The sequence below is a fragment of the Ostrinia furnacalis genome, unplaced genomic scaffold (assembly GCF_004193835.3).
Source record: "Ostrinia furnacalis isolate ACB-3 unplaced genomic scaffold, ASM419383v2 OfSCF2357, whole genome shotgun sequence".
Lineage (NCBI taxonomy): Eukaryota > Metazoa > Arthropoda > Insecta > Lepidoptera > Crambidae > Ostrinia > Ostrinia furnacalis.
The window spans coordinates 491434-563522 of record NW_021132596.1 but is presented as its reverse complement, the minus strand read 5'-3'; the positions used below and the strand labels follow the sequence as shown (position 1 = coordinate 563522).

General features: G+C 36.8%; 5 protein-coding genes across 5 annotated transcripts; 3 read left to right on the top strand and 2 right to left on the bottom strand.

Annotated features, from left to right (window-relative positions):
* The first annotated feature begins 18095 nt into the window (after positions 1 to 18095).
* Positions 18096 to 37114, top strand: net (atonal bHLH transcription factor 8-like protein net). The gene is made up of 2 exons (XM_028307890.1): positions 18096 to 18286; positions 35055 to 37114. Exons 1-2 carry the CDS (start codon positions 18238 to 18240, stop codon positions 35792 to 35794), a joined length of 789 nt encoding a protein of 262 aa, XP_028163691.1. The 5' UTR covers positions 18096 to 18237; the 3' UTR covers positions 35795 to 37114.
* Positions 37115 to 38483: 1369 nt separating this feature from the next.
* LOC114355201 (zinc finger HIT domain-containing protein 1) lies at positions 38484 to 39254 on the bottom strand. Its single transcript, XM_028307911.1, has 2 exons — positions 38846 to 39254; positions 38484 to 38711 (listed from the first exon to the last, which is right to left on the bottom strand). Exons 1-2 carry the CDS (start codon positions 39169 to 39171, stop codon positions 38576 to 38578), a joined length of 462 nt encoding a protein of 153 aa, XP_028163712.1. The 5' UTR covers positions 39172 to 39254; the 3' UTR covers positions 38484 to 38575.
* On the bottom strand, positions 38948 to 41230 carry Tfb5 (transcription factor B5). Its single transcript, XM_028307912.1, has 2 exons — positions 41070 to 41230; positions 38948 to 39364 (listed from the first exon to the last, which is right to left on the bottom strand). The coding sequence occupies exons 1-2, from the start codon at positions 41102 to 41104 to the stop codon at positions 39178 to 39180; spliced, it is 222 nt and encodes a 73-aa protein (XP_028163713.1). The 5' UTR covers positions 41105 to 41230; the 3' UTR covers positions 38948 to 39177.
* Positions 39378 to 41051, top strand: LOC114355204 (meiotic nuclear division protein 1 homolog). Its single transcript, XM_028307913.1, has 5 exons — positions 39378 to 39471; positions 39643 to 39779; positions 40139 to 40244; positions 40338 to 40484; positions 40764 to 41051. Exons 1-5 carry the CDS (start codon positions 39382 to 39384, stop codon positions 40899 to 40901), a joined length of 618 nt encoding a protein of 205 aa, XP_028163714.1. The 5' UTR covers positions 39378 to 39381; the 3' UTR covers positions 40902 to 41051.
* A 6242-nt stretch (positions 41231 to 47472) lies between the features above and the next one.
* On the top strand, positions 47473 to 47990 carry LOC114355164 (uncharacterized). The gene has a single exon (XM_028307861.1). The coding sequence runs from the start codon at positions 47511 to 47513 to the stop codon at positions 47988 to 47990; it is 480 nt and encodes a 159-aa protein (XP_028163662.1). The 5' UTR covers positions 47473 to 47510.
* Positions 47991 to 72089: the final 24099 nt, after the last annotated feature.

Genomic DNA, 72089 nt, shown 5'->3' with positions numbered 1-72089 from the left:
TAGCTATAACCAATATATATTTAAAAAGGCCTTTAGATGTAGGAAAATGTCTGCTATGTGGCCAGTTCTAATTCACATTTTGAAAGCANGTCTTCGAATAGTTTGCGTATCCGATAAAATTCGATACTCAACCTTCAAATTAAACGATAACGTGACAATTTTGATTCTCAAAATAAGTTTCGTGCAACCATTTCTTACACTAAGTTCACTTTACGACACGTCCACAACGGTGCTGTTGTAGTTTTCGTACTAAATCTTTTGATGGCGATTTGAACTCGAAAGATTTTCGTGCTAGCCATACTGATTTAAAATATTATTTTTTTGTTAAAATACATTTTCTATGGCTACTTTTGCTATCTATTGTCACGTAAACGTAATTTTAAGTCAAATAAAAAGATAAATATTTGAAAACCTTTGATTATATACGTTTTTTTACTATGTCCCGCTTTTGACGGAAGAATCCCGCTATTTTCACTCAAAAAGTATCAAAGTCCCGACTTGGCGAAAAAAAAAACTGGCAACGCTGGTGACTGGTGAGACTCAAAAGGGGAACAACACCCTATCCATACGTAACTATCCGCGATACTTATCCCATATGCTGATATGATATTGCCAAAAAATGTGCTCCTTAGGCTGCTAAGGAGCACATTTTTTGGCAATATCTGTCACTGTAAGTATGAGCGGAAATCAGGAAGCACAAACGAATTTATCGGTATAATTTGGGTAGCTTTAAGACCTTTTGTGTTTAAAGGCATATTTAGGACCGTGTAATTTAAGCAAGTTTCCTTAGAGCAGTGACTTTATTAAGGGATCGCGTGACGCGCGCACGCGCCTCCCGCAGGATATCCCGGCCATTTGGACGCTATTCCAGCTGCTCCAGTTCAGTAGTAATACATTGTCTCATATCTGGCACTTGACGATAAACTTTAACCCTATTTACATACGAACACTGCAAGTAAAATAAAAGCTTTGATGGCATGTCTATCACTGTCAATGGCAAATAATGAGCGGAAAATTAGGAAGCGAAAAATGGAAGCACAAGCAAAGGGCTTAATTTAAACAAGTTTCCTTAGACCAGTGACTTTATTAAGGGATCGCGTGACGCTAGGATATCCCCAGCCATCTGGAAGCTATTCCAGCTCCAGTTCAGTAGTAATGCATTGTCCCGTATCTGGCACTTGACGATAAACTTAAACTCTATTTACATACGAACGGTGCAAGTAAAATAAAAGCTTTGATAGCATATCTATCACTGGAAAATAATGAGAGGAAAATTAGGAAGCGAAAAATGGAAGCACAAGCAAGGGTCTTAATTTAAGCAAGTTTACTTAGACCAGTGACTTTATTAAGGGATCGCGTGACGCGCGCACGCGCCTACCGCAGGATATCCCCGGCCATCTGGACGCTATTCTGGAATTGGCTCCAGTTTAGTAGTAACGCATTGTCTCATATCTGGCACTTGACGATAAACTTAAACTCTATTTACATACGAACAGTGCAAGTAAAATAAAAGCTTTGATGGCATGTCTATCACTGTCCATGGCAAATAATGAGCGGAAAATGGAAGCACAAGCAAAGAGCTTAATTTATTTATTTATTTTTGGGAAACATACGGTTACAATATAATTTAACTTTAAATTTAAGCAAGTTTCCTTAGAGCAGTGACTTTATTAAGGGATCGCGTGACGCGCGCACGCGCCTCCCGCAGGATATGCGCGGCCATCTGGACGCTATTTCGGCTCGAGTGCCCGCGCATTGTCTCGCATCTGGCGCGAGATATTGAGACTTTTACGGCACTTATTCTTGGCGTGAGATCAATGGGATTTGTACATAGGTACAGTACAGTCGACCGCATATTGAAGTATACATTTTTGTTGCATATTAGCACCTAATTGACTAGATGGAAGTCCACCTACAAGGTGGACTGACGACATCGTAAAGGTAGCAGGGAAGCGCTGGATGCAGGCTGCTACCAATCGATCAACGTGGAAAGCATTAGGGGAGGCCTATGTTCAGCAGTGGACGTCCTATGGCTGAAATGATGATGATGAAGTCGTCAATATCAAAATCCAAAAGATCTTGTATACTTAGGTCTTAGGATCGATAATGGAAAAAAAGCTGCTCTGAGTTGTTTTGAATTTTTTCGTTTTTTTTTCAAATAGGCCGAAAATTTAACCGCAATCTTTTTAAGTTCTAGAATTTTTTAAGCTACTGCACGGAAGAGGCGATTCCCAGGTTTAATATCGACTATGATTAAATTAAGCATCGATTCAAGCTTGTGATTGGGTGAATAAGACCTAGTGAGACCAACAATTATTATAGACTTGAATCTATAGTGTAGATTTATATCTGATTGTCATTTCTTAGAGGGACTTAATGTCTGATACCAATTTGTTACATTGCACCCCACGCGATATAAAACTGAAGCTCTCCAGAGCCAGAAACTGATAAATCTTAAAGAATGCTTAAAACCAGAAGACAAGAATATATCGTCTGGTGGAAGCCCTGCGGTACAAATTTGGAGCTCGCGTGTGGCTTCCGTCCGATGCGTGGCTCGTTTGAACGGAGGGATCGGCAACATTTTCAGTAGCATTTTAATTTTTACATAATTTATTAGATAGAGTTGCAAAGTAACATATTATTGAGTAAATTGGGAATTATTGAATTAGATTGAGCAGTTTAACTTAACGTTCTTAATCTTAATTATTTTGGTAAGTAAACATTATATTTAGAAAACAGAATAGAAAAATTGTAGATGATTGCTGTTCACCAATGCCACTGATCCATAAGATGGGGTGAATTTATTTATGTAAATAGATATTAGATTTTAATGAACACGGTTTGGGACATTGATTTGGAGTTCTACGATCAAGAAACAGTGCAAGAAACTTAAATTGTAACAAAGAAAGTCACAGTTTTGACACCCTCAGGCAAGTTAAAAATATGTACATACTAGGGTATTCTTGTCATGTGGCCTATCAACCAAAAGGTCTAATTGTTTCTGTCCACTAACCACATATTTCTGTTTTTTGTAAATTTTTATTTTAAGCAATCGAAAATGCATCAAAAATGTTGTCGCCCCCTGCACCAGCTTCAGGATGTCGGACTTCCGAAACAACTGTTCAAGTTTACTCGACAATGAGTGATGGCGTCCCTGTTTGTTTTAAATAACGTCTTAACACCCGTCAATGAACCAGGCTTAGCCAAGTTTTATTTAAACTAATAAATTACGTGTTCTTTAGCTGTTGGACGGTAAACATTGTGGTACCTTAATGCAGTTTAATTTTGATAGGATTTGCAGCTGATTTACACAGTCTGATGTGCTGGTAAACGTGCATTTGAACTTTCGTCATTGTGCATTTTGACAGCTAATAAAGTACTTAAATATAAGTACATAAGTCTATAAGTACTTATGTCAATAATTGAATGATGACAATCATCAAACAACTGCACGCAGGAAGATTTAATGAAGGCTACTGACAACGCCACTCTTGTGGCAGAGTTTTGGGCTGACACTGAGTAGGTTTGTTGTCGACACGACAAGAAGAAGAATAATTGACTGGTGGTATTCTCCATTTTGTAATACGATCAGAAAAGCGTTATAACTGAGACAGTTAATTTGCCGTTCTAACTACGAGTACGAACTTATTTGTGATTCTTGTAGACAAATTCAAATTATTTATTGCATGTCGCATGAGTAAAGGTAGACAGTGTATTTAGTACCACTTACCAATTTGTTCCTATTTTTGTTTTAACTCGCGCTAGTAGCAGTAACAGCAATCGCATGTAAATAGCCAAGACGCTTCTAATTTTAATAGCACTTTCCTCCAGACAACACTAAAGCTACGGTAATATAATTACCGTACTAAAGTGTCAGTAATATAATTACCGTGCTAAAGCAGACGAGACTACAACTGTTTTCCCCAATCCTGATTTGTTTACGACACACATCCCCCGGGATTAGTAACACGCCGTAAATTCCCGGATCCCGGGTATAACGAGCAAATAAGTGCACCTTTTACTTCCCTCGGGAGCACGATAACTCGTCATAATTAGAATGTGTTAACTGACTGTAATTTTAACTAGTTTAATTTAAATTTAATTAACTAAGCTCGCTTCTACTCGTTTGATTTATCACTCCTTTTAAATACCACTTTTCTTCAGGAGAAATACAGCTGGTCAAGAGCTTCCCTGTTAGACTCAAGAATATTGTACTTACTTAGATCACAGTCTTTAGATAAAGTATTTTTTATGCATAAAAAGGCAGATATTTGACCACAATCGCACCTGATGTTAAGTGGGATGCAGTCTAGGATGGTTAATATCTGCCCTGTAAGTGCCTATTCACTCTCGCCTTGTAAACGCCCGGATTAAATTGTCTTCGGGAAAGACGGCAGCAGGCAACGAATTCCAGTCCCTAGCTGTTCGCATAATAAAAGAGTCATCGAAACGCTTAGTGCGAGTCATCTTCAATCGTAGATCAAACCATGAAGGCCTTTTAAATAACTTTTTATTAGTACATGCTATTTATATTTACTTTTCCTAGCCTCATTTCTTCATTTTTTTACAGCCTTCAGAAATCAAACGTCACCTTACATGCCAACCTGTTCCCGCCTACACAGCGTTGACACCACACAGGATTCCCTTAATCCCGTTTTTGTCTGCCCCATATTTAGCGAAATACTCCATAAACTAGAGCCATTCTGAACTAATTATGAGTCGCATCCGGCTCATTGGCTGTCAAATTGTCGTGTGCTTTTTGCGGCGTAAAAGATATGTTACAGTTTAATAGGAATACTGTTTGTTGAAACTTTTAGATCTGTGATGATGTTAATGTGGACCTGACAATGAGTTTTGAAACAGGTTGATTCGCATAAAAAAACTCATAAAACTCATTTATTTATGCAAGTAGGTTTTTAAAAATCACTTTTACACGTCCCAGTATTAACCCTACCACTGTTTCATGACAATAAATGGTGAGAAGAAGCAGCGCAAGAAACTCAGTCCCTATTAAAAGATCTATCTACTATCTAAAAAAGTTTCCTGATTTTAAACTGATTCCAGTTTGACAATGTGTACGAGTATTTTAAAAGTTAAGAAACAGGACTTCCATCTACGAATTTGACAGGATTTTGAAGAGGAAACGATTTGAGCTGTGTCATACTATGCTTTACTTGGGTTACCTACACCATATCGAATTACAAATGATCGAAAATCAAAATATCGAACACGTTTCATCGAACGATCAAAATATCGAACGATCAAAATATCGAATGCTCAAAATATCGAACGTTCAGAATATCGAATTTACAAATGATCGAACGATCAAAATATCGAATGATTAAAATATCGAAAGTCGATCTTACGTTGCATAGTATAATAGAAAGATGGAGGTAAGGGTTCCTTGTTGACTATGGTACCCAAAAGTGGAAAATAAAAAAAATGTGTTTAAGAATTTATGTTTTATTTACATTAATCGTATGACATTTAATTAAAACCTCTATATTGGTTTTTCGATATTTTAATCATTCGATATTTTGATCGTTCGATCATTTGTAAATTCGACATACTGAACGTTCGATATTTTGATCGTTCGATGAAACGTGTTCGATATTTTGATTTTCGATCATTTGTAATTCGCTATGGTGTAGGTAACCCTCTCTTACTTAGGTATTAAATTGCAAATCAATGCTAGTTAGTTAATACTTATAAATTTGCAAAGTTTGCAATAATAAAGTTTCAAGACATCGTACTCAAGAAATAAGTAAGATCTTAAAAAGATCCCTAAAAATCCAACGGGTCTATTTTGTCACCGGAAGCGCGGGTCGTTATGCGCCCGCGCCACATGGCCGCGACGCCAGCGCCCCTGCCGGAATCCGACGCGAAATTGATGACATCATTAGTCATATGAGGTGCCGATTTTTTGCTGAATCTTCAAGACTGAAGACTTTGGACCTCACAGGAGATTTGTTGGACATCATCTAATCTAGCGGTAGGACGTATTAATGTTTGGGGACATATTTTAATCCCCAGTTGAAACGTTGGAGTAACAGGCTAATTCTGTATTATACTAGTCACTAGATTGTGTGTGATAGAGCCTAACCTCGCACCTACTACGAGTACGTACTTTAGTATCTACAATACTACGATGGCATTGTCATGTCGCATGTCTTGTGAAAATTATGTAAAGTGGTTTGTGAATTTGGTGATGTGACTTAAAATTGGCTTCTTAAATTCCCCTGATTTAGCAAATTGCTCTCAAATATAATATTCAATTTGAGTGATCTTCCAAATTGATTGCCGTTCTTATTTGTAACGTAATCATTTATTTAATAATGTTAAAGATTTAATCGTTTTCGATTAACATTTCGATAAAGCTATTTTTATATCTAACCATCGGATAATGTCACATCTTTAGTTTAGAATTTCAACCGTCAAAGCAAAAACATCCTATACTTTTTTCAATTGATATATTAGGGATCTAATCCACCTGTAAGCAATTTTAGTTAGGCGCAAAAAGTATCTCAATCGCCCGGGGATAACACCTTTCAGGAAAAAACTTAGAATACCCTCCTTCACACCAGTGTTGCCAGAAGGTTACTTTTGTAACCTTTTAGGTTAATTTTGAACTGCTGTGGTTACTTTTAGGTTACACTAATGAAAAGGTTACTTTTAGGTGATTTTTCAGAAATGGTAGAATTAACTTTACAGGTTATTCAGTAAAAAAATATTAATAGTGACAATTTAAAAATTATGTCATAAAGTGCATTTAAACTTGAATTTGATTTATTATTTGTTAAAAAAAATGAGTTTTAGCGAATGTTTTTCGATAATATAGTTTTTATACGACTGGTCACTTTTCGAATTTAGATGATTGTATTAATTTTCCATTCATGAACAACCTTACACAATCATCGCACCCCCCCCCCCCCGTATGAAGGTTACTTTTGATTCAAAAAGGTTACTTTTTTTATATTTCTGGTAATTTCTGACTAGACCCGACTGGCAACACTGCTTCACACTGCGAGAAGGCATATAACGTAGAGTTTCGGTTGCTTAGACAGGATCGTCATGAGTTGCTGTGTTTGTACTTGTAGAAGCTACCCAATGCTTTAAAGGCGTACAAAAGTATTTTCTATTGACGTGGAGTTGTGGACCATATTCCATAGATATTCCGATTTTTGAGATTTATAGCAATTAATAAGTTGATAGTTACTAAAACCTATAAAAAAACCTTTAAAAAAGCACCGCAGAAAGTTCTAAGTTATGTAGAGCTGTCGATAGCTAAAATTTTAAATAGCTCATCAAGTCAAAACGGTTATTTTTTAAATTCAGCGTTTTTCCTCAACCAACTAAAATTCTAAACTTTATAAAATTGGCTGACAATGGACAAACTATAAAACTGGCTTATGAAATCACAAATTGTAAAACACTTATCTAAAACCCCTAACAAGGCTGACGTTAGATCCAATATTCACACAGAAAACCCTCTAATAAATTCCTAACTCTACATTGCACAACGGGCGTCCCGGGATTGCGCAGGTGTGTGCACAAAAAACGAAAGGATTCGCCGCAGGTGCGCCTGCGATCAGGTGCCGGGATTTGGGTTACTGGAGGAATCCCGCGGCTCAGGACTCTAGTACGAATCAAACCGGTGTTGTGTTACATTGATTACGCAATGTATTATGAGTATGAGTTAATTAGAGGTAGTACAGAGTTTTTTTTAGCTTGGTTAAAAAGAATAGTTACTTTACTTGTAACATGGAACAACAGATTTTTTCTCGCAAAATTAATCCCATAGTGAATGTTTTTCTTATTAAAGAGTAGAAAACCCTAATAAATTTGGGAAATTTTCAAAAAATCTGCGGAAAACATTAGCCTGTCGTAAAAGAGACTGGATTTACCAACATCTAACGATTAAAAAAGTGACACAATAAGTAGAACTTCTAGTAGAACTGAAATAGTTTTCGTTCAACTTTTTACGCACTACGCTTTGACTGCATACGATTCTTGATCAAACCGGTGTTGTGTTACATTGGGTAATATGATGACCTAATTAATTTGTTCATAAAATATTTAATATCAAAAACTTAATCTATAATAATCTTAAATTTGTAGAAATGTTTTCAACGTTTAATAACTTTGGATCTTGTGAGATTTAAGGTTATCTTCTTAGGAAGGGTTTCGTTCTGGTCAGGTCCGGTCATCATTAAGGAAATCATTGGGAGAGGCCTATGTTCAGCAGTAGACGTCCTATGGCTGAAATGCTGATGATGATGAAAAGTGTTTCTTTCACCTGTATAGTGATGCAAATGCAAAAGAGATAAACCAATTTTGAAATTGGAATATGAAATAAAGGAATGATTTGATGATGGTACTACACAGGAATCAACTAAGATCATGGTGACGTAATATTTTAAAAATAACTCCTAGCTAGACATATCCATCCATCTCTTCTCAAGTAGAACACCATGAAAGCTATGCAGGATTCCAGAGGATATTATTTATTTTCAAGTGTCTCAAAATCTGATTTGGTGTTTTTTTGTACCCGAACTTACTTGAAGACAGATTACTGTACATTAAAAGGGTTTACCTTCAAAGATAGGGTATCTCAGCTACCGAACCCTAATCCTTGATTGACAGCGAGCGGCGCCGGCGCAGCGCGACAGGTAGCCTTTGTATTAACAACGACCGCCATTGTATGGACTGACTTCACACAATCACCAGCCTTTTGTGTAGACCAAAGATTGCCAAACTTTTGGTCTCTAGACAAATTGCTACGTTTTTGGGTTTTAGGTGTAGGCAGAGTACAGGATAGTATGATTAAAACGCGACTATTCCCTCCTCTCGTTCCCACCGCTGCAACTCCTATGTAGCCAGGATCTACACCTTTACCGCCAACAAAACCCCCAACAAGGTCAAGTTTGTCCCAGGGGAAAGTTAAGTCATTGGAGCTAAATAAATCAGAAGAACATAGGAGGAGTTCGAATTTTTGAAGAAGAATTATTTGATTATTAAGGGAAAAGGGACCACCTCGTGGATTGTCTGCTTTTGTTATATTTTGTGCCTGTTTTTATATTCCACAATACAAGTTAACCTATGATGTTGTTTCCCATTCCATCCTAAAGACCTCAGATTAAATTTTCAGTTTGCTGATCCGAGAGTGTCATCACTTTGGGCATCACTGGTCCATACTCCTTCCTTAGCCGCATTTTGATGTGCACCTGATTTACCAAAACTCGTTTTTAGGGTTTCTTCAAGCAAATGAGCCGCGAAAAAAGTGACTCGAGGAGTACCGTAAGGATAATTTAAATTAAATTAATTTTGTGCTGCGACTTTTTATGGTTCGCTCGTAAAAACCTTACAAATTATTTTGCTGGTACTAAAGTTGAGTGTTTTTGGAACAAAAAAGATCAGGCCGTGGGAGACTGTACATACTTACAGTTCCGGCACATAAAACTTTACATTTTTGTAGCAAAATCGCATCTATTACCATTACATAAGATGCTACATTGTTACCTATATGTGCTACCATGTACATTCTACAAGTGGACAAATCTGAAGTCCTTGAAGTGAGAAAGGATATTCGGTTGAAGGGTTAGTTCGAGGGCGAGTTATTTGTGTAAAAACGCGTGACTTTGAAAAAATAGGAATCCTTATAACAAATCTTACAATGGACAATTTCTTTTGTGAGAAAGTTATGCTTAGCAAAGGTCTGGCCTTTGTCGCAATTGACGTGTTTATTATATGACGTGTTCATAAATATTACGTAATACGTATAATTTTTATAAACTTTCAGAGACATATTTGGTGATTCTATTTATCATTGAGGCGAGTCACAATGTTTTGCAAGCAAAATCTGTAGGCATCGAAAAATCACTTCACCTCTGATTCAAGGTCACCAAAAAATTTACAAGTAGGTACATGGAATGAGTAATGTAACAAAAAAGTACAATATTCTGTAAAAGAATTGGCATAATATATCCAGCTTTTTGAACAAAATTTTATCTTTTATTTAAAACATGTCCACGGAACATGTAAACCTGTTTCTTTAAAATGTCGCTATCGTCATTTCGATCTGCCCAATCGTTTTAGCGACTAATCTGGTTCATCTTTGCGGGTTATTTTGGGCACTCCGAAATAAGGTAGAGTCCCTGCAATAATTCCTGTGATTATCTTTAAAACCGCTCTTACACGGGTATGTGTGTAAAATTCAGCAATTTAAGTTCAGCTGTGGTCAGAAGGATGTTAAGTGCAAAATCAGGAGCTCAATCTAACAAGTTTTTAAAAAATCAGATGAAGAACGAACGTTCATTATGTAGGTATATGTAAGGAACATTTATGTCGTGATTTCGGTTAGCTCTACATAACTTGGTGATTGTTCTAAATGTGGAAATTAAAGGCTCGCATCATCGCATCTGTTCTGCACTCTTTGGGAGAAAATTTAACTAACAATAATATTGAAGGAAAATGGGGAAGGCCGAAGATTTTTCATCCTCACATAGGCTACTTGATTAAGAGATATAACTGGATTAAGATTTTGACATTTTGACAAGGTAAGCAAACGACTTTTCATAAACGCAATGGTCATGCAGTGGGAAGAGCAGTCGTCCGTCAAGCAAACACTCATGAGTTCGAATTCCAGGCAGGCAGTTGACTTCTTCAAGTGAACAATCATACTCCTTATTCTACTCTTAATATCAAATCGTCCGCGTAATTGCTAAAGCATAAATGCGTGCCGGAAAAAATCAGACCCCGTTAATTGGCCGATAGTCCCCATTACGACGGCTGACACCGCGCACATCTGGGAGCGATGCGCGGCCTTAGCGCGAAACAACTTATGCTACCCAAAACCACAACCTAATCTCAACTGTAACCCGAACTGATAAAGTTCAAATCAAAAGGAGAGCGATTGAAACACCCAGGACTGCGAACACCTGTTTCAACCACAGCATTTATTCACGACCTCCTCCAATCAAATCTATCACGTAGTGTCTTTCGTTAAAGTGTGTTTTCGAATGCGTCCTGCGGTATGCAGCATTCCAGTTTCTTAGGGATGTTCGCATAAATTATCGATGTTCCTCGCGGGATCATGCGTCCCGCTCTAAACAGTTGTTTTTGTTCTCGTCTGCAGAATGCGAGACAAGTGCCGCTTCCCCGTCTGCGGATCGTTTTCATGTTAATGTCGGTTTGCGATTCTGTTTGATAGTGTCGCCATACTTTGCAATTTGGATGAAAAAATTAAATAATAATATTTTGTGGTAAAATTGAAAAGTAACTTATTTTTTATACTCAATCTAAATCGGGCTTGCGAATGATGCCGGATTTCGTTATACATTTTTTAAATGTAAGTTAATCTTCTAAGGTTCAGTTACATAATCAAAATATCACAAGATATAGAGTTTCATATTAATCAGTCACCTAATAGCGCATAATTAGTGCGACAAGTAACAAATTGCAGGCATGACCTCATTGTTATTACTATAAAAAGCATTCGCTAAGTCTGTTTGACATTTTAATTCGAACCGTTCCAAGGATGCACGCGATTAATCAGATTCTTATATCAAAAATATGTAATAGTTCCATGTAAGTACAATTTGCTTAGAAATGAGTTGCCGGTATAGTTCATTTGCTGAGTCAAATACCAGTTGATCGACGCCGGGTCACGGAGCTAGTCCATAATACACGAGGTGTCGGCGGCCCGACGGCGCCATGGCGGCAAGCGCGGCGCCTGCTATCCTGATGCCAGAACCTGACTCGCTACAACCAGAAACCAACCGTATCTAAACAGTCATAAAACTCAATTCAAACCGGCAATATTCACATCAGCTGTGATTATCACAGCCATTTGACTTTGAACTGTAAATGTATCACGCTAAAGAAGCTTTGATAATGTCAAAAGGAGCATTCAATTCACTCCTCGATTTTGAATTCCGAACGGCGAGTAAAAGAAAGCGATTTTTTAAGGAAGTGTTCGTATGTCTTCTGTATTAATTTGGGCGTTACATAACTGTGACGGAACGGTTCTTCAGTTCGAAATTCAAATTTTTAAATTGGAGACCGACCAGTAATTAAACGGCGGTATTTAATGAATGCGCATCGAGTGCATGAACGCGTTTATATTTGGAACGACTTGTGCCGCAGCCAGGTGGGTTGTCCAAGGTACAGTCGACAGCACATAAAACTACATTTCTGTTGCGAAATAGCACCTACGAGGGCGGCACTGAAAATTTCGGGAATCAAGGAAGTGAAACAACATTACTATTTAAAAATATATTTATTGCTTTTTAAAGTATTCTCCGCGAAATTTGACACATTTTTCCATACACGAAACTAATCATTTAAGCAACCATTCGATTCGGAAGTTTGGGTCTCCAAAATGGCCGTTTTGTAGGCGTCCACAGCTTCTTCAGGTGATGAAAATCTCTGACCACGCAATTTATTCTTTATTTTAGGGAAAGTATAGAAATCATTAGGGCTTAGGTCGGGGCTGTACGGCGGATGGACTAATAATTCTATGTTTTCTTGCTCTAAAAACTCTTTTGTTCAGTGCGCGGTGTGAGAACTCGCATTGTCGTGATAGAGGATGATACGGCGGTTGCAGTTCTCTTTACGGAGTTCAGAAACGACTTGTGGCAAACAAATGCTAGCATACCATTCTGCATTAACCGTTCTTTGTCCCCCAAGAGGAATAGTCGCAACATGGCCGGTCTTGGAGACAAACGTGACCACCATTTTTTTGGAAACACTCCGTGAACGAACAATTTTTGTTGGCTTTAACTCATTTTCGAACACCGAAACTCGTGACTGGTTTTTTGTTTCAGGTTCGTACGCACATATCCAGGATTCGTCACCTGATACGATGTTGTATACAGCATTTGAGGATCCTGCGTATAATCTTTCGAGAGTTCTGACGCACCAAGTAACGCGAGCCGCTTTTTGCTCTTCACAGAGCGAATGCGGTATCCATCGGGAATACAACTTTTTTACACCTAAATTGTTCATGCAAGATTATTTGTATTTGACTCATGCCAATGTCTAAAGTTGCCTGAATTTCGCGGTATGACACATGTCGATCTTATTCAATCAGCTTACGCACAGCATCAACGTTTTCTCGGGTGACTGCAGTTTTTGGACGACCTTGACGGGGATCATCACTGAGCTTGACACGTCCACGTTGAAATTCAGCAAACCAGCGATAAATTGTGGTTTTGGATGGGGCTTCATTACCAAATGCAGAAATCATCCGGTCAACACACTGTTTTTGTGTTAAACCACTCCGAAAGTCATAATAAATCATCGCTCTTCAATTTTCTCGAGTCAATTCCATTTTCTCAACGACTAAACAAGTTTCACAAGACCTTGTGATAAGACCGAGAATCTTTTTTTTAATAAATAAATGGTATTCGATGTTTAAAACCAAGGAGTTTGCAATTAAATATAATTTAATATGATAGGAACTGTGGAAATATTAAATTCCCGATACTTTTAGTGCAGCCCTCGTATAACGTCTGCATAAGAAGCCTCAGCATTTAGCTTGACTTGCGGTTCTCTGTACTATGGCAATGCACGCGTTGAATAGGTACTCTAGATTTAATGAAGGCTTGCGATTAAGCTTTTTGCCGGCTGATATTATAGGATTTTTAAAATAACTAGGACATTACGCGGTATGTTGTTAAGACACGGCTAGAAGGCTGGAACGATCCGGTGGAGTTTAAGCTGTTTTATTTTGAGCTCTTGCTACTTGGTAATTTAATTCCTGAGTTGACATGTACCTTGAGATCTTATTTAATTTAAAGGACAGAAAATATACGGCTTAAGACAGTAATAGTAAATAACGCGATTAAGGAAAATAATACAGGTAGACTTCATTTTGATCAGCTTTGAAATAGGGATGGTTTTAAGGAGTTAATTGAATGGATTTCGATAAAAACCTTAGAATTAGCTTTGCCAAAATGCTCTATGCCAAATTTCATCAAAATCGGTTCAGTGGTTTAGGCGTGAAAGCAAGACAGACAGACAGAGTTACTTTCGCATTAATTTATAATATTAGTATAGAAGTATAGATTTATAACACAGACATGCGCTGGCGCATTTAAAAAACTTCGGTGGTCAATTCTCAACCTCGCTAATTAATTTGGAGCCGAGGTTACGGTGTAACTCTAATTATCCTGCTTTCGCCTCCGAGATTTATTTTACCATGTAGTACCCCTGTACGACAACCCAATCCGCACACAATATTCAGCGTAGTAGTATTAAAAAACAAAAGAGCGGGCAACCCCACCCCTACCACGCTGTGGGCTCGGTGTCCGAGCGGTCTCATTCCTTTGTGCGCACGCGCAACGACCGCACGCAGTATAAGAAAAATGCTTAAGTGACGTCACCAGGACGTTTTTACCGACAAAAAACGTAATTATTTTAAGTTGTGCAGTGTAGTGACGAGAATTAGACCCAACAAAAGGTTGGTTGTAACAACTATTTTGTGCAAGTGCTCGTACATTTTTATTATAAGCGTTGTGACACGACGCGTAACTTTGACCCATTTTTAGCTCCAAGTTAACGCGCGATGTTAACCAGTAGCCATTTTTTTATGATCAAACGAACTTACCAAGTGAAGTTCGATCTAAATTATCCTGTTTTCGCCGAAGAGATTTAAGGTCCCTCCCAACCCGAAGATTTCTATATCTTCTTCCCTGGAGGTAAACGTCAATGTCATCTCTTCTCTAAATATAATGAGACCGCTCGGACACCGAGCCCACAGCGTGGTAGGGGTGGGGTTGCCCGCTCTTTTGTTTTTTAATACTACTACGCTGAATATTGTGTGCGGATTGGGTTGTCGTACAGGGGTACTACATGGTAAAATAAATCTCTTCGGCGAAAACAGGATAATTTAGATCGAACTTCACTTGGTAAGTTCGTTTGATCATTCAATAATAGCTCGATTTCATTCAACCTCACACTCGATCCTTTGTTTGGGGTCGTCAAATAGCCAAAAAAGCGTTAAACACAGCGCGCCATAGTTCACGCCATGGCCCGTAGGTGTCAAAAGCTTTACCTGCTGCGCCTACGCTAAGCCAATGGTCACTGTTTGTTTGGGAATTATCCTTTCACACTTCGGCCTGAGCCGCTACTCAAATTATTGCCTAAACATTCCCCCACGTTGGAACTGTCTTAATTTAAAAGAGAGGTTGATACATGAGATTGAGAATCTCTATTCAGTAAACCGTAAGATCTCTATCTTACTGTTTTATCGAGATGTCTCCACATCTAGGCCTATGTTCAGCAGTGGATATCCTGTGGCTGAAATGATGATGATGATGATCTCTACATTATTAGCACATTAGAGATTAAACTACGGTTTTTCGCAAAATTGCATTTCTATCCGTTCCATGTAAGAGCCGAAATTAAAATAGGATGTAGCCTTTAGTTAGAATAACCACTGACATTTTCACTCGAATTACACAGTATTTAGCTTTTTCAAGCAAGAAAATATTCCAGTGAAAATTAATTTGTGTATATTCAATGAAACACACATGCACCAGCAAAAAAGCTGTAAATATGTCCCGTTTGAGAGGACAATGAGGTAAAAAACTGAAATCCAAAATCAGAATAAAAAGTCGTTGACAAGTAAAAAAGATTGACAAAAACCCAACACTCTCCACGAGCGGGCATTTCAACAAGAATGTTGGGACAATAATTTTCGATTCGCTTACGACTCGAATTAATGTTGTAACCCCAGTTTGAGTCCATAAAAATTCACGACAAAACCTGTATAAACGGCTGGAGGCGAGTTGCTTGTTTTGCCTCACGTTCCCCGAAACTGAGGAAATGCGCGGGCAAAAAGTCACGGAACAGGATTCGTGAGCCTTCGCCAAATCTGGGCGCGTTAAGAAACTATAAGGAGGACACCGCTCGTAAGAAGCGGCGAATACGACGACACCGAATAGCAATGGATACCACATTAACGCCTTAAACGTTGAATTATTTGGAAAAAACGACTATGTGATAGTTGAATGTCATTATTTCAGCCACAGGACGTCCACTGCTGAACATAGGCTTCTCCCAATGATTTTCATATGAACTGGTTGGTAGCGGCCTGCCTGCTACCTTTATGAGATAGTTGAACAATTCAAAAAGCTGTAAGGAGGACAACAGTACATCACTCGTAAGAAACGGCGAATATGACGACACCGAATAGTAATGGATATAAACGCCTTAAACGTTGAATTATTTGGAAAAAAATGATTATGTGACAAACTATAGTGGGTGACATAATTTACTCGAGCCTAAGGTATTGCGAAGTGAGGTTTATTTGATTCAAACACAAGTAAATATACATTTTAGTTTCAGCTTGATCCCACTACATACCTACTTGTCTTGGAAATCGTTCCTCGCGAATCATTAACAATTGATTTGTCCCTTGTGAGTTATCATTTTTCAACGTGCAACAACATTTGTGCTGTGTGCAACAATATCAAGCAAGTTGTCATCAATCACAGTAAACCCCATAAAACTGAAAAACTACTTGGAGAATCCCAAATTAGTGAGTCACCAACGCCAAATCGCATCCGTTACGAAGAAATGAGCTGTCACTGTAGATGCATCCGTACTTTAAACTGATCCCATATCACATGCTAATCATCAAGCGATTGATACCAGGTACTCCCCATAAATAATAGTGCATTATAGCTAGAATGGTTCGCGAAACGTCTTTGTTGCAATAAACACTACGTTTTATTTGGTCGCTTTGCATACGACACGGTACGAATGTAATGTGGATCACGTCATAGTTGTAGAATCCGATAAATGTCCATCATTCTAGTAGATGTATATTTAGTACTTGAACTTCTGAAGTAGATCTCTGAGGAACAAATTATTCACATTTTTGAACGTCTACAACTTGGAATTTTGAGTTGAAACTACATTTAGATGTTTGACTTATGGTAAAATGTCTAAAGGAACTAAATAGAGTTAGGCTCTATGTTGCATTCCTGCAATGCAAAATTGAGTTGAATTTACTATATCAGATGGTTCATTTATGGTTTACTTAGCTGCCAGTAAATGAGAACAGCTTCTATTCTATTTGAAATGATGATTAAACCTCAACATTATCACAGGACAGGATCTACGCGTATGCTCGAGTCTACATCGTTTTAGAATACGATCCTTAATTGCTGATCCTATCTTCCGATCTTCCAATCTAAGCTCGAACCCATATCACAAATCGATTTTACTTTTCCCATGCGACATCGCGAAAATTAATCGATTATTCGATACTAATTTGGATGCTCGATGAGCGCTGCATCGTGCGTGGTTATGCGTGCGTGAGTCACGACTCACGGAGCACATGTGCGGTGGAAATAGCCCCAAGTTGAACAAATGTTGTGATGCGATACGTTGGTCCTAGTCCGGCCAGAGAATGCGACCGGCTGGCGGCCAGTGATGGGACGTGTCGATGGGGAATCTTTTGCAGGGTTTTTTATATATTTTTTGGAACCGAGTCTGATTTTGATATCAATCTCCAAAACTGGAAGAGAGAACTGAGATAGAGCACGCTGCTCAGCAAATAAAAGTTTTATAAAAATGGGAAAAGGAGAAAGGACCATGAAGGTAGAAGCAAATCGCATCGTGTAAAAGGTGGATTGAAAAAGTCTTTGGGTGGCTGAATAATCATAATTTAACAAAGTCCATTGGAAAAGCCTCATTCTGAACAAATATTATGAAGCATACATTGGCCTTAAGCCTATTGTTTTATTAATTCGCATGCATTTACATAACTGCGACATGAAGTCTTTTGCCAGAATTAGGACAACATTTCAAACATCTGTAACTAGGAGTACAAGTCAAACACCTGGGACGAAGATCCATAAAATCGGCACTAAAGGTCCAATCGCAACTAGAGAAATTCCGCAAACATGAATAGTTGCAATAAACCAAACACTGGCCGAACAGTTAACCCAGCAAAAACAATAGACGATAAAAAAACCGCTATAAAAATGTTCGGTCCCATCCCTAAGGGCGAGACCTGAGTGGCGCCGTCTGTTTTGCCCCGATGCGATGCGTAGGCCGAAGCCACAACGTCAGTGACACACGGACTGCCATGGAGGGAGTTTGTGTCCGCCCGTCTGCGTCGCACGCCACGCGATCGTAATGTAAAGTGCAACTGTGTCTTACAAGTGCCAATAGTGAAGTTTCAGGATTGTTTAGTACTTTTTTAATCTGGATTTTGGACTGAAGATGGCTGCGTTTATACCTGCCGGTGATACTACACAGCCTGAAGTTAAAGGTGAGCTTGAGATTTCAGGAAATAAGTTGGGGAAAAGTTTTGAGAGTAGAAAAAAAGTTTTCAGGAACTTTTTATTTTATCTTTTTTTCATTTTAAAAGACATGAATTTAATTGATAGTTTTAAGTAAATCATTAATCGCATTATTAAGTTTATAATGTAATATCAAAAGGTATTAATTTATTAAGTGCGAAAAGTTTATGCAAAGCTCGCTCTCGTTAAATGAAGGGATACTTGAGTCGCGAGCTGGCGCCCGGAGCTTTTAAGCTCATTGACTCTGCACTTACAACTTTTTTCCATCCACGGAGTTCATGAAACAACAAAGATACCTACCCATATTAATATATCATCATAGTATTTTTTATTTAAGAGGCTTTTCTGATTTTACTTTTAATCAATTACCTGCCTATTGAAATTGTTTTGATTTTCAGCAATATCTTTAAAAATATTATAACGTAAGACTTACTTTACAGTTTTGTTTTCAAATTAGCAATAATTTCAATTGCGTAAGGTGTCAATGTACCTACCTATTTAGTTAATTTGATGTATTATCGGTTATTGCCCATACTTTAATCCTTATGATTTGCAATTTTTTTTAATTCCAGCGTCTTTTTACCAAAACTTCGAAATTCGCTTCAGTCTTCGCTGTTACGAACTATGTGATCTTCCTTCTGACTCATGTTAGTTCGAATAAACGTTAATAAAGATTAACACCCGTTGATGTAAACAAACTCGATGTTTTGGTGTTTGCACAAAAGATACGTCAATCAAAATGTTATAGCATAAAGGTGTGACGTCATTACACCATTGAAATTGTTCGTGGGTATCAAATAATTGACTAATGAAGCAATTATAAAGATTGAATAATGAGTCTAAAACTACAAGATTCTTGTGGGTAGGTAGAGATAGCAAATATCCAAACATTTCATTAATCTGCCACTTAGAGGTGACTATCTACTTGCTACGAGATTTCGTAGCACGAAAAAAAATAAGTATTTCGAAAAGATGTTTAAAACTTTCATGCCTCATTAGCTTATTTAATAAACGTATGTCAAGTGAGCAGAAAAACTGCATGTAGAGTGAAAATTCACTTTCAGAAGTAACATTTACGGATTTACTAAAAATAGCCGAGTTATTACTTAATTTACTACGAAATACAATTAAAACACATTATCATATTGTACCGAAAATGTACCGGTAACAGGTGTACAGATAACGGATTACCGTGTAACGTTTTATAATCATTGTTCTTATCACGAAACCGAATCCTTATGGAACTGATATCTGAAACTATCAGAACGTCTATCGTGAGATTATCACACATCGTCATGACTACTCGTGAAATGAAATTATCACACAACGTCATGACTACTCGTGAAATGATACAAGGGATTTCACTTAATCAGTGCTAAGGTATAGAAGCGGCATCACGAGAGGGTGTATTTTTAACGTCAAACGTCAGCGATACTTCAGATCTCTTATAGATGACCCACGCTGACTGTCCCACCAAACTCAATGACAGGGGGGCGCTACCATCGTTCAATTATATGGTTTCCAACTTGGCAAAAATCGGAACCAGCGGTCCGGTATTGACGGTGGCGCCCCACTGTCAATGTCATGGATAGGACTGTTCAGTATTTTGGAACTATACAGATTTAATAGGCTCTGTCACGTCATAATATGTCAATGTCACCCTCCCGTGCTACTCCCATGCCTCAGGCACTTAGTTAAGAGCTAGACCTAAAGTCTGTTGTACCTTAATTATACCTAATATCAATTGAGCCACATCAGACGCATAATCATAACTGACACCAGATGTACACTAAAATAACAATTGAGACAAACAAGTCAGACGATTTCATAAAGTTAGACAACAGAACTTATTCTGAAGAAACGATTGAAACATGTTTCATGAAACGAAACTAATCCTAAAGAAATTCGAACAACTATCACTATAACAGTTAGCACGAGTATTCGTTCATGGGTTTTTGAATTCCTGAAAGGTATCATAAAAAGCGAATTCCCGTTGCTGTTGCAAATAATGAAAAATTTTAAATGCATGATATCTACATATAATATAAAAATGAATCGGAAAATGTGTTGGTAAGCGCATAACTCAACAACGCCTGGACCAATTTAACCAATCCTTTTTTTAAATGTTCGTTGAAGTCCAAGATGGTTTTTACGGCGAGAAAAGTTCGAATATTTTCCGGTAAAACCCTAAAAAAAACTAAATTAATAAAAAAGGTTTTTGTAAGACGTCCGACCATGAAAACGTCCAAGTTATAAAAGTTTGCTATTAAAATTGTCTAGAGTTGAGAGTCGCATCTCGAACTAAATTTAAATAACTTGAAAAGCTCTTTTCTGTTCCAACCTTTTTTCAAATTATTAGGAGCTTTCAAGTTTTTAGAAGAATAGGCAATTCGTTTTTTTTAAGTTACTTAAAACATTCAACCTGTATTTTTTAATGATAAATTGATATAATTTCTGTAAATCACAAGCTGTTTATGCAAATCTTACGAGACGCCGCGTGGGATGCGCCGGCGCAGCGCAACCGTTTCCCTTATAAGGACATGTTTATTCAAAATGCAACACCTGATTTAAACGTAGCGGTCATTTAAAAGAATACTCTCAAGACATCAATGTTGAAGAGATTTTGTACAAAAAAAGTTGTTGATATTTGGCTACTTTAGTCGGAAAAGTTAGCTTAAATTTTCTCATAATTATTATTTGCGATTTTTGTAATTACTATCTACAGCTGGCGATTGAACATTGTCACGATCATGAATATTAACTGAAATGTCAAAAGGCTTCATGAATATTTTAAACTTACAAGAGAATGACTCGTAAGGAAGTCTTAGATTTAATGAATTGCTGACTTGAATTGATAAAACATTAGCATGCATGGTGATGGTCAGGAAGAAATAATTATTAGTACGTTATCATTCTATTGTCTAATAAAATTGACACCTTGAATATTAATTTTGAACTGTAAGAACTATTTTATTTCTTCGAAAAAAATTGTTGAATGCTCTTTAGTTAATTTAAGTTTTTTTATTATTTCACTGTTCAAAAATTTCATTACATTGGCGAAATTTAATTATAACGAGCCAATTAATTACGCGGGAGAAAAACAAACATTTTCCCGCCTTCGCTGCGTCTGACATTCAACCGTTAACATAATCTGTGCACCCTTCAAAGGGTTCAGTAAAAAAACACACGCACATGTTCAAGGGTGCACCCCTCCGCGACAAGTGTACAAAATACAAACTTTACTACACCCGTATTAACTAAAATTTAACCGTATTATCTAGGGCATAAGAACTTTCGGGCGGCATTCACAATTTGTTTGTTTGTTCACATGTTGCGCGACGGGGGTCGATCGTTTCTAATAGGTTTCTGCCGTCCAATTTTTTTAGACCCATATTAAACCGTGTAAAGATTAACCCAAAAATCAATCATACGGAAACTGAGCTTTGGAACTGGAGTAATTTTGTCTTTTCTGGTGCACTTGATAACTGATAAACGAAACAAATTGTAGAGATAATTACAATTATTAATATTGATATACATTATAAGTAATCATTGGTAGGCTTTATTCTTATTGTGAGGTAAGTAATAGGTATTTAACATTTTCAGCCAATAGTTTTTCTACAATAACACTCATGTGGGGTTTTCCAGGCAGGCTCTCTGCTTAGAGTACATACCTACATAGCTCTTTAACAATGCATGTTAATAAGGTTTGTAACATAATCTCTAGAAATAAAACTCTCTTGGATAAAAAAAATGGCGGACGCTTTTGACAGGACGTGTAGGCTATGTGTTTTACAAAAAAAAAAAAACGAAAAATATGTTGCACACATTGTTGACTATTTCTAGCTTCTAGTAAAATAAAAAAAAAATCCACAATACTTGGACAATAGACGGGCCGGTTGTCGCCACATGTCAACGGTGACGTCACGACTGGGTACCAGATGTGGGCCCCAGATGTTGCGTTTGCGTCGAATGTTTGACATCTGTATCTTTAGTGATTGTAATAGCTACTGCTACCAATAAACAAATTATCTTTTATCGTGGAAACTTTGGGCCGGTAAAGATAAGCTTGCTGATGGTTTTACGGGTTTTTTTATCCTGATTTTTAAATGTTTGTTGAAATATTTCATCTAAATTTATGACTGTGCCTTTTTTAAATAGTACCATTTCAAACATGTGACGGTTGGTTGTAATTGTATAACCAATACATCTAAACGGTTAAACTTTCCTGTTTATCAAAATTAAATATGAATCATGAAAGTCACCTGTATTGTCTGTGTAAATATGTGTCAATATCATCATCATTTTAGCCGTAGGATGTCCACTGCTAAAAATAAGCCTCAATCAATAAAAATATGTGAACTATTATGTTAATATAAGTTTTTCCCATTGTCTCTTATTTGTCGATAGCGAACGGTTAAAGACTGGATTAGAAATCTAACTCGTTCGCCATAAATCTTGTTAAAGGTGAAAGATCAGAACGAGTATAATAAACATTCCACAGAGCATGAAACGATGTAAATCCTCCTCATTATACAGATTGGACACCCAAAACCGAATTCAGCAGGATCTTGTTTTTGGCGAATTCCTATAGCTGGGTTTTCCGCGGCGCGCGCGCAGCAAAAAGTCGTGCCGTGTCGTCATCGCGTGAAACAGCATTAGATTTGACGAGAATTACATTGCAATGTCTCTCACGTAGTACAGTCAGCGTCTAATAGTTTGTGACACCCAGTAGCCAAAAAATTCGCAACACGTCTTTGTTACAATTGGAATAAGGTTGTGTGAATTGAACTTTTTAGCCACTTTGTGTCACAAACTATTTGACGCTGACTGTACATTGTACATGCTTAGTGAATTTCGGTATTTCCACATTTTTTATGAAAGGTGCAGTTGTAATTGTGACCCCTGGTACTTCTGTAGGCCAAGGATGCGCGCAGACATTTTACCGATTTTGCGCGATAAGCCCATACATTTATCGTCTAAAATCGTCGAGAAGATTTTATCACGGCGCGCATCTTAGCCCGTCTGAACGCAGTACCTATGTATAAGTCTCGATACGTTGATTTAATATGTATTTAACGTATTGATTTTAACTGAAGCTTATTGATTTAAGGTTTTTTGTCGATTTGCACAGATATCAGATCAGTGATCACTGATTGATTGTTTGGCTTGTGATCTCATCGACCGTCATTTTGAAATGACTACGACGAATTCTTTTTGTTATCGCGGATTAAAGAAGTTGGTATAATATTTAGTCCAATTAGACTGTTCGAACTATTTGATATTTAGTCGTGACATGCACAAAATTCGGTATAGGTAATTTTATGTGATATTCATATCAGTCAACAACTAGCAGTCAGATTTTTAATCAGCTTATATCATATTTTAATGGTTAATGATCTATGATTTTCTAAGTGTCATTACAATGATTGGTTTTCCAAAGTAAGAAAGGTCTTTCCAAAATAATAGGCCGCTGAAAACGTCGATATAACATAGCGTCACGGATATTCTTATGAAAAAAAATCTATACACGTGACCATTCCCACCTCTCGTTCCCACCACTGCAACTCCTATGTAGCCAGGATCTACATCTTGACCGCCAATAAAACCCAACCAGTGAAGGCCAAGTTTGTCCCGGGGGAAAGTAAAACTATTATATCAGCTTTTTTTATGCAGAACAAGGCAGGTATTTGATCGCAATCGCACCTGATGTTAAGTGAGATGCAGTCTAGGATGGTACATAATTATCTGCCTTGTAAGTGCCTAAGTAGGTATTCACTATCGTCTTGAAAAGCCCCCGATTATAATGTTCGGGAAAGATCTGTGTTCATGCTCTGTGCTCCACAGTCAAGTATTAAGCTTTATCAGCAAACTAAGTCGTCTACCCACGTGCGAGCCGACACGTGAACGTGTTTCAAAATAACGCCACTCATAAAATGACCCAACAAAACGGAATTGAAAACACAAAAGAGGCAAACCTAAACGGGATTTCGTTTCTAATGCTGTAAAAAGTTGCTGAAATAAGGTTGGCAAATAACTTTATTTCCAAATACAAAAAGAGATTCGGTAACGCCACGTTTGGTATTTAGGTAATTTTAGCGACATCAAACCTAATTTAAAAACGTAGGTACTTTCATATCTAAATACAATATTAAATTATATGAAGCTTAAGAATATCTGTACGATTACTTTAGTATCCTCATTGACCTTTAAAACCGATGATCTTTTGTAATTCTATTGCTTTTGTAACTTCAAACTATTGTTAGTTAACGAAAACACTGGCATGAGGTGGACAGATGGCGGCCGTTTTTCGTTCGATAAATAATAAAACAAATGAACGCGGCAATTATTGTCGAACACATGTCAAAAACGTTGGGAAGTTAGCGCTTGCGCTGGTGGAAAAAATATGGCTGTCAGTTCCACGCATACGGTCAAATATAGTCACAATAATTTATCAATACATACTTACAGAAGAATAAAATCTCAGCTCATACATAAATTAATAAATTAGCGAGACTGAAAAAAAAACGTTCAAATTATCCACCAGATGTGTATGATCATTTGAAAATTAAACGCAGCAATTGAACCGTGACCTGATGACTTTGCTCAACGACGTTAACCCTATAATTTTTGCATAACCCATTAATATTGAAGATGGCGTAGGGAAGCCAAAACTTCGTCGAACAGGACAAAGGGAGGAAACGCCCGGGTGGCCGGGAAGAATCGCCTACGCTTCCCTTGACATGAGGATATAAAAAAAGTTTGGCGCACAAAAAAGGAAGACCTACGACTGGCACGTTAGAAAAAAAAAGAATTGAATTAAAGATGAGAAAAAGTTTCGTTCTTGAGGCGCTACTCATTGCGCATAACGATTAGCAGTTGTTTTTATTCCATTTTCAAAAAAATTCAAAATTCGATTTTTATAAACGGTACAGTCAACATCAAAAAAATGTTACAAAATCGAACCAAATATTTAATTTGATACCGTTGTCTGTATTTAGTAATTAAAAACTAAACGATTGCTGTGCCAGCTCTACATTTAACTGGGCGATTTCAGTGCCTACTTTCACACGTCGGTTTCCGCAGGATATGGCTTTTTTATGGTGCACCGTTGATAACACAGATTTCGCAATGCAACCGTGCCGCCGCCGCCGTCACGTGGGTTATGAACGCGATACTTTATCACCGCGCTTTGGACTACATTAAGAAAACAACTTTACAATTTAAAAAACTGGGAATGAATCAGACGTCATACCAGTCGTTGATTTTTAGTATGTATTTAAACTGAATGTGCATCGAAATGTATTCTATTTCAAGAATTCATAAGAATACCTAATTATTGTGATATTGATTTCTGGAATTGTACGAATGCAAAACAACACAATATTGAGCTTCTCTTAACAGTTTATCAACATTGATTCTGACTCGGTGCTTAAATGTCAATTATAAGCCATATTACAAACTTTGCTTTTACAAAAAAAAAAGACAACCTCAATAAATTAGTGAATGAAAAAAAAGCAGATTGTCTTCGCGATGCAATACGCCCGTGACATACTTTGTTTCTGAATTTGTGAAGTTATTAACTACGAATTCTGCATTTAATTAACATGTATTGTATCAACATGAACTTAAAGGAATGGTAAAGTGACTTTGAAAATGATTTTCAGTTTCATAAAAGGCATTCAGGAATATTTGGTAAAAAATATACATGAAAGTCAGATTGCTTTCTTACTAGTTTTCTATTTTCATGTCTATGCTGGCTGGAAAAACCCTCCCCTTAATTTTTTGGAAGAAAACTTTTTAAATTTTCAAATAGCATTCTTTATTTAAAAAAAATTGCGCCGTCTCCATTTTTTCCCATGGTCTTATAGCAAAGGAATAGTTACCGTACAGCATAGTGCCCGTCATAACACATCACCGGTCGCATGCGGCGATGCGCGAAGGCGTGAATGACACGCAGCCTTGTAAGGTCGTCCGATCTCATATATTTATTTTGCACGCTCCGATGCCTCTGTGTTATGGAGTTTGTTTACTGATTAACAAGCTTTAATGTGTACTTTACGTCCTTAAGCCTAATATACCTAAGAGTAGACAGGTGGGTTTGATAGAGTGATTTCCTCTCATGTTGCCGTTCAAGAAAATAGTGTTCTTGTTTGGAAAAATACAAGCGTATTTTCAGAAAATAATGCATTGAGATAACTGTTATTATTATGAAATATTCTTGTGCAAGTCAGTTTTGTTTACGGTGGATGTTTACCGCTCTGCGCGTCATCGCATTCCGCGCGCGCCTAACTCACATTTGCATTAATTTGCTAACTGAATTTGAGATTACAACAAGATAAATTGCCACCCAATTTAGACGGCGCCAACTCGTTATTTTCTTGTTTCTAGGAGACCACATCCGGGATGCCTTTAAAAACATATTTGACGCGTAATTTGAATCTGTGTAACAATATTTTACCTAACATCTGGATTGGTACAGATTGAAGTTCCATCTGGCTGGTCGATTCCGCCTTGGCCGCATGCGAAATTAACTTTTTGTATGTGATTTATACTATCGCCACCGGGGCGCCACTGCGAGGTCGTTCTTACCAGCTGTTGGCGCCAAACTGACATTATCAATGGCCCAGAACTTAATTTGAGAAAAGGATGTCTAATGCTGAAATTCTTTAAAACGACCCTGACGACTTGGCTGTGTGGCTTTGCCTCTACTTTATGAAAAAAATGTTAATTACCGATTTATGATTTTTTTTGTGATCAAATCGCAGAATGTTCTCCAAGCACATCAAGGTAATCACTGCGTCACCACAAAATCATCATCATCATTTCAGCCACAGGACGTCCACTGCTGAACATAGGCCTCCCACAATGACTTCCACATCGCACGGTTGGTAGCGGCCTGCATCACTAAAACCATCACAAAATATGTAGTGGCAATAGATACTACTATGCAAAATAAGCCTTATATGATGTCGACTATCATCATTTAATCATAAGCAAAACTTTTACTTAATTTCCTGAATAATAAACGCCCAGTAACAATGTATGGTAATAGCGGCGCGACAACTGGGCCTTACGAAATAGACAGAACTGTCAAAGTCAAAACAAGTAGTAGATTAATGTTTGTTTTTGAAAATCATTATGGCAAATATTTACATACGTTTGCCCCGGCCGCATAAGTAGTACGTACAGTCTGCTCCAAAAATGTTCAGGAATTGACATTATTGTGCATTAGCATATTTAGCATGCCCCTTAATTCTAGGTTATTCTTTTTAATGTGTTATTTGAAATAATTTATCTAACTAAAACAACATTGCAATTGTTAATAAAAGAATTCACGATTCAAAACGGAATACGAGTCCGACTGTATCAGTATGCTTCGTCCCCTCATACCTATTATGCTTATTCCTGACAAAATCAAATTCAAAATCTAGGTTTTATTCAAATCTAGGCCATTCGGGATGCGTAACAAATGGCTATGTGACAAAATGTCATCCAAGTGCAATTTTTCCACTTCAGCCAGGTGGTTCTATCCATTAAACATCTGATCCAATATTAACGAGATTAACTTTTCCGGACAAATTTTAAAATTCGAATTATTTTTTTTCGCAAAAACGATTTGTACAAACGACAATCAATTGTCTGGTCGGGGAATCAAAATTTTAAATAGAAAAAAATTGCAGCCGCAAACAGTTGGCGAATTCGGTTTTTGAATACAGTAGTATTCAACGGGTCGGAATTTAAATTCAAAATCCAGCGAAACCTGGGTAGAATTTTATTATTCCGTCAAATTCTAATTTTATTAAATTCTTTTTTAGGATCATGCAATGTACTGGCCGCTAATATTCACGGTTGACATTAAATTTGAGCAGCCGTTTAAAAAACATTGCAAACTTTTTCACGGCACGTGGCTGCCAGGTGCAGCCATGTTGAGTCTGCTGCCAGAGACAATGCTATATTTTGACTCCGCGGTCACCCGATGGAAGTCCGATGTTTGGACAGTTGGTAACAATGGCCCGGTATTTTTATTCAGGCTCTGTTATCACCATACGTAACGTGTGGCTTTATCTGTGGGTGCAGAGGGGTCGGATTTATTTGTCAATGCTATTGGTTTCGTATAGAATTTCATACTGCAACTTATTTTTAGACAGTCATAAAGACTTGTAACTTTTTTAAACTCTAAGCATAGGTGGGCTTGTGGAAAGAAACCCATGAATAGTTTAGAGTTTGTATGGAATCGATAAGTCGCACGAAATTTCTTAGAACTCTAGCTAGTGCATGTGTGCGAGGACAGCATGGGCTGGGTAATTTGTTTTTAGGCCTTAACCCTTTATTCTTATTTTCTTTATTTAAGGCAGAACATGATGAACTTTTTTGACCTGGGCCATTAAAAAAATGTCTGAGCATAATATGAGGTCCCGACTCTTGCCTCAAATTATGCTCTACGATCCTAATTAGATGTCAGTTCTCAAAAAAATATAATGTAGTCTCTTGTACGAAATAATAAATTAAAAGAAAATAGATTCATTGTCCCTAATAAAAATTGTTCGCACTGAAAAATGAGTTTTCGAAAAATTCTCCATGCCAAACGGCCCTGTCTGGTCCTACATTCGAATAAAAAATAGGATAAAAATATTGCATTTTTGGCAAATGGTTACTAAAGAACTAGTGTAAGGTTATAGTAGACCGGGATCCGGGATCTCCCAGCCCGATCCCGGGGTCGGTCGATTAGTCCCGCCGCGACGCTGCGGCGGGCTCGGCGCCGCGCTGGCGCCACCTATATAACTTAGCGTTAAACACGACCGACTACTAATGTATCACCGTAACCCTACTTAACAATAACAACTAGGAAACTAGAGACGAAACATTATGAGAGAAACGACTGTGTGACTGAAAACAATACACCAAAAGTTTGATTATAAGCTATGACTCTACCAATAAATACGCAAATTGAAAACAGTACGTAAGTAAGTACTGGATTTATAGATTAAAAAGACAATGTAGCGCAAATTATTCAAATTCAATTGAATTATGATTGATAAATAGGATAAAAATAGATATTGATGATGACGTATTATCAAAAGAAGATACGCTTTATCGTAATCCAATTAAATGGTTTCTGAGAATAATCATTATCAATCGATTTGAGGAGTTTTATGTTTGTATTGAAGCAAAATACAAATAGGAACGTGGCCATTAAAAGTTCAAAGCAGTACTGCACTAGACTGCCCACAGCGGCGCCATCGGTAATGTTTGTTCGGTGAAAGTCGTAACAGAATCACGACTTCTCATACATTAAGCTTACGAGACCGTGCGAATGTTACACCGCGGACAAGACATTACTAGTCCGATTTTTTCCTGACCGCTCATCATTTTCTCATTTTGAATCGTCACGTAAGCGAAATTCCCGTAATTACGAACATCGGTCATCTGTCGCATCACTCGTTTGATTCATCAACAAAGGCTGTTAGAGTTCAACGCATTTGCATAACTGTTTTAAAAATAATACCCAAAAGAGCCGAAAAGGACTCTACAAAGTACACGGACTCCTTGAAAATAATAAGAACTGGTTCAAAACATCGAATCACGTTCGATTTTTAAAGTAATCCTAAAAAAGAACTTTCGAATAAGTGAAAAAGGATCTGGCCACATTTGAATAGGTTTTTTTATAATGGGCGCGTTGTTTCTGTGAAATTTGGCGCCAGATCTATATCTGGAGGGCCGGAGGAGTCTTATCTGTGGAGAGATCGACACCCATTCAACGCTGAGAGGTCTTCGGATCGGGCCTTTTGAGCCTCTACTCTTTGTTTTAACACGTCGCGCCGTGAAACGGCGTAATGAGCGACGCAGCCCAGACGTGTTTTATTGTGCCGTGATATATTACAGTGAGCTTGTCCTATACGTCATTAATCACGTCAATTTTGAATTTCGAAGTTAGAGCGCTCAGGTGGTTCAACATGTCATTTTCTAAACCGATTACAGCGCCAATTAAACGTAGGCGGGGTTGTGTAAATGCAAGGTTTCTCATTTTGTGCTCATAAAAACACCTGTAGTGTGAGAAGCACGCTTGAGCTAGCTCGGGTCGTTTGTGGCTTTATAGAATTGCCGCTGTGAAAACCGTTTAGGTCTCTATATTAGAGGTCAAAATCGTGTGGCGCTGAGTTCGGCGGAGGCAAGCAGATTGGGAACGCCCTGTTGGCGCCGAGCTCGTCCGATTATGAGCCATAAACTAATTCCGGTAGCGGGCCCAATAAGAACATACTATTATCTATATTAGACGGTCTTGTTGGATAAAGTGTTTCTATTTGTTCGTATTTAGGTGTACTATTAGAAAGTCTTTAAAAAGCACGTTATTTTTGAGAGATACTGGTGGAGTCTCTACCAAAATCTAAGTTATGACATATTTTAATCTACGCAAGGTTACTTCTTCAGACAATATTAAAGAGCTTACTATAATATGTATTATTATCTAACACCTAAGCACACAAATGATAATACCCACGTAATTTAATATCCGCAGATTTGATAAGATATTCAATCCTCTATTGTTTCTATTAAAAACTTTGTCATAAACAGAAGCGGGAAAACCCACGATTCTAAAATATACGAATATCTGAGATTGGAATGCGGACTATTGGTGGTTGGGTAAAATAATATGATTTAATAACAATATGGGAGCTCGGACATATGGGCAAACAGGTTCCGCGGACTGCGCACACGTACGAGATTATGTGTCTGACATATCTTCGGACCAGTGTGTGAACGGACATATAAACAATAAGGCGTCTTATGTAGCTGAAATTGGGACTATTTTTAAAGAAAAATTGATTATTCTGATGTGCTGCCAAAATGTAGAGTCAGTAAAGATCAAACTATTTTCTAACATTTTGGTTGCAGAAAGCACTTACTAAAGCTGTAGATGCCATATTATTCAGATCGATGTACCATTGTCGTCAGGTGATTTATCGCCAAAGTATTTCAAAAAAGATAGGTGGGTTCTACCAATCTGATCCAATCTATAATAGTGAAATAATAGTGATAAGGACTTACCAGATAAGGGGGTATTGCTAAAAGACGATGAGTTCAAGGGAGCATGAAGTCCACCCAAGTCTGCAACAATAGAAATCAAATATTTTGACAAGTTTTCATCGTGTCAATTTGTCATAATATCCATGGACAAGACCGCAAGAATAATATAAATTAACTCAGCTAAATTTTTTAATGAAATGAGAAAAAATTTCGTGTTATACAATTACCGCGCAGAACATTAATGCTTATGGGTGAATATTCCCATAAACCTTAAGATTTATCTCTGTCCACCAAACTTATCTTGTCCGGCTACCTCATGTATACCGTCGCCGTGACGTCAGGCGTAGGCGCCGGCGCCAGTCGAAGCGGACTCGCCCCAGCCTTGTCCATTACATACGATTAGAAAGAGCCAGCCATACCCTGCTTTATTGAAGGATACATCTAGAAGGAACTAGCTATTGATAATGTTCAGCACACTGTAAGATATACGAAGCTGAACTCCTTGAACTGAGAAATTAAAGATCTTAAACACGTGCGGAAAGATATCGTGGGCGTAAGGCCACAATTTAATCCTGTTGATAAGTTGTCAGAAGCGATAGCGTTATGTAACGTAAGTGCGCCTATTAACGACCCCCCAAAATTTGTATTCTATTACCGCCCTATTTTTCTTTCTTTCATAAAAGACATATTAACAGGTTCCAGAAAACACGTTACCTAAAAAATATCTAGATATGTTTATTGACTATCAAAACGATTAAAGTTTGTGTTCGTAAATAACCAGTAAACGGAGTTATTTGACATTAAATGGGACGCGCCCGCAACGGACGCACTTTTCATACTGACGCGCTCCCAGCTACTTAAGGTGCACCTTGTTATTAATTAGCGATTTTAACACATTTCAAATGAGTATACCAACATGTTTTTACATAACAATATTAATTCGTACTTTAGTTTCCTTAATAAACCCTCAATATAGCCCTCTCGCTGTATTTTTGTGGATTAAATACAATTTTAAATAAGGGCGGTAATAGAAACACTTTTAATAATTTGGTTCCTAATAACGACCCATGGCGTTGTTAGAATTTTGATAACGTTTTTTATTTTGGTATTTATATCTTTAATTACGCATTTAACCTCCATTTTGTTATCTTGATCGATTCATAAGAATATTTCACATAATTAAATCAATTAACGCCATACGTTAATTGTCATAGGTTTGGCATAAAACTGCAATGAACATAAAAGAATATCTCTAATAATGTATGACAATAGATTTTATAAAAACCTGTTAAATTCTAATTAGTACCTATTTGATATAAAATAAAACCTAATAAAAATGATACTTCACTGATCACGTTTTCATTAAAGTAGATATTTTAGCTGGTTACTGCTTTTTTTTACGGTCGCTAATAGAATAAAGTAATATTCATACTTAATTCTATTACCGCCTCATAACTAAAACGCCACCTGCGAAGACTTATAAGCCTGTATTTTGTACATAACTAACATTTATGACATGACACCAAACCAATCATGCGTTATCACAACTACAATGTAACTTTTTAAGATCTTTTGAATAATAAAAAAATAATTTAAAATAATTATACAGTGTCCAATGGTTCATAGTTTAAATTAAAATACACAATTACACACAATTAAAATCAATCAAAAACTAATTAAAAATTATAGTCAAATTAAAAATAAAAATAAAATATTAAATGAAAATTAAATTTTATTAAAACTCAAATACAGTTTAAATAATGACCCCCACTACTCACTAGAACACCGAGTACCGCGTAATAAAGTATAATAGAGGAATTTATTATTCTACTATTTCTGCTTGATTATTTATTTATTTCCGAGAAGCGTGCCTTTTCTCTTTTAATAATAAAAAAATGAACTTGAAAAAAAAAAACAAATTTAACTAAAACTAAAAGCAAAACAAATTTAACTAGAAAAAAATCAAGTGGTTCCCGAGCCTCTGGGCGGGAATCGAACCCGTGCCTCTTGGAATATACCCAATTGAAGAGCAATATTCTTAGCGGTCGGTAATAGAAACAGAAAAAACGTTAATAGAAACACACCTCGTCTATAGGTCGGTAATAGAAACAACTGCTTTTTCAGATTAAATTGCTATTTATTAATTATTGTGTGATTGTATACTCATTGTTACTACTTGAATTCAAAGATTAATTCATCATTGTTATAAATAACTTAAAGTGTCTTTTCTATCACCACGTCTTATATCTAATTTTCTAACGTTTATCCGAAGTCAGCTTAAACTGGCGGTAATAGGCGCATTTACGTTAATAAAACTTACGATGTCTTGATACGACAATAAGTAGGTACATTTTCAGTTCAGGTTTGGTGATAAAACATTGTTTTACTTGAACTTTCTCGACGACTGCGCTCAGTGCCAGAGATATTCGAGATACATTTAATTTGCTTTAATATGCATGAAAAAAAAAACGGTAAAAAGCGTTACGATTATGGCTCGGGGGCTACAGTGGTCGATTATTTGTTATTTATCGGTGTCGGCGCGGAATCGCTCCGCGGAATGCGCGTGCGCGGCGCTTGGACGTGCTCTGTGGCCGCTAAACGAGAGTAAAAAGGAATAAGGTCTGTTATTGTCACTAGTTAGGGGCGCCAACTGGTGAGGGCAAATATGATAGTACTCATGTCTTCGTTCGATAACGGTCCTTTCAACCAAAAGAGTATCGCTAATGGGCAAAGACCTTCCCAAGGATTTTCACGACTGGCCGCATTCAGCGGCCTCCTGCGATCTTCGCTAGATTGTCATTTGTCAGTCAACCGAGTGGGAGTCCCCTACATTACTTAAGTCTTCAGTCGTCTTGTCTTACCCTCTTACTAATATTCTCAGTACTAAGCTGGCAGTTCGTATGTACCGAATACAAAAGTATTTTACTGATATCAAATCATATAAATAAGTAAGATATCCCTTATCGGATTTAGTTCAGTGTCATCGGTTACTAAAGGACAATTCACTTGGACAGGTGTAATCAATTCTTCCAGCTTTAGATACCAAAAAGTTTTATTATCTATTACGTAGACTGCAGTAGATCAAAGTCCAAGATGATTCAATATCAAATCTATGTTTACGATTGTGGAAGCAGTTGCTTACGCTGCCTTAATTAATTAATTAGTACAGTCAGCTCGTCAGACTTTACATTATTGTTGCAAAATCACTCCTTTACAGCAACTAAGTAGGTACATTTATGAGGCTGTCATGTACCGCATAGTCTGTACCAATCTATTTAATTTTCTGTTGAAAATAAACATGTTGTAAATCGCCGAACTCGTGGCCCACTAAAGCGCAGTTTGTACGCGAGTCATGCGCCCAGTCCTATAACGAGGACTCCGTTTGTGCTGCGCCCGCGCCGCCTTTTTGCGCAGCTTCCGTCGCGATCGTAACGTATACGCCACAGTAACGTATCACTTTCTTCAGACTTAGACCTTATTTCAATAGCAATAGAAACTGAAATTGATCTAAGTCTGTTCACCTTAGCAACTTTAAAGCATTGATAGTCAACGATATGGTTTAGAACCCCTAAGTGGTTCCCTTAACAACAATGTTGAAAATCTTGCATCATAAACATACGATGATTATAGTCTTAAGACCAAAATTTTCAGAATCTATTAATGCAAATTGATAATGATGGAACTAATTTGAATTTTCTATTGTTTCAGATCGTATATTGGAACGCGATGCGGGTTTCGTATCAGGAGGCGAAGATGATGACTCGTGCTCCGGTCCAGCACACTCGGACGATTCCGGAGTCAGGCTCGTCGAGTCGGACTCACGAGTGAAGCGAGAGTGTACCCCCACTCGCCTCGGGCCCCCCAAGAAACGCATCCGCCTCAGCTCCCGCGAGGACCTCACTAGCCCCGAAAGCGACACCCCCACCAGCCCGTTCCGGCCCTGGTCCTACACCGAGGAACCCCAACGGGAACCCCTCTCGTTAGTCAAGAAAACCAGCGAGACCAGCCTCTTAAGGCAAAGGCGGAGACCTCTCGAGCCACCCCCACCCCCTTTCCTCCCCCCGCCCGTCCCAGACACGAGGCCAGGCCCACCCCGTGTCCCACCGCACCCAGGCGTCGTCGAGTCGTCTTACCACGAAAAGCCCAAACCTAGAGAGCAGAGAAATTACAAGAACATGACGCGAGAAAGAAGGATAGAAGCGAACGCGAGGGAAAGGACGAGAGTGCACACCATCAGCGCCGCCTTTGACACCTTGAGGCGAGCTGTCCCTGCGTACAGCCACAACCAGAAGCTGTCCAAACTGTCCGTGCTGCGGATAGCGTGCGCGTACATCGCTGCGTTATCCGCGGCGACGGACCCCGAAGCCGATCTGACGTCAGCAGTGGAAGCCGTCACCCACACCATACACACAGAAGGCAAGCTAAGAAAGAAGAAAGACGACCCTTGAAAGCCGTTGTTTATGGAGGGATTATTGCTAGTGAGCGCTCTGCGTTCGTTTACCAGTGAGGAGAAAGGCAAGGTGAAGATGATGCAAAGAAAACACCGAATTTTGATGTCTTAAAGGTAGTCCATCCGTCCAGTTCCGATCGAATAAGTTAAACTATTTGTTGTTAAGTGCTAAGATGGCTACTGACAAGACTGATAGGTACTATGATACAAAATTAACTTAATTGCTTTTCGGGATTCTGCCTGAAGTCGAGTGTCAAGTTATGAAACTGTCGCGATGCTAAATTGGGAAAAATGTATGTTTAAAACTTGGTTTCTTATCGTTCGTTCAAATAACATCAGAATAAGAGTTCCTTGATTTTCAATAATAACTTGCTTATTTATTGTAAGTACCTATAGTTAGGGTTTACTTAATCAATTTACCAATCTAAAACATAAGTTACTAAAATAAAATGCATATTCCCAATAAAATTGGTAGTAAATAATTCGTACCGTCCTAGTAGCCTGCTCTCGCTTGTAGTACAAAGATGACAATAATAATTGGTGATTGTTTTTAATATTTATAAAATTGGATCAAGTAGATTATTATTAAGGAATATGTGCGCTTTATCTTGCGGACTAGAATTCTTTCACTAAACTTGACTGAAGTTTGGTACAAAATGTTCCTGAACACATTCTTGGATCTCAGATCATTCATAAGATTCCTAAAAAGACAAATTGGCACTAACTCAACGGCTGTATGTTAATGTATTATTAATTAAGACCCACGAAGTTAACCATTCCCAGTCCAGTATTAAACACGGTGACAAAAATCTGTTCAATGTCGAATCTGTTTTGAAAAAGTGTATTTTTGGCTTTAATGATAGTTATATTTATTGAATCGAGTCAGTAATTATAAGGTAGAACTGTATTTTATCTATAAAGGTTGCATTTCGTGTAAATAGTAGCGTAAGTGTGTTGTAAATAAAATTGTTTCTATTTCTGTTATAAATTAAGGCATCTGTACTCTGTGTACGGAAAAATCTTATACAAAAGTTTTACAATTCATATTTTGAATATTTAGGGAAAACTTGATTACACATTAAATGAAAAGGAGAAAAACCTACAATGAAGAAAAGCCAGTGCTCTCGTGTGTTTCTAGTTTCAACTAATATCAAATTTGAATTGTTACCTTCACATTATAAACAAAATTATATTTCTTATGAATGCGTAGATGAACAGTTAACCTGTAATGCCTTAAACATGCATTGTGATATAGTTATTGTAAATATTAGAAATAGGAAATATTCACCTTGTTAGTAAGTCAGTCCAACTGATACAGTCAACAATTCGTAATGCCTATCGTTTGTATAATTTTGCTTACAACATTTACATAATGTATAATCATTGGAATTTGTCTAGAAAAGTCTTGTAACAGAATCTTGTTACTTACCACACTCGCATGATTTAATGACATAATTTAATATTGTACGATTTAAATAAGCAATAATTTATTTGACAGCGGAATTATACATTTGATGATGAAAATGTAATTTATTGTAATATCAATAGATTATGGTTAATCTTCTGATGAGAAAATAAATGATGGGAAGTACATAATCTTATATTTTATTTATTTTACCTACTTAACTCTCCTTTACCTACTTGTAGTAATAGCACTTGAAAAACACTTGACTTGGGTTATTTAAACTGCCTTATTTTTTAGCTTCACGAGATTACCATGAAGTCAATGATATATCCGATTAATGTGATAATGGATATTATAATTGAGAGACTAACTACTGACCTACCTTTTTGTGTATTTCAAATTAATCACAAATTCGACAAAAAGGTAAAAAAGTTTGGGTAAAAAAAAGAACACCTTACAGAACACACAATTTTTCTGTTGGGTATTTGCAAGCATCATACTCAAAAGTTACAATAAAGATGACCAATGTAATAAAGAAGCTATTGTTTTTTCTGAATTTGCAATCTTTATCATTCATGAATCAAAGACACAGTTCATACAAACGCCCCCCAAATCGCACCTTTAGAATACAAAAAGTTGACTTACCTCGGAAATTCAGTTATACCGGAAGGTATAGGAGGAAGCCACTTGAACATCTGCCGCGAACAATAGCTCTGTTATCAGCAGCTGGTGATAACGTAGCACGTGCCGAAGCCCTTGATGGGGAGCGATGTTAGGGGTCCATTGAGCATCGATTTCTGTAAGTTAAATACATATTGTATGTGTAAATAGATAAGTAGCTCTTTATTGCATACAACACGAAACAGATAAAAGAAGTACAAATTCGAAACGGCATAGTTTAGGCGGTCTTGTGCCTAAGAAGCGATATCTTCCAGACAATGCAAGGAAAAGGATTTTCAATGAAAATCATAAGTTTGACTATACTTATACAATAAAAACTATTACCTGCCTAGTGTGCTTTTATTAAAAAGTTAAGTCTAAATAAATAATTATTTTCACAAAAAACTACACGTACTGCCATCTAGTGAGGAGTAGCGTACAAACTTAGGAGTAAAAAAGTTCGACTACTCGTCAATAGATGACACTACTACATTGTGATAGTTCAATTTAGCGCCATCTACATTACTGTTCTGAAACTCCTTGAACTTTGATAAAGCACGTCATTCTGTACAAAAAATAGGCAAGGGGGATATTTGGCGGGAAAATAAAACGATATCCATTTTTTTTCATCACACATGCATAATCATTTATTGCAAATTAATTAGTTTGGCTTACAGATAAATAATTACACTCGAGTAGCTTGATAAATTATATCTAAGCAGTCCATTTAAGGCATCTTGTGTCTAAGTGTGTGCCTAAGCATCGAACGCTGCAGTATCTGGCTCCACAAGGTATGCAAGTGTAATTTGAGAGGAATCCGCACACAGCACAAAAATGACGATCAGGAAATCTGAAACGATACAAAAACATTTACTTAAGTATCCTAAAAACTCACAGAAGTAGAAAGTGTAGTGTAGTATGTTAAGTACATTGAAAGTCAAGAAGAAGTGTTTATTATTATAAGTTATGAATATTATAACTTACTTTGATGGTGAAGCTTGTGCTGACAAATAGTTAGGGGGATCAGGTCTGAAACTGGCATCTTCCTCAACCAATTGTGCAAATGTTTTCCTGAACCTCATTTTGTAATACTCTGCACTCTTAGCCTTTTTCTTTCTAGTTGGTTTTTCATTAGAATCAGCAAATTTTGGCACTTTTTTTGACATGACTAAATCAGCATGGGGGTCTTCATGGAAGTTGTCTTGCTCGAGAGCCTCAATGGCCTTTCTGGCCCTTCGTTTTCTGGCTGCATCATCAAGGACTCTTCGTTTCTCCGCCTCCTTAACTCTTCCGGATTCTCTAGCTGTCATTGTGGGTTAAAGTCCTTTGTCATGTACGGGAATGCTGAGTTGGTCCATTAAATCATCAACACGTGCTTGTAGTGTTTCTACTATGTCTGCAGATATGAATACGTGTGTATCGTCCAGGTCCTGGATAATAAACTTCCTGCCGAGTGCAAGTGTCTCATCGAGGTGCAGCAGGAACTGTTTCATCGCCGGGTCGCTGGAATTTGAAACAACATGTCTAAGAAGAGAGGTTTAAGTGCTGAAGAAAAGAGAATAAGGATGTTGGAGATCTTTCATAATAGTAAAGATTTCTTTCAACTAAAGGTAATTTCTCAAACAAAATTTTTAGTTCACATTAAAGCATTAAGGCATTAAGCTCGCCTGTTGTACCACTGTATTTTTATGTGTGCAATAAAGATTTTAAATAAATAAATAAAAATAAAGTAGGCTAATATTTTTATAATTTGTTACTGAAGAAATAAATTTCTATTTCAGGAATTGGAGAAAATAGCGCCAAAGGAGAAAGGCATAACAATGCAGTCGGTGAAAGAGGTGATACAGAGCTTAGTTGATGACCATTTGGTTGATTCAGAGAAAATTGGGACTTCAATATATTTTTGGTCATTCCCAAGGTAAATACATCCTTATTATGTTATACTTAGATTGACTAATTTGACTTGAGTTGGTGAAACTTAAAATTATTTACCTTTAGTTAGCACCATTTCAGTTTATCTTCTAAAAATAAACAGTGCCTCTGTTCAATCTTTGGAAAAATAATGATCATGAAAATAACCTTGTATTTAATCATTAAATTTAGATTTGAATAGGGTTATAAACATTTTACAATAATAATCAGAACCATATTTTCCTTGGCAGATTTAACATTTTAAACTTCATTTATTACTAATAAATAATGAATACTAGATAAAATAGGACATTAAAATTTTTCAGATTGTTTATAATGTTAAAAAAGTAAATGTTTTGGTTACAGTAAAGCAAAAAATGTGAAGAAAAGGAAACTGAATGATTTACAAAGTGAAGTCGATGATTGTGCCAAGAAGTTGAAAAAGACAGAAGATGCCATAGCCCATGAATCAGTAAGGCAGATAAAATATTAATTATTATTTTAATTAATTCCTAAATTCTACTTAATTATTTTTCACAAAAGGATGTTTTTCCTTAATTTACAGGTAGGTCGCGAAGCAAATGATGAAAGAACAGAGACACTATCAATGTTAGAACAGCTTCTAAAACAAGAGGAAGGGCTGAAGAAGGAACTACAAAAGTATAGGGACTCTGACCCCGAGTACATAGCTCAACTAAAAACTGAGACTGAGGTAATATAGCTTTCACAATCCAACATTCGATTCTTATCATTCTAGAATCAAATCATTGTGTATTTAGAACTATTTGTATGAGTGGTAGTTTTCAAAGTACCTTCTATACACAATACATACAATAAATGTAGGTAGGATTTAAAAAAAAACTGTCTTTAACTGTTGGCTTTCTTTGAAAACTGACTTACAATGAAAAATTAGTGTTAAATATCTGATTTATTAGACTAGTCAATAAATTAAAGTGGTTGATGTTCACAAAATGTTAATTTGTTATTGCAGGAGCTAAAATCAGCTATAAACCGTTGGACAGAGAACATCTACACTTTGAAGTCTTACATCAAGAATAAGTTTCAAATGGAAAACGAAGCCATTGACCAGGCCTTCGGCATCCCTTCGGATTTAGACTACATTGAATAAACCATAGTTATTTGTAGAGGTTATGTTTAGAAAAACAAATGATTCAGATTTAAAACCCTTGGAATTGTTTTGGTCATGCTTATTTCCTACAAATTAAATGTTAGACTACCAATTCACTGATTTTAAAGCTTGTTAAAGATGGTTATGACCAAATTGTATATTACATACCACTCAACGAGAACTCCTTTCATAACATTCACCATGGTTCATTATTGTTGATTTCCGATAAACACAATTATTGTTATATCCTTTATGAGAAGAATTCAGTAAATTCAATTGGTAATAACGGCAGGTAGAAACAAAACTTGGAATACAATGCAACACACAAAATAATGAAAAATCATTTACAATTTTATTTGACTTTTAGTAAATGACAGCTGCTGTCATTGATACTTTATTTTAACGTCCGATGTTGTTTGATGTCCACCTTATTTTAACGTTCAAGTATTTTTTTTATTATAGTGTCATGCGCAGATCGGTTATCCGCTGACAAAATTATGACCGTTTATACTATGTAGCTTCGTGACATGTTCGTGCGTGACCACAGGCAGCGCAAAATAATTCATCACCGTCGTGTTTAGAAGATATTGAAAGACAGCAGCGTAAACGTTATGATTTAATTACAAACCTCTTCCTTTATGACCCGTTTGGTGGAGTGGTTCGCGTACCGGACTGCTATGCAAGAGGTCGCGGGTTCGATATCCGTAGTCTGGTACGCATAGTACAAGCTTTGCTTTGGGCCTTCTTAGATGGCGCAGCTGCCAGCTGTAGAAATTTAATGTCTAAAAGGATAATTTTATTCATTTACAAAAAAATGAGTCGACCCCTATATGAGTGATCAAACACGCAGTTGAGCTGATTTCATCCAGGTGAATTATGAGGAATAGGTAGACCAAATTTTAGTTGGTGGCAAAACAAATGCATGGGTTTTACCTAGGTACCTACTGCATAGTGTAAAAGTTTATCAGTAGCCGCGACATGACACGAAAACAAAATGTCTGCAAGATACGGTATCTTAAACAACGTTAAATAGGCGTATCTCTATGCCTACACCCAACAGCCATTACCGGCTTCTGTTCACGTCAATTATGTAGGCGTTCTGTGTGCTTAGCCGACACGATTTTAATATTAATACTAACCTACTTGTTCATATTAGTCACATGTGATAACAATATCGACTTGCCTGTCTTGCCTGGGTAAAGTTAGGTCACAGAATACATTAATATTAATAGGTAAGGTACTAGGTAGGTATCTTATTAAAATCGTGTCTAGTTGAATATACTCTTGGATCTTAATATTGATAAGAAAGAAGCGGAAGACGGTTTAACTGTACGGGTAGCTGTACCTACCCAACCGGGTGTACATAGTAAGTAGGTACCTCAGGTTTTAAGTTCCTTAGTGCACTTACAAATTTCATTGCAATAAATAAATACTGAACTAAATAACTCTCTACCAGAGTTCCTATGGGAACCAGGTAGGTAGCTTAATTGCTTGGTTTTATCTAAGTAGGTAAAATATATTGATTTTACAATTTTGTTAATTTCCGTACCTACCCAATCCAACCAACCCAACTGTACTGTACCCGGTTGTCCTGCGAGGATACTTTCTAACGCACTCATTAGTACCTACCTACTTAACTAGACTTTTTATTTCTATTCCTGTCGTTCAGGCCAGTTTTCTTCTATGAGAGAGAGTCAGAGAGAAGAAAACATCTGAAAATACACAAACAGCAAATTATTTCACCAATAAAAGATCATATTCCGAGGGTCATGGGCAATTTTAGTCCGGAAATACATGTTATTTTGTTTATTTAGGCGAGGGATAGCCACATTACGCACAGATGGGAAGAAGAGGTCATATACGAAGTTTGGGAAAACTAGCGCCCGTATTCACAAACGATGCTTGCTTAAGTGAAGCAGCAAATCGAACGCACAGCATTGAATAGAGCTCTGTGATCGGTTCGTGTGTCATCCTGTGCGTTCACGCGCACTGTGAGACCTCATAGTATGTTTGTGAATACGGGCGTAATTTAGTAGAATTACTATTTGCTAGAAGTACTATTAAAAAACAGAACTAATTGTGTTATAAAATGTTATAATTAATGTACAGTCGCAGAATGAAAAGGTTCGTCACCTTAGTGTCGGTTTTCGCTTGCACTAGGTACTGTAAGAGTCAAACCTGCCAACATAACAGTGCAAGAAACAGTGCTGCTAACATTTAAATAAATATGACGTTTGCTAACAAATAAGGTTTTGCTTGTTTATTTTTCTATCCCATCAGTGCAATGCAATGATGACATTGACCAATTGACAATAGTTTTTTTTTATTTAATAGAAATAATAATGGCAGGTTGAACCAACAAGAAGATTTTAGTTTCTCAATCATAATAATCTTCTTGACAAGATAAATCGTCAAACAACTTTGATCTGAATAATTTTGAACTTTACTGACGAACAGTTAAAGATTATTTTCTCTAACTCGAGATTATTCTGTAACATAGTTTTAAAAGGTAATATGTGCTCGCGATTCGTTGAAGGAATCAATTTGAAAACTGACGAACCTTTTCATTCCGTGACTGTACACAAAGTGTTCTTTAAATAATTTAATGTGAGTGAGAAATAATTTTCCCGCGCTGTGACACTACTTCCTACTAATATTACTTATAAATGCGAAAGTTTGGATGTCTGGATGTTTGTTACTCTTTCACGCAAAAACTACTGAACGGATTTTGTTGAAACTTTACAGTATTATTGTTTTTAACCCAGATTAACATATAGGCTATAATTTATGCCGTTAGGTGACACTGAATTTCACGCGGGTGAAGCCGCGGGCATAAGCTAGTTAATACATAAAAGATTGTTTACTCCTAAACGTTACCTGCTTGCGAAAATATTCAGTTAAGTTATTTTAGTAAGCGAGAAGCGGCATTCCGACGAGTAAATCTGCCGGCGCGTTAGAAGGTGGCAAATAATTAATTAACAAATAATTAAATTAATTAAAAGTAGAACAACGGGTATAAATAGGTATACCACTTCTGTGTAAAAGAGCTGACAAGATACTTTGTGAAACTATCGTGTACCGTGGCCGACTCGTGATCTGAGGAACGCGGGTTCGATTTCCGCCGCCGCTCGAATATTGTGGTGAACCCCACTCGTAACACAAGCATATTTTGCTTAGCTAATCTATACTAATATTATAAATGCGAAAGTAACTCTGTATGTCTGTCTGTCTCGCTTTCACGCCTAAACCACTGAACCGATTTTGATGAAATTTGGTATAGAGATAATTTGAGTCCCGGGAAAGGACATAGAATAGTTTTTATTCCGGTTTTTGAACAGACAAACATACACGCGAGCGAAGCCGCGTACGGAAAGCTACTTTCTAAAAAAAACAAACAACCAAACCAACTGGGTAAGTAAGTACAGTCAATAGCATATCAGGCTACATTTTTGTCGCAAAATGGCATCTTCACATCACAAAACTATTATGGTCCAAACACATTCACCATGTTCTCGAAGTAGTTAATGAACTAGGATTTTTGCTATTTTCACGCATTTTGTAAAACCCCTGACACAATAATATTGTTTCTAATTTCTCCTGTAGTTGAGGTTGTAGTAAGTAAGCTGCAGGCTAAAAGCTTTCCCGTTGTGTGAGTAAAAAAACAATTAAATGAAAATTTTACAAAGTAACTAAAGAAAAATTAAACAAAATCCGTAGTGCCCACTACTGAAACTTTTCTTGTCGTAGTCTATGAACATCCATTCTCGTAGAGCGCTCATTGTGTAGCTGCTACGCCACACCGTAGCCATCATGTTCAAAGATTCGTAGCTACAGTTCAAATCAGGCGGCGGCGCGTGCCGGCCGAACGGAGGCCCGTAGGCGCGAACTTCTATGAGATCGCGAATCCGTGATTCGAAATTTGAATTCAAATTTTAAAATTCAATTCGGTTTTTGAACATTAAAATTCGAAAGTAGTGTATTGTTTTTTTTTGTAAGTATTTTATTTACGGACAGTTGGTGCGTTGAAAAGTTTTAAAAAGTTTCCAAGTGAGTTTAGTTTTACTGTGCGAATGTTACGTGTTTGTGTTAAACTGAAAATAGTGAAATAACACTTCCAAAAAGTTTTCGCAAACAGGTAAGTTATTTTTTGTTTCTAAAAAAAGCTGTTAAATTATAGTTTTTATGTCAGTGAAGTTTTAATCTTTCTCGATTTTAGGTCGTACATAATATTTTTATGGATAGATATTTTTTTGAAAGTGTAATATTAACATCATTTAATTTTAAAACCTAAAATAAGCCATTTTGTAGATAAATTGGTACCTACTTATCTAAGAACTAGTTAACACTGGCATTTACAATTTTCATAAAACTTTGCGTTACCAAAGATCTTCCTCGTAAGATACATTCAAGTGAAATTGAAATTAATTATTACGTTATGGCTCAGATGAGCACTGAATTTGTTTACTATAAGTAAATAAATTCAGTGACCAATAAGTATAATATTTTCAAAAGCCCCAAAAATTAATGTAGATTAAATTTTATTTCGAATAGGTACCTACCTATGTGAATGATAATCAAATACTAAGTACCTAGACTAAGAACTTTTTAGTTTCTCTAAATACTACAAATCNGCGGGGGCCGGATTCGACAAATATCGGCATGTCTCTGATTCAGCCCTTCTAGCGGGAAGATAGATGAAAGTATGGAAGGGGCACAAAATGTAGAACTCTTTAATCTGATCATTCTTTTCGATTTCTGTGAAAGCCATCTTGTAGAACTAACGAAAATATGCCTCTCTAGTACAAAAAGTAAAAAACCAAAAATTTTGAGTTGTGCCCCTATATTATTAAGGGTGCGATACATATTATACATACTACCACCCATATACATACAAAATGTACTTAACTGAATTATTTTGGTCAGGCGTCAAACAGGTATGTTTTAGTTTTTTCTTTCTTGATCTAACTAATGCGAGGTTTAGACTAGAAATAAAAGTTGCAGAAGTTTTTATCAATGTGTAAATAGGTGTGGCATGCCAACTTCTGCAAGATTTACACATGATAGCTTGCAGAAGTCAACTTCTGCTATTGCTAGTCTAAACCTCGCTTTAGTACTTACACTAGTAAGTACTTTTTTTAATTCACTAGGTATGTAATAAGAGAATTCTGTTTTATTTTCAAGGAAAGCCATTTGCATTTGTTGTATGGCTGTATTTTAAAAAGCGTTTCTTAACGTTTTTTGTTTTTTTGTCAAGACTCCATGTTTTTATGTTGGAGAACTAAAGAATGAAAGAAAAAATATGATTATTTAATACAAAGATTTAATTCGATATCATTTTATTGCAGTTTGTAGAAAAATGAGTTGAGATATTATATTAAGATTTGTTAAATTACTAACACGCACCGTTCCGGCACTTGTACCACTAACAAAATAATATTCATATTTCACAAACAAATGAATTGTAAATTATTTTTGTTGAAATAAATGTCTTAAACCGTGAGATATTCTACAAGAGTAATTTCATAAACTTTTGTTGAAAGCTACAAATTGAACTTTAAGGTCTTAGTTTTATTTAAGTGTTTTTTCCTTTAAACGCGGCGAATGGCGTAACTCTTAAGTCCAAATAAATAGTGTTCCTTACATTATTACATTTTACGTTTTCTAGGACTTGCATTATTTCACATTATTAATTTGCAAAAAAAATAGTGTAAGTGACAATTAAAAAAAAGTAACGTAAGGGACAGTCTATTTTCGAAACTATAAGGATTAGCTTAATTTTAGTAAACTTATGTTATTGAGCTTTGAATTTAAAGCAACTTTGCTTTAGTTGTCATTTCAATAGCATTGCAAACATAAAAATTATATTTGGAATGCTATTGAATAATAATGCTAAAAAGAAATGCTATTAAAATATACCACTTTAAAAAAAATTAAACGTTTTTTGGCTCTCCTGAAAAGTTGCGATTTGTCCCTTACAGCAATTCATATTAGAGGCCGTCAGCACAAAAGTGGCCTAAGCTTAACATAATTATTAGTATGGAGCCTAAACTTGGTTAGGCCACTTTTATACTTCTTCGTAGGCAAAAACAATGCGCGCAAAAAGAATGTTTACAACGCCCCATCTCTTAACTAAGGGTGAAACTGGGAATAGGCCGCTTTAGCATCAAAATTTATTAGGTTTTGAATAAATTGCAATAGATAAGTACGAATATGAAAAATGTGGGTTGTTATGCCACTTTTGCGCTGACGACCTCTAGTGACGTTATTATACTCGAAAATAATAATTAGAATAGAAATAAAATAGAAATAGAAAATAAAATAGACCTAGCCTAAAGGACCAAAAATCTTTATAGGTTTTTATCCTTTCAAGCCTAGCCTACAAAAAGGCTAAAAGCCTATAGTCATCGGGTGGACAAAAAAAGGCTATGAATAGCCTATTTTTTAAGCCTAGCCTAAAGGCCTAAAAGACTTTTTAGGCTTTTTTTCCACTGTAGCCCTTAATTCATAGGCTAGCCTTAAAAAAAAGCCTAAAAGCCTATAGGCCTCGGGAACACTAAACTCACCCCTTTAGCGGCACTTGTTGAAGATGTGAAGACCATAAAGTTGGAAATGTCAAACCTCAAGAGCTCAATTGAATTCGCTCATGAAACGGCAGATCAGCTATCTGCGACAGCAAAATCGTTGGAGGGCAGAATTGTGCAAGTTGAGGAGCATACTAACTTGATTCATGCTATGGCAGCGGACTTGAACAAATTCAAGGAAGACCTTCAGGACAAAGAGCAATGGGCACGGGCTAATAATGTTGAAATAAGAGGGGTTCCACTTAAAAAGACTGAGAACCTCTATGATATCGTGGGCCTAATCGGCAATATCATAAAATGCCCCGTACGTAAAGAGGACATCAATTACATTGCCCGGGTCCCGAGCCTCAAGTCGGACTCTGAGAAGTCCATTATTATGTCACTTCATAATCGGTACAGTAAGGAGGAGTTTATATCAGCGGCACGTCAACACAGGGAACTCCCTGCTTCTCAGCTGGGGTACAGCGGCGGTGGCAATGTTTACATTAACGACCATCTTACTTTATAATACAGTGTGAGTCACGTTAAAGTGTACATATGTAAATAGATGAAACTAGACCTATTTTTTATCGACAAAAAAGAGGTAAAAAATTTTTGAGATTTTTTTTTAATTAATTTTTTATAGAATTTTTTTTCTTCCAATTACTTATTGTAAAGAAAACGTAATAACTTTTAAACTAAGCGGTATATCCTGATGAAATAAAAACAGTAATAATGCTAAATAACAGGCAATACTAAAAAAATATATAAAATACACAAAAAATGCCAACAAATAATTAAAAACGATACTTTTTGAAAAAAATCTGCTTAAAAATTCGTGTTTTTTGGTTATTTGATAAATTTCTCCAAAAAATGCCCCTATAACAGGTGGTTTTTATTACTTTGTATTATTCTCTATCGTATTATCTTTGTAAAACCAAAAATCGCATGTCTCTATCCCTATCACAACATTTGCTATGATCGTTTGAACAAAGGCCTGCCACAACATTATTCTCCGCTACAGGTAGAGACAATTTTAATTTTAACTAAAATGCGTATTTCACTTCAAAATCTTTTGTTTTTATTTGAAATCTAACTTGTCTTTATCAAAATTACAAATCTAGAGCCATTTTCAGTTTCGTTGTTAACGAAGCGTTGAATGGCGCGCTCGGAGAGGCTGAGTTCAAACGATCATTGCAAACGTTGTGATCGGGATAGAGACATGCGATTTTTGGATTTACAAAGGTTATACGATAGAGAATAATACAAAGTAATAAAAACCACCGGTTATAGGGGCATTTTTTGGAGAAATTGATCAAATAACCAAAAAAACACGAATTTAAAGGCAATTTTTTTTCAAAAAGTATCATTTTTTATTATTTGTTGGCCTTTTTTGTGTATTTTATGTATTTTTTTAGTATCGCATGTTATTTAGCATTATTACTGTTTTTATTTTATCAGGTTATACCGCTTAGTTTAAAAGTTATTACCTTTTCTTTACAATAAGTAATTGGAAGAAAAAAAATTCTATAAAAAAATTAAAAAAAATCTCAAAAATTTTTTGACCTCTTTTTTGTCGATAAATATAGGTCTAGTTTCATCTTTTTTCATATGTACACTTTAACGTGACTCACACTGTATAACAAAGGTCTCCTTATGAAAGCAAAAAATCTTGCCAAAGAAAAAACCGGCCAAGTGCGAGTCGGACTCGCGCACCGNCGTTACATGTTTTTGACTTTCTTAGGACTAAGTAATGTTTGCAATCCCTTAAGTTTACGTTATGTAGAACACATTTAGAGACAATATCTGAAAAGAACATCAAAAAAAAATCAAAAAAATACCATAGGGAATATGAAAATAATATTGATGAACTGCGGCCAAAGCTGACTGAAGCACAAAACCAAATTAAAATGAAGAAGAAGGTTTTTTGCGTCGTTGTCGAATGTGCATTCCGGTCAACGGCGGACATTTTGAACATTTACTTTAAATTAAATCATTACAACCATTTTTGCTCTCTCCCTCTCTCTCTCTCTCTCACACACACACACACACACACACACACACACAAACTCTTTCCCTTTCTCTCACACTCTAATATGTAGGTAGTTATATCGAATTTAATCGTAAAGTAACAACCACCACTGTGGTCTAGTGGTAAGGCCACCTATTTAGGACAGCCAATTCCTCTGTGGTTTAGGATTCCGAGTGAAGCTCGCTGATCATCCATCAGTTTTCATCAGGTCAGATGAAGGGCAAGAGATTCCTCGTTGTGGATAAAAAAATGTTCTGTTCAGTTATTGTCTTTAAATGTGTTCTACGTAACGTAAACTTAGAGAATTGCAATCATTAGTTAGTCCTAAGAAAGTCAAAAACATGTAACGGAATCTCCGACTTACCACTTTAGTGGAGCGATTACAGAAAATAATGGCCTATTAAGTACATGTTTTTTTGTGTTATTATGAAAGTTCAGAAAACTGCGCAGTTTTTAAAATTATTTTGGACCTATGAAATTTCTTTTTTTTTTAAACTTTAAAGTTGAAAATTTTAGAATGTTCCGCTAAAAGCATATTTTTTATGTTTCTAGCAAAAATTTTGTATCTTGCATCAAAGATAGGAAGTTGATTATTTTTTTCAAAAATCTGCAATTAATAGGAAATCTGTCAAAAAAAAGAAATCTGAGAAAAGTCGACCCAAAAAAAAAGATAAAAAAATTTAAAGCCTACTGGGTCATACAATTTGAAAAAATCACAAAATTAACGATAACTTCTAAACTATGAAAAATCGTAGAACATACATGGGGGTGAAATCGATAGGTCTAGTCCTCACCTATCACCTGCCTTCGGCTTGACACCTTACAAGAAACACCCTGTATATTATAAAAGGAGAAACTGACTGACTGACTGACAGATCAACGCACAGCCTAAACGGCTAAACGTAGGCACTTGAAATTTGGAAGGGACGTAGCTTAGGTACCGTAGAGGTGCACTAAGAAAGGAATTCCCGAAATTCCCACGGGAACGGGAAAAACGGGATTCACGCGTACGAAGTCGCGGGCGGCCGCTAGTTAATTATAATTCATAATTAGCATTATTTATATGTTTGCATTATTCATCTTTGTTTTTAATTATGAATTAGGCAAGAAGTGTATACTAATGTGAAAATTTATTAGTAAGTATGTCTGTATGCTGCAAAAAAAGCCGAAACGATTTTAATAACAAGTTATAGAGTAAAAATCTTTTATTGCAATAAAATTGAACTGTGGAAGTGAGGAATTAAAAGAAGGCCCAGTGAACTTATTATTTCACATAATATTGGGATTATGTTCTTGGAAAGGAATATTACATTACGTTGATTTTTGAAAGCGGAATATTTTCTGTAACCTAATAAACTACACGAGTCAAGCCACAAGCAGAAGCTAGCGACAGTGGAATTTTGATAATATTCTAGACTTAAGTAGGTACTTAGTCTATGTATAACTACTGCAAAATTAATATTGCGTCATCATGACTAATAAATTGTTCAAAATTAATATTTTTAAATAAAACAACTTGATAAAATCGAACTGCCTACATAGCTCAGTTGGAAGAGCAGTTCGTTTTTTAAAGTTGTTTATTGAAAATTTTATTAGAGAAGCGACTCAGCACGCGCGTATACCAGCTACCTAAAAACTTATTACAAATCAAAATCATTTGTAAGTAGTTACAATGTTTTATCAATCAAATCAAGTTATGATTGTTCGTTTGTCGACTCTGAACGCCTCACAGCTATATCTGTCTCTCTAACGCGGTCAACTAATAAAGTTGAGGGGAATTGACCACAACTTATTGAGCAATCTCGAGCAAGTTGTGGGTGTAAGGGGGCCTAACGGATAAAAAATAGCCAAAATTGTCTCACGTAATTAATGGACGCCCCCTAATCTGTGCCAATAGAGACTGACCATGTGTCCAACAAATAGAGTCGAATATTGTGATGTGTGAGTGCTCAAATATTCGACATTTTGAGCACCGAACTATCTATTTAAATCTATCTGCGTGCAAAGTAATGTTGCTTAATTAAAAAAACATACCAACCGAATTGAGAACCTCCTCCTTTTGTTGAAGTCGGTTAAAAATAGATACTAAGTTAATCAAAATCTCTCTCTTGAGTCGATTTTTTATCAAACTAGACATTACTTAGCGGTGCCCGCGACTTTGACCACGCGTGAAAAACGTTAGATTATTTTTTCCCGTTTTTGCAACACTTTTCATTGATGATTCGCTATTGTTCGCTACGCGTAATACTTTCCTCAATAAATGGACTATCTATCCAACATAATAATTTTTCAATTCGAACTAAGTTACTTGAGATTAGCACGTTCAACCACACAAAAAAAACTTGATATACTTAATATTAGCAAAGTAACGGCCGAATACTGAAACGCCATTTAAATATTTGACGGCTTCTCAAATAGTTAAGCAGCTCCTAAACTTACATTTCGCATACTCAAAACAATATCTGAGCAGTTCTCAATTTTTAAGCACCTCTCAAATTAAGTTGCTCTCAAACGCCACTTAAATGAATTTTCGCATACTGAAACGCCATTCAACGCTAAGCATTACTCAAACAACTGTCAAATCGTCTTAAGCAGCTGTTAAATTTGAGAGTGCTTGCGCGGTATCTTAAATCCTATTGTTTTACCTAAAACGACCTAAATAGTGGTAAATAATGTGTGTCATCGTTATCATTTCTTTCGAGCCTCGAGGAAATACCTAGATCTAATCGCAGGAACGCAATAAGGCTGAACGCTATTGAAAAATATTATTATAATGACATGCAATTCCGAGCGAGGTTCCGCGTCTCTAAAGAAACGGTGTTGTTTCTGGATTCATAATTTGGAAGCTCTTTGAAACCCCTCACCAAATGCCATACAACCAGTGGACCAAATACTTATTATAACCCTACTGTTCTACGCAACGGGAAGTTATGAACGTGTACTAGGTGATATCTTCCACATCTAACAGCCAGATTGTCTATATCAGTGTTATGATCACAATTCTTTTTATTTTATTCATGACCTTCGACCAGTTGGACACATTAGATAGCTTCTTGTAGTATCGTGCAATATATTTTTAACTTTTAATTAAAATCTAGTCATACTGTAGCAATTTGGACGATTTATTTTATTTACAAGATCGGTATCTTATTGTCTATGATGACCGCAGTCAACATCACTATTACATGGATTCCTAACAATGAAGTACGGCATTGCCTTGTGCCGATTTTACATAGATTTTATCGACACAAATTATGGAACTTCATAGGATATGGAGCAGGCCACGCCCTAAAATGTCCGGATGTCGTCATAGTATTATGGAATACATATAAAATACTTTTATTATTTCATTTTTTAATCCTCAAGTGTCCGTTACAATCTAATTAATATTTAAGTATTCAAAAAGTAAGAGATTAATTTTGATACTTTACTGCTGTGCCCAGGAATCTAAGGCGGTTTCTGACAATGTCCTTTGCCAGTTTTTATCGAACGAATCACGAGAGAGATGGAGACTCGAAGATCGTTCTAAGAAACCGCTCGCTTGATTGTGATTGCTTTTAACCTTTACATTTTCGGGATTAATCTCTTTTACGAATGAAAGGATTCGCCCGTAAAGCGCAATCGAATATATTGCTATTATTATCGTACCGTAAATATAAGCTTTATTATGCTGTATTTTTGGATTAAACTGTGCTCACCAATACGGTGATCAAATTCTTATAAAAATGACAAAAAACGTTAAAACTTAAACAAGTTGTAACGTTATTTTCATCGTAAAATTAGACAACAGTACTTACCTACATATTATATTAAAGCATGACATTCTTGTTAATAAAAAAAAAAATACAAAAAAGGAGTTAAAAGCACGTTCTTACGTCAAGTACGTAATAATTATGGCCATATAACATGTTAAAAAAGACCTAACCTCGCTCATTTTGTTGCATCAATACTCTAGAGCTGAGCAGCAGAGAAATTGAATTTGAAAATGAAATTTTAGTGTAAAACGAAATTGAAGGGACTATTCCCACCTCTCGTCCCACAGCTGCAACTCTTATGTAGCCAGGATCTTTACAGCTTGACCGCCAATTTTAAATAAAAACCCAACCAGTGAAGGTCAAGTTTGTCCCACGGGCAAGTTAAACTGTCATTCGACCCGCAACGAAATTAATCAGAAGAACATAGGAGGAGTACGAATTTAAGGTTCGACTTCCCTCCATTGTAAAACGAAGTTACCTAATCTGGGGGCACGGTAGTGCCCCCACCAAGTCGAGCAAAAAAGCGGCACGGCCGTACCATCCTTTTCTCGAAGCAATTCAGGCCATTTTCGACCGCTAGTACTTTTCTTGACTTGACACAATATAATTTATTTATTTCACTTACGATTTTGCAGGTATATCGAAATATCTCGATATCTTTTTATTATCACTCACGGCACTATGAAACAAAAACATTTTTCGTGCAATTACTTCGACTGAGGAATGCTTTTATAAAACGTGGAAAATATGCTAATTTATCGTACTTTTCTACTCCAGACAGAGATGTCTTCTTGGAAATAATTATTTACAATAGCTAGAAGGTTTTGAGTGATTTTCCATAACATGGAAATGAATAAGAGTCAGTAATTTCCCATTTTGTTCTCGTTATATCAATAACAATCAACGCTTAAGAAACTGAATTTTTTGGTTAAGATCAAAGTGTATTTTTTACCCGACTGCGCCAGAATTAGGGTTATGTTTTTCGAGTGTATGTATGTGGGTATGTAAGTATGTACCTATATTTCTTTGGCACGGCCTACAGCCTAAACGGCTAGACCGATTTTAGCGTGAGAGTTAGATTCGTCTTAATCGTGAGAGTGACACAGGCTAATTCTTTTGTTGGTGATATGTATTTGATGCCTCCGACTGCATTTGTCAACACTAAGGCTTGTTTTTATCTTTTTAGTTCATTTTACGCAGTTGGGTTTTTTGTTTATTCAATAATAATTTATTATATTGTAGATAATTCGCTAATTTTAATAATAATGAAAAATAAAGTTTGTGATAACTCTATTGAAGTCCGAAAAATTCCAATTTTTCAAGCCTAAAGTTTTAATGTAATGTATGTATACTTAATGTATGTTGTATTCAGGTAGGTATTTGGATTTGGTTTACCCAAGCTACTCGTAACTTTTATTGTTTTGAGTATTTTATGCAGATATTGAACTGCATGTTAGGGTAGGTTATATTTGCCCATTATTATTTCTCTTCTTATTTACATTACATAGCATAATAGCATAAATTCTCGAAAAATTTCTACCGACGATGACGATGACAAACTTCAACGACGTCGCATTTGCCCGAGAGTAATTCATTAGAAAACTTTAGTGGTTTTTCAGAATTCATAGCCCTCAAATATTGGTTCGTCTGTCTCTAGAACAAACAATTAATGCCACAATTGACTTCTAGGCTTGTAAGGTCGTAGTTTTCATTAAGCTGTGACTGTTCAGTTTTGTTTGTTCAGTGTCACTGGGTTTGTTATAACTTGGTGGAGATTGAGTTCATAAATAAAGCTTAATCTTTGACTTTACAATAACTGATAGTCACCAGGATTAATCTATTTTGTGAGCATTGAAACATGCCTGTCAGGTTTTATGAGCCGCCTCTGACATTGGAGGAGCTTATCGTGCCTGAAGCTTGGATTCAGCGGACAATCAGGTTGATTGATGTGCCAACACACCACAACGAAGATTTTTTTAACAAGTTTAGTATCAAAGCTAGGGAATAAAACATAAGTCCGTAAGTAAGTGAAAAAAGTAAGGGAGACTGAGGAGAGTTGATACATTGTCGAATTTTGATAACCTAATAACTATCAGTGAGCTTGCAACAACGCGTATTTGTTAGCTCGAGACTTGGCCTAAAACGCGCAATGTTAGGAGCTCGCTAGTAATTAATAAGTTCCAAAAATCGACAATGTCACAAACAACTCTCCTCTGTTACAACTTACCTCGGTCTCCCAAGTTGACAGTACTAGGTAACTAGTTTTAATCAATTTGTCTTGTGACTAGGTGGTGGTTGTTAATATGATTATTATCAGTAGCTAAAAACTAAGCTCGTTTGCCTCCTGTAACCTTAGATTAATAAAACCTAGATGGATAGTCTTCATACAAACGCTTCGTCAAGAGTGAGGCAAAAATCTTATGTCATTAGTGTCAATTTTGTTGGGGAGTGTAGACAGTGAAGGCGATTTTCCCGAAAGTAGGGAAATTTTTAATACGTTTTTAATTATTTTATAACTAACAAAAACAAAACGCATCATGTACTTACTTATTTATTGAATTCAAAGTACCTACCTAATTACAATACGATAAATCGACTGAATAGTCTCGATTTCATAAAAAAGGAAGTGTATTTGTACGGCGAACAATTGGGAAATAAATTTTCTTGTTACTGGTATCATTCCCGTATTTAATTTTTGAAAGCCAAATTCAAGCAAAATACGCGTCGAATCGTAGTACTTACTTATGAAATGTAACACTGGTCACTTTCTTTAGTTTTTCTGATGTATTTAGACACCCTTTCACAGCACAAACCGTCTTAATTAATTAAAAGTCGTCGGACGTGTTTACCAATTTTTCACTTTGACAGTTCATGTGACGTTTACGAGTAAGCCATTCTGGCTTACTAAAATCTGCCTCACCTTTCGGGCACTGACTATCTATCTAGGTTTTATTAATCTAAGCCTGTCACATAAAAAAATCAGAAGTAGATATCTGTTGAACAAGAATTAAGGTTCCATGCAAAAACCGGCGATAAATCGAAATTTACGGGTGAAGCTGGACCAACTTTTTGATTAAGAGCTTGAGTCAACAGTACGTGTTTACACTTCCTCAGCTCTATGACAAAAAACCTAATTAACTTCCTGAAAACAGGTTAATTTTTCGTCCGCCTCAAAGAAAGTAATTTATTCGTAAACAAACATTCCACTTTCATCACCTCTTTACTGGGAGTGACATATCAATGTATTCATGTCACGCTTATGGGAGTGACAGCACGTCAAGCGTAACTGTACGATCTTATACAGCTGTAATAGGATATATTTTACAATATACAATGTACTCAGATGGGTGATACTTCTGTGAATTTTCCCGAAGATACTGAGTGAGGGTTGTGTTACCGGATATTCCTTGACGAGCCAATAATACGGGAAAACGACCCGTGACGGGAAACTGCCAAAGAAAATTCATTAAGTTGAAGAAAATTGTTGATAGGCGGTAAATGACATGATATGTTTATCACGGACCACTTGTGGGAAGTTCGAGCGCTACTTTTTCTTCTTAATGCCTAAAAACCTATACGCACTACACTAATTAGAAAAGAATGTGAAAAAATAATATGATTAGGTGGAGATAAAAAGCTACCATGTTTGTCAATACCAAAAATACATTATATTTCTTTTAATAATTACAAGAATATCAAAAAACAATTGAACTTCAACTAAATAGAAAATTACAGACTGAATTCTTTCAGCACCCGCTGTGTTATAATTTGATAGTAAAGATGAGATATTATTTTATCATAATATTATTTCTATCTCGAAGCAAGGTTTTGAAACTTCTTTGCATTTTTATTGAATTTCAAAGTTATTTAAAACAAATATTACTTCTAAAAGAAGTCTGTTGCATTCATCTCATTTAATTAATCACTCATGTAACTGTCAAGGTTGTCAAAAGTATTAATAGCTCTTGAGTGCTGCAATTTTGTTAGCGGATTCTAGCACAGACTTAAGCTAAACTAATAGATGTCAGACTTAAACTGCAGACTTTGCACCAAAGAAGTACATAGTTCTACAAACTACCTGAATTATAGCCTGACCAGGAACATAAAAACCCTCGCCATGTTGCGGAAAACGAATGGTACTAATTTCTTTTAATGGCAACAGTAACTAAAAACTTCATTGATATGTCACCTAACATGTCAGTCTATTGCTGTCAAAGTGTAAACAAACTTTATTTTAAATGTGCGCAATTGATTTTGTGAATTATATTGCTAAAATCTTTTTATAGTCGTGAAAGAAATCTACACTCGCGAGCAAAACTATGGAATCACTTACATGAAGTTGTTTCCACGCGATCTTGTGTACTAACGAATTTGTTAGTAACAAAAAATGTGGCACCATTTTAAAGATTAAAATTTTACCTTTAAATTGATACCAAATTCATTTGAATCACACCAGTATTTAAAAAGATATCGCGGCTGATGTGAAGTAGTAAGGAAAAAGACATGTATCAACTGTTTGATACGTCGCGAGTTGCGGCCCATTTACCCCCTATAAAAGCACGTGTTTTCGGATTTTTGCTTGCACACGTTGATCCATACACATCTCAGCTTCTTTTGACACTTTACCTGGGATTCTACACCTTCAGAAGCAGCACAAATCCTAGCACTATTGCAAGAAGGGCTCAGCCAGCGGGCTGTCGCACGTCAGCTCCACATAAGCCAGTCCTGGGTTTCGAAAGTTTTAAGACGCTTTCGGGAGACTAGTGGCTTTATCCCGAGACCAAGTTCTGAACAGCGCCAGTGCACATCGCAGAAGGATGACCGTTTTTTCATGTCAACCTCTCTATGAAATCGTCATTTGACTGGTATCGACGTCCAGCAAGAGCTCAAAAATGTTCGTAGGATAGCTGTTAGCGTGTGGACAGTTCGTCTAAGATATAAGCAATAGAATTTGACTCCAAAAAGGCCTGCCACAGGATCGAAACTGACGGCAGGTCACCGATAAGCACGCTTTCAATTTGCTCGTACACATCTCGATGGGAAGTCGAGCAAGCCACCCCCATAAGCCACTGTTTCAGCGAACCAGCACTGCACAAATCGCTCCCCAGGCTGCCTATAGACCCGACCAGTCTTCAACTGCTGCACTGCAAACACAGTCTGCATTCATCGGAGAACAAAACTCGCCTCCATTACTCGCCTACCCATCAAAATAAGTGCGAGTTAATTGAAAGCGTGCTTGTCGGTGACCTGCCGTCAGTTTCGAGCCTGTGGCAGGCTTTTTTGGAGTCAAATTCTATTGCTTATATCTTAGACAATCTGTCCACACGCTAACAGCTATCCTACGAACATTTCTGAGCTCTTGCTGGACGTCGATACCACTCAAATGATGATTTCATAGAGAGGTTGACATGAAAAAACGGTCATCCCTCTGCGATGTGCACCGGCGCTGTTCAGAACTTGGTCTCGGGATAAAGCCACCAGTCCCCCGAAAGCGTCTTAAAACTTTCGAAACCCAGGACTGGCTTATGTGGAGCTGACGTGCGACAGCCCGCTGGCTGAGCCCTTCTTGCAATAGTGCAACGATTTGTGCTGCTTCTGTAGGTGTAGAATCCCAGGTAAAGTGTCAATAAAAGCGGAGATGTGTATGGATCAACGTGTGAAAGCAAAAATCCGAGAACACGTGTTTATATAGGGGGTAAGTAGGCCGCAACTCGCGACGTATCAAACAGTTGATACATGTCTTTTTCCTTACTTCTTCACATCAGCCGGGATATCTTTTTAAATACCGGTGTGATTTAAATGAATTTGGTATCAATTAAAAGGTAAAAGTTTAATCTTTAAAATGGTGCCACTTTTTTTGTTACTAACAAATTCGTTAGTACACAAGATCGCGTGGAAACAACTTCATGTAAGTGATTCCATAGTTTTGCTCGCGAGTGTATTATTTTATACTATTTGGCTGCGACTCGGCGTGACGACAATACAAAACATTTTTCGCGAATCGGTGTTCATACATTCACACAAAACATTAGACGCCATGTTGTCATAAACGACATATTATAAAATCGCTGTGATTTAATATTCTTAATCATTAATTTTATGGCAAGTGTCCATCAGGAGTCATTGTTCTTACACACAGAATCGTATTATTTCGCTTTCGGGTAGTAATATGTCAAAATTGTTGGTTCTTAGGCGAACAATGTATGGAGAACGAACATTGTCCTTTTTGTATCATCTGCGAATAGGAGACAATTGGAATGTCGAAAGCAATCTACCACGTCATTTATAAAAATGTTAAACAATAACGGTCCGAGGTGAGAGCCCTGAGGCACCCCAGAAGGAGCTGGAATAAAACTAGACATGTAACCCTTCAGTGTGACAGCTTGGGTTCTGTTCATGAGATAGGATTTCAGCCATCTCAGGAGATCGCCATGTATACCGAAATATTCTAGTTTACTTATCAAAATTGTATGCGAGATTTTATCAAAACATTTTGAATAATCGGTATACACGGCGTCCACCTGAAAACCTCTATCCATACTGTGGAGTACTTGGTCCAGGAATTCACACAGATTAGTCTCAGTGGACCGCTTGTCGATAAAGCCGTGCTGTTGGGTAATTAAGAAGGGTCTGACAGCTGGAAATAGAGAATCAAATATTATTTTCTCAAAGAGTTTGGGAATCACAGACAACTTGGATATGCCCCTATAATTGCCACTTTAAACTTAAATATTTTGAAAACGGATCCCTGAATCGAAAAATAGTCTTAGAAACCCCTATGTCATTTTTAAAGACCAATCCAACGATTCCCCACATGATGGGATAGAAAATCATCCCCATTTTACACGTAGGGAAGCTGGTACCCTAAAAAAAATTTTTTTTTTTTTTTTTAATTTTTTCTACCACTGTCGGCTTGATTAATATACATACCTTCACAGCTCTCTAGTGCCAATAGTTTCCAAGCAAACCCTCGGACAGACAGACAGACGGACATGACGAAACTATAAGGGCTATATTTCACCGGGACACCATGGCGGCGCAACCAGTCGCCGGCTACCAACAAAATGTATACAGCTCTATAGAGAGTTACTCACCTGGTGTCCGTTTGGTTGCGCAAAGCTGCATACATTTTGTTGGTAGCCGGCGACTGGTTGCGCCGCCATGGTGCCCCGGTGAAATATAGCCCTAAGGGTTCCTTGTCAAGACTACGGAACCCTAAAAAGTATACGGTTCGTAAAAGAGTTTGTATAGAACTAGCGTCGCGTAGATTTAATTTCAATAGGTTATTTTTTTCTAGGAATCTAGAAACTAGGAATAAACAGAGGTCCACAAAAACAATTTTTTGTGAAAGTGTTCTTTTCAGATTTGGAGCTGACATTCCAAAAATCAACTTTTATAAATCAAAACCATATTTACCTATTTGTAAGTCCCATTAAATGCTGTTGAAACATTGTTAAACGAATAATAAAATAAAATAAATTATATTATAAATGCGAAAGTTGGATGTCTGGATGTCTGAATGTCTGGATGTGTGTTACTCTTTCACGCAAAAACTACTGAACGGATTTTGTTGAAACTTTACAGTATTATTGTATAACCCAGATTAACATATAGGCTATAATTTATGACGATATGATACAAATAAATTACAACAAATAAAGAAGACGTGTCTAAAAAGCGCCATCTATCGTCATTGGTTAAAATCTACGGCACTAGACCTAGACAAACTACTGTTTTTGACGTTCATAATATTAATGCGGGGGAAGCCGTGAAACGTCATCTATCATCAACATGATATCAAACAAGAGGTTTTACGAACTAAGGGGTAAAACGAGGTCCACGCGTACGAAGTCGCGGGCGGCCACTAGTATTACATAATGCAGACTTTATTTATAACCTGGCCGAATAAAAAGGAATAGTTTCATAAATACATACATTATGTTGCTTTAAACAGCTAAGAAAAAAGTACTACTAAACGTAAACTACAATAAAAAACTGCATTTTCAATGCTAAACGTGATGTTATGAATTAATTTCTTAGTCAAATTTTGTGGTTGTTGTATTTTTAACATCTATGGAGGTCAGGCTTGGAGTTAGTGGGGGAAACTAAGGAACCCTCACGTTCGTGTGTCATATTACTAAATTCTAGCGCCAACCGTCAAGATTGTCAAACGGTTACCGCGTAATACACAGTCAATTCTGTATTAAAAATAAAAATCTACAACATTATACATAAAAATAAGTAGGTGATAAAAATTTGTGATTGGACAAAATCAGACAAATTACTTCCCTTTTAATTACTAATTTGTTTACGAAATCCATTGAAAAATATTATGGGTTGTTACAACTCTATTTCTGCACAGAGATGGTTGCAATAATGAAGTGCCCCGTCCCCTATTGATACACGCTGCCTACGTAGCCTATGTGTAAATATATTTACCTACACTGCAGCCAACCACCGCGGAGCCTTGATTATGATTATGATTAGACGTGTGCGTCACAGACCGCGGGAACGGTAACTGCCGGACGCTCAGACACTGGGCGGTCTTGTTAACAGCGATACAGCGCGCTTGTGCGAAAAAAATACTATACTAGTAAGTAAGTAATAGTATTTTACTTTGAAAAAACTTTGGAGAGAAGCTTTGTTAAGTAGTAGGCATCCTTATGGCTGGAAGATTATACTGATGATTTTTCTATAATTGTATAATTTATTTTGATATACGATGGAGATGAAATAATAATGTTCTCTGTCAGTAATCTATATATATGTTACGGTCAAAGTGATAAATGTGAAAATTATGAATAATCGCCGGTTATTATGAATAATAATTACCGCATGATTTGGTTAATGTGATTAATATGAGGTCATTTATGTGTGTATTAAACTAAATAGACGGCTTAGGGGTGGCCCAAGGGTCACCCTCGCCGCACCTTAACCTNCTTGTCGATAAAGCCGTGCTGTTGGGTAATTAAGAAGGGTCTGACAGCTGGAAACAGAGAATCAAATATTATTTTCTCAAAGAGTTTGGGAATCACAGACAACTTGGATATGCCCCTATAATTACGTATATTATGCTTGTCACCACTTTTAAAGATGGGAACAACCAGCGACTGTTTCCACACGCTTGGCATGACACCGCGAGTCAGTGAGAGGTGGAATAGAAAGGAGATAGGGCTCGATAACTCCTTAGAACATATTTTAAGAAAATAAGGATGTATCCCATCAGGACCTGCCCCCTTGCTCACATCGATACGAGATAAATATTTTTCAACTATCGCCGCAGTTATTTCGATCGATTCAATAATACAATTATTCGACTCACGACACGATTGGTTGACAGGATCTAGGTCAACGTCCGTCTCGAAGACAGACTGGAAAAAAGAGTTAAACATAATATTAGCAATAGTTAAACCATCCGAACCAGTGGAATCATCATAATACAGTGTTTCCGGAATAGTGTTTGTACCTTTTTTTGACTTAATATATGACCAAAAATGTTTTATATTATGTTTAATATTATTTTCTGTTTTAGATATAAAAGAGTGATAACATGACTTCTGTAACGATTTAATCTCTTTGCGAAGTGCAGAGAATGCAAGATAATCACTATGTCTGTTATAACATTTCCATTTCTTATGAATTTTATTTTTCTTTTTTATTAACTGTATCAACGGTCGGGAGTACCAAGCAGGGTAACTATTCCCCCGGGACAAAACTTTCTTCGGGACATGGAGCTCCACTATTGCATTAATAGCCTCATAAAAGTTTTCAACCGCTATATCGACCGAGCTAACATTAAGACATCGCTCCCAATCAACCTGCGCGATAGCACGTCTAATGGCCTCGTAGTCGGCCGCATAGAAGCGACGAGTAGTGCGCGGCGCGGGCCGCAGGCTCGGCGCGGCGGCCAGCGCGCACCGCACGCCCAGCGCCGGGTGGTGCGCGTCCTCCGGCAGCGACAGCGGCTCCACTCGACTGACGGTACATTCAAGGCTAGATATTACGAGGTCTAAATGTCTATTATTGTGATTACTTACGCTGTTGTACTGCGACCATCCCACGTATGTTAAAAATGTATGGAGCTGGGTAACGAGTTTGTCCTTATAAGGATTAATGAGAAATAAACCTGGTCCTGAATTCACACTCCAACTGGCATCTCGAATATTAAAGTCACCAACGATTATGTATTCCTCATTGGGATCATCTAAGCTCAAGTCAGATACGTAATCAAAAAATAATTGTTCAGATGTCTCCTGATTATTACTCTGAAGAAAATAACAACAAAATATTCGTAAGCTCACTGGGCCGCAAGACCGATTTAAAGTAATTCTAACGCTCGTAATCTCGGTATCGGCGAGCGCCGGTAGCGGTTGCGCAACCCGCGTGTCCACCGGCAGCCCGAGGCGCACCGCGACGAGTGCGCCGCCACCCCTCGTCGTACCGTGGCTATCATAATTCCTGTCCGTTCTATAAACCTCGTATCGCGAGTCGAACAACTCAGAACTAAATATACCAGGCAAAAGCCAGGTTTCAGTTAAGCAGATGATATCGTAGTCAGACAACAGCAAATTATTAAGGAATAATCCTGTTTTACCTCTCAATCCCCGTACATTCTGATAATACAACTCTAGCGTCATCGCATCACTAATAAAAATATAGTATTTATGAATCGTACGTGTAAATATAAAATGTTACTAATTTTTATTTTGCAGTGACAACAATTACCAACTACAACTAAATAACTGACGTAATGAATTATGAAACCCAAATCACTATACACGCCGATGCAATATTGTTTAAATGCACAAGAAAAATAAGCAAAAGATGCTACCGATTTCTCATGATAAGCCATAATAATTCCGTACTCTAAAATATTATTGAATTTAAGAAGGTAAACCGCAAAATTTTTACTCAAGAGACGAGAACAAACACAAGCAGCCAACTCCACATTAAGCCATAAAATTATTATATTATAATGCAAGACGTCCATTTCCTCTTGTGGCAAACTCGGCAAGCAGCGCTCACCCACAAAACGCTCAATGTATATTTTTACCAGCGATACGATGTCCGATCGAACATTTTTGCGGTAGTGGCAACTATACAATAGCGCGCCCGGAAGGCAAGGGGATGCCAACCTTTGGTAATAATAGCGATTTATAAAAATAAAAATACTGTCACTATGAATATTCGCCGCAAACCAGACACACAGAAAATTCAAGAATAACATACATGTTACAATAAGACACGTACTATACATACAAATTTCCCTTATGTTATCTTTTTTAAATCATTGTCCGACGTGATGTGTATGACAGGAGACTTTTCATTTCGTCGCACCATGACTGTGCAGTTGCGAACCCAGCAGTACAAGTAGTTCTTTTCTTTCGCCTTCATTTTTGCTTGTTGAAGTAAGTACTTATTCTTTGCGGAGAGATGATCATTAGCGAAGACCCGACTTTCCGATCCGCTAAAGCCCAAATCACTCGCCCTGATACTCTTGAGCTTCCGAAGAGCCGCTAAAAAGTCGTCTTTTTTGTATCGCGATTGCAGTTTCAAAATGACGGGTTTAGTTTTGCTTTTGTTATCAACATCGTTCTTCAACGCAACTCGAGTAACAAAGTCAATATCGGTGTCGACGTTTAAGGGGAAATCGCATAGCTGAGCGAGACGCTTCACTGTTGATATTAAATTCTCACCATTTTTGTATGGAATTCCATTCAGCTGAATATTTGAACGTCTCACCCATTGATCATTTCTGCTATTACTCTCAACTAGGTCTCTTATCACGGTCTCAAGTTCCTCCATCTCCGACTTTACCTTTTCGAGGGGTATCAAGCGGTCCTCAATTTGCGATACTCGTTGAGACATGCCGTCAATATTAGTGTTTATACTTGATTTGAGATCAGAAATGTCCTCCTTAAGTTGTTTGACGTCGGACTCCATTGTTTGGAATGCGATGAACCGCTTTTCCAGGCTGGTGACCTTAGCCAAGATGTCTTGTAGTATTGAGTCCTGAGATTGTTGGCCTGGGCTCACCGGACGCGGAGAACTTGCTCGGTCGATTGGAAGCCCAGATGATAGCCTTTGTGAAGCCAATGGGGTGCTACTTGCAGACGGAGAAGGACTAATGTCCTGTAACTGTGAGCCGTTGGTATCCCGACATGCTGGACAGATCCACGAATCTCTTCCGCTTCCCAGCCTGCTAAAACCTCGTTCCGATATGCCAGCGCAGTTGAAATGATAGTTTCCCTTACATACCGAACACTGAGGTCCATGGCCAACTGTATCTTTGCAAGTTGCACACTGACTTGTAAACATGTTTGCAACCTCTGGTTTACGCTGGTACGAAAAAAGTGGTCCGGTCTCAAGCGAACTGCGCGTGTTTACTCAGCGATACCTCGCGCGCTACTTTTGGATATCCGAAACCGTAACCGTAACCGATTCAAAAGTTTCGGATTTAGGCAGTTTAAATTGTTTTTTGTATAGCATTATATGTAAAGGCACAACAGCCTGATTTACCTTTATAATCCCTTCTTGTGTCAATTTTTATTTTTTTATTCAATTTAAATTGTGCGGCCATGAATGAACCGTGTTGGACAACTATTGCAAATTGCATTCTAAAGCACAAATATCCGTAACCATAATCGAAACTATCGGATATCCGAAATAAAAAAATATCCGTAACCGTAACCGAAACCGGTATAATATTATTCCTATATCCGTAACCGTATCCATAACCGAAACAACATATCCATAACATCCCTAACCCTAATAATATTATATCGTGACAAAACGTCAGCAAACCCTATTCCGATACCAAACAATCGGATACATCTCCATCGGTCTTAGAAGTCGACATTTCGATTCGCAATCGCATCTTTTTCGCCTCGACTAACTAAATTATATTTACTTCAAGCACAACTAAAGGACTGCTTCGGGTATTTCGGTTTAGAAATTAATACATTATTTTATTTTAATATTTTTAGTTAAATAACATAGATTTTTGTAAGCTACTTAAAAAGCCCTTTATTTTGATATACTCGATAGGTTTTGAGACAATTTTTTTTTTGAAGACGTTATGGCTCTTACAATCCGCCCATTTTGATTTTTTTTTCTATTTTAATATAGCCAGTGTCACTTTCATGATTAAGACGAATCTAAGGACACCTCTCACGCTAAAATCGGTCAAGCCGTTTAGGCTGTAGGCCGTGCCAAAGAAACATACATACTACATACACTCGAAAAACATAACCCTCCTTCTGGCGCAGTCGGGTAAAAAACGATTTTTCTTTGTTTGAAAACCAGGAAAATTTTGGCAATTTCTCCCATTGTGTTTTAAGATCGGGTTTGTGGAAGATAATCGGTAGATAAAAAAATCTGTTTTTTTTGTGTTAAAAATTGGAAAGCTTCCGGAATGAAAGGGGATAAAAGCACAGATTAGCTTTTTAAAACTTTTACAGGGTATTTTGAGTATGAATTTGTATGAACTTAACGTGATAAAGTTATTGGAAAATGTGTTGAGTTGAAATGTGAACGATTTCCCGGTAAAAATTCAAATCAAATATATTTTGCGAACATGGGTACAAACTCTTTAGGTTTATATTAATAATATACGTCCGTATCAACATAGTATATGATATTAAATTAAATTTCATGGAACGGAAACCTAATATTGGACTAGCAATATAATTGAAATGGAATAAAAATATTTAGACTGGCATATTAAATGTTTGACTGGTATAAACAATTTCTTTCTGTAATTAGGCCACGAATTGCTCGAAAAATTTGTGAAAATTAAATGTTTTTCCTAAGAAGAAGCCCACATTTGGAACAAATTTTCACATTTCTTATTTGAATGTAGGTAAGTTACCTGTAGATGCAAAGTACCTATAATGTTGTTTTTTACTTTCAGGTAAGTCTCACAAAGCAGTATTTCGAACCGTGCAATGAATATTGGTAAGAAAATAATGAAATTAAGATGGATCCTAAAACGTCATTTGGCAATACTACATCGAGAAACACTGCTGCACAAAGGCCTCCCCAAAGATTTCCTTAATGCCCAGAATCGCTAAAATCAAGTGGCAGTAACTTACTTGACTTTAGGTCCTATGTCCCCTAGATGGGGCAGAGGGCGTCCACAACAGTCCAAAGGCTGAGCATATAGCTCGCAGAGCTGATGGCCGCTTGGGCAGAAAAGTTCTCGAGTGGCGACCACGGGCCGAAAGACGTAGTGTGGGCAGACCCCCCACTAGTTGGACCGATGATCTGGTGAAGGTCGCGGGAAGTAGGACTTGGATGTGATGCAGGTACTAGTTTATATGAAAATAATGGTTTGTCTCAAAATTGATAGCCAAAACCAAGTCATTATTAAGATCCCACATCAGAAGTTTCATACCACAGCTTAAATACTGAAATCTTATTATTTTGAGAGAATTTAATAAATACGCAATATCTACATAGTAGAGTCGAGCTAAACCGACATTTTAGTTTGTTTATGATGATGATGATGATAAAGTAGTTGATGTAAGTTATGTAATTACAGATTAGGTACCCACGTACAAAATAATCATCAGTCAAAAACTTAACTGATGAAATTAATCATTACAAAATAAATGAAACATTCAAAAATAAACGGGCAATAAAGAAAATCCTATTCAAAGCTCATTCTTCAAGGCATTTACAAGTAGAATAAAGAGAAATGAAAACGCGTTCGGAAATTGGCAAAAGGAAGGGAAGTGGCGACAGATTTTTTTTTCCCTTTTTTAGACGTTGCTGGAACTGAAATACAGCTGTTTGCACAGATTCCTTACTTTCCAGGTTAACTAGGTCAGAAATTATACTTTCATAGGCTTTAGTTTAACTTGTGAGTAAAGTATTGTGCGTCTAGAAAAAAGACGTAAAATAAATAATTTAAACTGGTAAAACATTGGACCACGGGCTGAAAGACGTAGCGTGGGCACTAGGCAGGCCTCGTACTAGGTGGACTGACGATCTGGTAAAGGCGGGAGGAGCCTGGATGCGGGCAGCGCAGGGCCGTTCATTGTGGAAAACCTTGGAGGAGACCTTTGTCCAGCAGGGGACGTCATTTGGCTGAAACGAACGAACGAACGAAAACATTGGCCTTAGCTTTTGGACAAATATTTTAATTGTGTGCATGATTAATCTGTTCTGTAATTTCTTTGTATTTATTTAAAAAAATCGAAAAATTCCGCACCACACTGCTCCGCCCCTCACCGCGCCGCCGCCGCTGTCAAATTCTATAGAAAAACTAGCGGCCACCCGCGACTTCGTACGCGTGGATCCCGTTTTACCCCCTTCATCTATCTTACGCGGTTTAGATTTTTTCATACAAATGTTTTTTCCTGCTAACTCCCGTTCCCGTGGGAATTTTGCAATATCCTGTTGTAACTAAGCTTTAAATTTACCTGCCTTATAATTTATACCTGCATGCCAAATTTCAAGCGTCTAACTTAAGCGGTTTAGATTTTTCATACAAAAGGATTTTCCCGCTAATTCCCGTTCCAGTGGGAATTTCGGGAATTCCTTTCTTAGTCCTCTACGGTACCTAAGCTACGTCCCTTCCAAATTTCAAGTGCCTACGTTTAGCCGTTTAGGCTGCTCGTTGATATGTCAGTCAGTCAGTTTCTCCTTTCATATATTTAGATTCTCTCCGCTCCGCTCCGCTTTGGTGGGAACCGGGAATTTTTAAACTTTAAAACAAGTGATTAAGGTTTAAAATATGGTGGGAACTATATTTCCACTGCCTTTTGATCAGATTATCTGCCTACAGGCCTTGTCAGCGAGGTAGCTTGTTTATTAAATAATTTGATCGCAACATTGTTCCATCAACAATACTAAAGGGCTATCCGCAATCGATTTTGAGCCTTCCACTAAAGGTATAAAGTTGAAATTGGGGAAATTGAACGTTTTGTAGTAGCTCGATCTGCTGTCAACTGTACATTAATCATTAAAACCTGTTTCTAATCTCGGTAGCTGTCAAAATGGAAACCACAACTGCGTTGTATCCGTGGGATGGATTAATATTTGATAATGAACCCTGTATTCTGCTGCATTAATAATGTAATAGATTTAAGTAATAGTCTTTTGTGACAGAAAATTTTGCTAAAAATGGTGCATACTGAATACCATTAAAGTACCAACATGTCTGTAAAAGTTATAAATAGAGTCGGTCTTTTTATGAAGAGTTCTGGGTGCAATTTACAGATGGAGCACACAAGTTGATTCACTTCAGAACATAATAATGATTCAATTAAATATTTTCAAGGCATCAACAAAGTTTTCAAACTTCTAAAAAAATACAACTATAAAAAAAATCATCAATATAGCTTAAATAAATGTGAGAACATGGATGCTTTGGCCACGGTTTTCTATTCCTATCTATGATGTAAAAATAAACAAAAATATCAACGATTCCTTTGCGCCTGCTTAAAAAAACGAAAACATATCAAACTTTTGTAAGAGACATTGTCTTCACGCATAAAAAACTCCTACTCGACCAACTTAAGATTCTTTGACACAGTAAATATTCGAAAAAGTTTAAGTAAAGTTGTTATTTGACAGCCGTTCCCCAGTTCACACTTCGCAAGAATTAAAAGAGCGATCAACTGCTTCAGACTACATCACCGTGACATCTATACAGTTGTAATAGGGTCGATTTCGCAACAAAATGTAGGTACAACTTGATGTGCTGTCGTCTGTTAAAATGACCCCAATCCAGCCCATCCTTTGGGACTCGTCGGTGTCGTTACGCCCAACTTTGGGAACCACGCGTAACGAGATACTAAATTGGAGTATATTTCTTACTTCTTACTTAGATGCCCTGGAATGTTTAAAGGTTTTAGAGTGTAGGCTGGAACAGCTGGTGACATAGGTACTTTCTACGTCAAAATTAGACATTAAAATTACAACATTAGACAGTCCCGCGCCGCTCGCATCCAGGCACTTTCCGCGAACTTCACCAGATTGTTGGTCCACCTAGTGTGGACGTCTTTCGGCTAAAGCGAACGAACGCCTCGTATGACAAACACAACAAGATGGAATGACACATTATTTAGACGCTAGAAAGTATTTACTCTATAAGAAGAACTATCTTTTTTGACACTGAAAACTAGCATCGTGGTCTTTAACACATTGGGTCACGAGCATGACATTATGTCCTGACATCATTACACCACTATTTAATATTTCTAAATGCTTTCTTGTGCTACTCTTATGTTTTATGATCGTTTGATTCAACCGAATGTCGTCCACTGCTGGACAAAGGCCTCCCCCAAGGATTTCCACAAAGACGTCCTGTGTTTAACTGCAACTAAGTAACTGTATCAATTTTCGTTACGTAAAATCTGTACACATCCCAATAACCGTGGAACGAACATTTCGGCATGTAGCCCGTAACTGTTTTACGGCCCCCAGCAAACGCAGGGAAACTATGTCGGCAATCGTAAAACCGATTTTGTTGTCACGTGAAAAATATCCGTGATCTACCGTGATTTTTGGTACTGAAACAAATTGTTGATTTTACTGAAGTTTCCGCTTAGGCTGTAGATTTTTTTGACATGTTGAAATAGCTGTTTAGGATAAGTTAAAATGTTTTTGATGACTATCAAAAAATATTATTGGCAGGTAGGGTAAACCGTATAGCTATTGCCCACTTAAAGATTTCAAACACATTGAGATGAAAAATTAAAGAAAGTATTTTAATTATAGACCATTTATGACTTTTTTCTTATAACTCAATAAACTGTTAAACAGAATATTAACAGTTTTTAGTTAAAACTTACGTAACTTAGAAAATATTGAAATAAATTTAAAATCCTCCAAAAAGTACAGTCATTGCCCATTACTTACACTAATTGCCCACATCAAAGCACAGTAATTGCCCAGTATCTTAAAACAAAATAATCAATTTTAAAATGACAAAATAGGCTTTAAATAAACAAAACAAAACATTAAACTTAAAATTAGCGGGAAAATCCTTTTGTATGAAAAACCTAAACCGCTTAAGTTGACCTGAAGTGATGCAGTGACCGCGCGCTCTCCGCCCTCTATCTCGAAAACGGTTCACCGTATAAAAAAATTTTTTAAACAAAATTTGTAGAGAATTTAGTATTCTACAATATTGATAATAAATACAAATAGCAAAAAACCCATAGGAAATGAGATATTTCCAAAAAAAGCTCAAAAAACCGATTTTTGTGACCTTTGACCTTAAAATTTAATAGTTGCTTACACCCTACCATATGTAGGTTTTGAGACAACTTTTAGGGTGTCAATATACAAGTATTTACAGACTTACAGCTGGGTATCTCTAATTCCGAGATTCTTACCTAATTTAAGCTTAAATGACTGGACTATTATTGCATCAGCCGAGTCGCTCTTCTCGCGAACACCACGTAGCAATGTGAATATGTTACGGTCAATGTGATAAATGTGAAAATGATGAATAATCGCCGGTTATTATGTATAATTATCGCATGATTTGGTAAATGTGATCAATACGAGGTCATTAATTTATGTGTGTATAAAACTAAATAGGCGGCTTAGGGGTGGCCCTCTATTTTTCACTTTTGATCAAAACATTATGTTATGGGCATCATGGAAAATTTATATTATGCAAGAAATATTCCAAACTCATTATGCCAAATTATATTAATATATGATATCAAAACGTTCAAAAATGTTGGCTGTACAAGAGCACGTACACAAGATGTTGTTCTCTTCTAAGATATTTGTTAGTATTGAGGTTGAATTATTAAATAATCACTGTTAAATGTTATCACTTTTACCGCGACTGTCGGTAATTATTCATAATAACCAGTTA

Coding starts and splice junctions, on each gene's coding strand:
- net (XM_028307890.1), top strand. CDS start 18,238: ATGGCTGCGTTTATACCTGCCGGTGATACTACACAGCCTGAAGTTAAA. Junction 18,287..35,054: donor TACACAGCCTGAAGTTAAAG/GTGAGCTTGAGA, acceptor CTATTGTTTCAG/ATCGTATATTGGAACGCGAT.
- LOC114355201 (XM_028307911.1), bottom strand. CDS start 39,171: ATGACAGCTAGAGAATCCGGAAGAGTTAAGGAGGCGGAGAAACGAAGA. Junction 38,712..38,845: donor GCACAAGCTTCACCATCAAA/GTAAGTTATAAT, acceptor GTATCGTTTCAG/ATTTCCTGATCGTCATTTTT.
- LOC114355204 (XM_028307913.1), top strand. CDS start 39,382: ATGTCTAAGAAGAGAGGTTTAAGTGCTGAAGAAAAGAGAATAAGGATG. Junction 39,780..40,138: donor TATTTTTGGTCATTCCCAAG/GTAAATACATCC, acceptor TTTTGGTTACAG/TAAAGCAAAAAATGTGAAGA. Junction 40,485..40,763: donor AACTAAAAACTGAGACTGAG/GTAATATAGCTT, acceptor TTGTTATTGCAG/GAGCTAAAATCAGCTATAAA.
- Tfb5 (XM_028307912.1), bottom strand. CDS start 41,104: ATGGTGAATGTTATGAAAGGAGTTCTCGTTGAGTG. Junction 39,365..41,069: donor AAAGGAGTTCTCGTTGAGTG/GTATGTAATATA, acceptor TTCAAATTCCAG/CGACCCGGCGATGAAACAGT.
- LOC114355164 (XM_028307861.1), top strand. CDS start 47,511: ATGTCAAACCTCAAGAGCTCAATTGAATTCGCTCATGAAACGGCAGAT.